Below are 72089 nucleotides of genomic sequence, written 5' to 3' on the forward strand. Positions count from 1 at the left end.
GAGGTTGGGTCCTGAAGAGTTGACATTGAATCTACTTGTGATTGCGTTCGGTTTTGCTGCTGTGAGGTAGAAGGTGCACTTGCAGGTGGGGTTGCAGATTTACAAATACTAGCAGAGTCAGTGTTATGGTCTCTTGTGATATGAAATCTATTTAAATGTTTGCGCAAAGATGCAAGGCAACTAAAGTGCCTGAAACAGTCCTCTTGTCCACAATTAAAATGTAAAATATCTTTTGATGCAAAACACAGTGTGCGAAGATGATTAATTAAAACATTGACCGAATTAAATATAAGTTTACATTGACCACATGTATACATTTTGAATGTTGTGAACCTGATTTGCTGTTTGACAATGACAACAGATTTCAAATATTTGAGCGTAAAACCCTTAAGTTTCCAAAATTAAATAAGCAATATCAACACAATTCGAACAGTTGCATCTATGAGAAAGTTAGCTACTTAAATTTCCAAAGTTACGTCAATACTATTTAATACCTAAATCAGTCAAAAGGCTATTAACTGTTGTGAATTCTTTATCATATTCTGTTTGCATTCTATAAAATGCTTTTTGAATAATCATCCAGATAATAAATGACTCCTCCTGGTATTTGACGCCAGATGCATGAATTATTTTGTAACATACATCTACAGCAGTTAATAACCTTTCAAACTTGTAGTAAATATTTCCGGCAATGACATAGCAATGTGTAATTTCCGATATTGACAGACCTACAAACACAACAAAGGGTTGCATTGTTTTTCCATATCTCTGCAGCTTAGTTTTTCTGCTTGCAATCGTAGTTTCCAAGTCTGCATCAGATGCAATCTGAGTGATTATTCCATCTCTTACTTCTGTTTTAGAAGGTTTCCACGTTGTCTTCTTTTTGTCCTTTAAAGGTACACTGGATGATAAAAAAGGCAGCAGTAGCAAACAGGCATTATTCAATATGTCATTTGTTGCATTTTCTGTAAAAAAAACGATCCAATTTATAACAAGTACATAGTATTAGCTGGTTAATTACAACGCAACTAATTCAACTTTTTGTTTTCATCTTATACTCCTAAATTGAGAAAAATAACAAGGGAATTTATAGGTAGATACATGGTAGATACTAACCAGTCACTGCAGATAAATACTTTTCTATAGTTTGTTTCAATTCCTTGTCTCTAGTATTTGCAAGTTTTTTCTTTGCGAGCTCAAATATTTTCTCCTGAAGAGGTGTAATGTTTACATACAAGGCATCTGATTTGTGAGTTGCATGGTTGACTGATACCGTTGACCACCTTCCAGCTCCATCATCAGACCCTCAGTACTATCTTGTGTCAAAGTTCTTGTTGAGACGAATCAAACGAGCCGAAACACGAAGTGGTTTAGTTGCATGGTTGACTGGTACCGTTGACCACCTTCCAGCTTCATCATCAGACCCTGAGTTCTATCTTGTGTCAAAGATCTCGTTGAGAGGAATCAAACGAGCCCAAATACGAAGTGGTTTAGTTGCGTGGTTGACTGGTACCGGTGACCACCTTCCAGCTCCATCATCAGACCCTGAGTCCTATCTTGTGTCAAAGATCTTGTTGAGACGAATCAAACGAGCCGAAACACGAAGTGGTTTAGTTGCATGGTTGACTGGTACCGTTGACCACCTTCCAGCTCCATCATCAGACCCTCAGTACTATCTTGTGTCAAAGTTCTTGTTGAGACGAATCAAACGAGCCGAAACACGAAGTGGTTTAGTTGCATGGTTGACTGGTACCGTTGACCACCTTCCAGCTTCATCATCAGACCCTGAGTTCTATCTTGTGTCAAAGATCCCGTTGAGAGGAATCAAACGAGCCCAAACACGAAGTGGTTTAGTTGCGTGGTTGACTGGTACCGGTGACCACCTTCCAGCTCCATCATCAGACCCTGAGTCCTATCTTGTGTCAAAGATCTTGTTGAGACGAATCAAACGAGCCGAAACACGAAGTGGTTTAGTTGCATGGTTGACTGGTACCGTTGACCACCTTCCAGCTCCATCATCAGACCCTGAGTTCTATCTTGTGTCAAAGATCTCGTTGAGAGGAATCAAACGAGCCCAAACACGAAGTGGTTTAGTTGCGTGGTTGACTGGTACCGGTGACCGGTGTACTTCCGTTTGGCCCAAATACATTTCGCCAAATTTCACTTCCCAACAAACTTATCGCAATAGTTTCATTTCCCAAAGGAACCTTTAGCAAAGTTACATTTCGCAATAACTTATTTGGTCAAATTATCATTTGGCATGATTTTACTTTGTCAAATGTTATTAGGACAAAAACTTATTTAGCAAACGTTTTTTATTGGCTAATATTATATTCCAAAAAGATGTTTGCTCAAATTGTTACTTCGCAAATTTGGCAAATAGGCATCACTATTTAAATTTGAACCTAAATTCGTTCGTTCGTTTTTGCTGCATTTGTATGAAATTTTGGGGACACTTTTTTTCTCGTATTAGGGTCGAAAGAGCTCGTGATTCTAACTGGAAATAATACAAAAAATCACAGTTCTGTGTAATGCAGATTGGGGGTAATCTTCATAAATTAAGTTATAGTAGGTAGGTACAATGCAGTACCAAAAAAATTACTATGTTTTTAGGGTTCCGTAGCCAAATGGCAAAAAACGGAACCCTTATAGATTCGTCATGTCTGTCTGTCTGTCTGTCCGTCTGTCTGTCCGTCCGTATGTCACAGCCACTTTTCTCCGAAACTATAAGAACTATACTGTTGAAACTTGGTAAGTAGATGTATTCTGTAAACCGCATTAAGATTTTCACACAAAAATAGAAAAAAAACAATAAATTTTTGGGGTTCCCCATACTTCGAACTGAAACTCAAAATTTTTTTTTTCATCAAACCCATACGTGTGTAGTATCTATGGATAGGTCTTCAAAAATGATATTGAGGTTTCTAATATCATTTTTTTCTAAACTGAATAGTTTGCGCGAGAGACACTTCCAAAGTGGTAAAATGTGTGTCCCCCCCCCCCTGTAACTTCTAAAATAAGAGAATGATAAAACTAAAAAAAATATATGATGTACATTACCATGTAAACTTCCACCGAAAATTGGTTTGAACGAGATCTAGTAAGTAGTTTTTTTTTATACGTCATAAATCGCCTAAATACGGAACCCTTCATGGGCGGGTCCGACTCGCACTTGGCCGCTTTTTAGGGTTCCGTAGCCAAATGGCAAAAAACGGAACCCTTATAGATTCGTCATGTCTGTCTGTCTGTCCGTCTGTCCGTCTGTCCGTCTGTCTGTCCGTCCGTATGTCACAGCCACTTTTCTCCGAAACTATAAGAACTATACTGTTGAAACTTGGTAAGTAGATGTATTCTGTGAACCGCATTAAGATTTTCACACAAAAATAGAAAAAAAACAATAAATTTTTGGGGTTCCCCATACTTCGAACTGAAACTCAAAAATTTTTTTTTCATCAAACCTATACGTGTGGGGTATCTATGGATAGGTCTTCAAAAATGATATTGAGGTTTCTAATATCATTTTTTTCTAAACTGAATAGTTTGCGCGAGAGACACTTCCAAAGTGGTAAAATGTGTGTCCCCCCCCCTGTAACTTCTAAAATAAGAGGATGATAAAACTAAAAAAAATATATGATGTACATTACCATGTAAACTTCCACCGAAAATTGGTTTGAACGAGATCTAGTAAGTAGTTTTTTTTTATACGTCTTAAATCGCCTAAATACGGAACCCTTCATGGGCGAGTCCGACTCGCACTTGTTTAAATTTTTAACCATCAAAATGTCATACCATTAGATCTTTAAATTTTTAATTACTTATTTCAATAGTTACCACTGTGTTCTGCTAGAGTCAACAGATAGGTGCGACGACGAGCGAAGCGAGGAGGAGCGTGTTAGGTTGACCGTGTAATGACCGAACAAAATATTTTAAAAGAACTTAATTTTTTAATTAATAGATAGCCGTTTTCTTTTTTAAATGTGCTTCATAAATGGTCTCCAATATATTAATTCAGTTGCCAAATAAATACTTGGTACCTGCCTAAAAATTAATTATCAAAAGCTGTAACGGCATTAAAATACAACTCATTTTGATATATTTTAAGGCTCCGTTTTTGTTGCCAAACTATTAATTTTAGTAGCCATTTCTATTTATTTAAACTACCCAAATTCGATTAATTAGTTGACCGGTTAAATACGTGCCTTTTAAAATTGGAACTTTACGGTTACCATTCAGTACCCCGAACCATGAGTCACTGACAGTGTCAACACTGACATATACGTAACCATGTAATTTACTTTCTATAGTACCTACATCTCGCTCGCACTAATATGTCAGTAAGAGCGAAATGCATAGAATTCATGGTTCAACAAATTACATCCGTTTGCATAAAACATAACCAAAATGATAAAAAAAAACCAAGGTCGGGATAAAGTATTTCAAATGAAAGCAGAAATAAAAATACTGCCCTCTATTATTGGTATGTAAATTGTATGCCATGTAATATTTTGGGACATGTAAGTTATGCTTAATGATACATTTGACTAAATAATACTTGATAAAATGAAACTTGACCAAGTAATTATTTGCTAAACAATAACTTGCCAAAAAAGACTATTGCTAACTGAAAAATTGCGATAAGTTGTTTTGCCAAACATTTTTTTGGGAAATGATAATTTGGGAAACATAGTTTGGGATGTGATACTTTGGGAAACGTTTTTGGCCCATTCATTAGTAAACCGTTTCTCAGTCGCCGTTTACACGCACTGTCACGCACACAGTATAGCATTTTACACGGCGCCTGCCGCACACAATGATAAAAAACCTCGTCGTCGCCGTTGAAAACGTGCGGAGCCGACCGACACACGTCCTACCTCTACAAGCTCTGCCGCGGCACTGAGCTCACGACCGCGCGTCATCGGTAATATTAGAGTCGTTTTCAAAAATTGCCAAAAAATTATAGTAGAATTTCATAAACACTAATGTATACCATCAGTATAAGCAAACGCTGCAGATTGCTTGAGTATGAAAATGACTTCGATATTAAGTAGAATTTCGTAGGAATTGACACTTGTTTCGGAGAGAAAATTGAGTTTGTTTTTCTTCGATTTTCTCTTTCTCAAATGTATTCAGGAAAAATGTCAAAAGTAATTCCTAATGTACAGGGTATTAGTAATACAAAATAGCTAGCTTTACCAGAGTAAACTTCTCAACATTTCCAAATACGAGCTCACAATTTAGTGCTTCACGTGGTTTTTCGGAAACAACCATCAGAAAAAAAATCATTACTAATTTAATAAGCCCTTTTTCCAATATTTAAAAAGTAATTCCTAAAGATAAGAAGACGCTTTTACCGTAACAAGTACTCATTGTTTCTAATAATGACCCTAAAGTACTGAATGTCATCGAGGAATATCATCAATTTTGCATTATTTTGACTTTTCTTGTTGGAGCGCTCTTAAACAATCTTTTTGGCCTGGCATTATTCTGCTAACATCATCATCATCCTCATAAAAGTCCGTCACAGCTTTTATAGTTTCATCAGACATTTTAGTTCCACTTTTTTTATTTTCATGTTTTGGCAGCACTCCATGCAGTTCACACATTTTTTTGCCTTTCTAATCATATACTGACTACAGTTAAATTCAGATTGAATTTTAGGAACACTCCAATTCGTTGGTAATAAGGTTAAAATTTGGTACTTTTCCTCGAAACTCGTGGAAATTAAATATTTTGCCTTAAGCTCTTCGATCAGCTGAAGATATTCTGACCCTAATTTGAAATCATCGTCCTCTACTATCTGTTCTGACTCTTCTGAATTAGTTTCGTCAACACCAAAATCATCCATTAAGTTGCGGCGTACTGACTTTACTATTTCAGTAGTTTCTTCATCAATTTTCCTTTTTCTTCGTGATAGTGGAATTTTGGTTAAAGAAGTAACGGGAGGTTCCTTTAAAATGCTACATACTTCATTTACTAATTGGATTCCAATACAATCCGGTTGAAATTGTGGTTGTTGATCAAGACTAACAGGCATTGTCTCCTCAACAGACATCATGCAATTATTTTTAGCGGCGGCTGTCTTACTTATCAAATCAAAACATCGGGTACACATAGCAAAGCCTGGTATAAGCTTCATTTCTTCATGTGCTTGGCAGAAAGATAAGCTTATTTCCCGTAACGTTTTTGTTATAGTTTTTTTATGAATTTTCAATGGATCGCAACACTTAACGCCAAATCGCGGGTAAAATTTATCTATGTACTTTTTATAGTGGTACTGACAAATGGTGTTTATAATTGTAATACCTGTACGTTTAATAAGAAGACTTCTGTCGGTTTCACTTATTTCATTTGTTTTGAGCCATGATGACCTCGAAAAAGTCGTTTGATGGCAATCTTCCCCTCCAAATATTCCAATTGAACAAGGCTCCATTGTCGAAGTAATTGAATTGTCAAATAAATACTTCTTCTTGTCAGTGATATATAACGAACAGTCAACTATTAATAACACAAGCACTTACTACAAAGAGTTTGCACCACTTCATTATCTCCTAGATAAATACGATTTCCTATAGAACTTCGATAAGGATTATTGGGCCGTTTACTTATGTTCGTAATTTAGCCATGTAACATGCAAATAAAGCTTGTTAACAAGTCAGGAGGCGTCGGTTATTCACTACACGGCTAAATTAAGAAACATTCGCAAGTGATTTACAATCCTTGTCAGGTAACAGTGCATTGTCGAATTTCTACCCTCATTAATTACAAATGAAATTATTGCCATGTCAAAAAAAATATTTGAACATAAAAAACGTAAATAATATCCGTATGACCAATTACCGTCCCATTTTTATTAATTTATAACATAAAACATTTTGTATCGATAGTTGTAAAAAGTAGCATGTAAAAAAAATCATATTTCAAAAAATAGGCAAAATAACAAAACTTTTCTTTCTAAATCTAATTAACGAAGATATCAGCTATATTTGCTGACTAAAATCAAATTTTTATTTTATCTTCCACATGGATTTTTTTAGAGTCAAACATGAGCATTTTTCGAATTTCTCAATTTTCACTTATATTTTTCTATTAGAAGTAATTGATCTAACACAATTATATTTATTTTACAAGATGAACACGGCAAGTACTTTATATTTCAGAAAAAAGTAATATTTGATATGTACCAGGGTTGGCACAAGAACCAATTTAAAATTGCAATAATTGACCATTTAGGTATACACTTCGGGTGGTCACCATTTTTTTGTAGTTAATTCAGATAAATTTTGTCATACAGTATAATATCCACATTTCTTACCTAATCAAAAAAAAGTAATAATTATTTCGTTACCTTTTATAGAAAAAAAGTTAGGTCTGATTTTGTACAAGCAAGAATTTGACCCCACTGCTAACTTCGAATGGGCAAAACTTGGAAATTAAAAGATAAAAAAAAACTGGTGGTGGTTCAGCACTTCTGCCACCATGAAATATATCCTCAATTTTTTTTATGCAAATCAAAAATCATGCGGCGCACTTTTTAATTCAAATTTGTTGAAATCACATGGAATGACCCAGAAAAAACTTACATTTTATGTAAATTGTACCTCACAATTACAATTTTGTAAGTACAATATTGTAATTGAAAGCGACAGGCGTTTTCTACATATGTAAACGTTTATTAAACAATGTTTGCAATGGTAATAATTGTAAGTTACTTATTTACTTGTAAGCTTCTTACTTATTTGTAGGATTTATTAAACAGTACTTGTACATAAATTTAACAAATATGTTAATTTTTTACAAAATTGTCGAATTGTAACGTTGTAATGAGACGACAACGAAGAAGATAGAAAATATTTTATTTTATGAATTTATCACAAGCTAAACCTTATAATACTTTAGAGTCGAGGCGTCCACACGGATGGCCGTGGTAGGTTGCCTGAGTATGTACTGTCGCGGGTGCCGCGGTAGTACCTATGGGAGAGCTCTGTCCGTCACGGGTGGCCGCGGTGGACTGAATGCCGGGCGCTGCGTCGATCGCGTCTATATAGGGGCGCGGCGCGGGAGTGTGTGCCGTGTCGATGTTCCTATGGCTGTGTGCGTGAGTTGTTTACGTTTTCCTGACGCGGCGCGTTGCTAGGGTCTTTGGTACTACATCCTCCCCCTCTGGATCCGATGGCGGCCCGACGAGGATAAAGTATCATAGCTACTTTCGGCTTTGGAGCTTTCTGGTAACAGGCGCAGGGGCAGCAGTCTTCCTTGGACGCAATTATTTTCCGTAAGAATGGGTCCTTTAATTGCTCCTCCCTGATATCCTTTGGATCTCGAGTTGGCATGTCTACAGCGATCGAACATATGCCACACGTTTCATTCGTTTCTTCGCTACACGTCGGCCTTGATAAAGTATCTGCGACTACGTTAGTCTTTCCGGGAGTGTACTTGATGGTAATGTCAAAAGCCTGTATCTGTAGTGCCCATCTGGCCAGTCTGCCTTTTGGTGATTTTAGCTGCATCAACCAACGTAAGGCCTGGTGGTCGGTGACGACGGTAATGGGTAATCCTTCTATGTAACCCCGATATTTCTGTAGGGCCCATACTACAGCCAGCGCTTCCTTCTCCGTGGTTGAGTAATTGCGTTCCGCAGAAGTGAGCAGTCGACTAGCATACTCTACCACATATTCTTCGCTTCCCTCCCCCTGGACCAAAGCCGCTCCGAGCGCATAGTTACTGGCATCTTGGATGTAGCCAACGCCGAGTAACGTTCGATTTTTCTTGCAACCAGGTAGTACGACGAAAGTAGTGTTTGTTGTCTTTCCATAAAGTTCTACGGGAGCCCTGACGATTTCCACGTTCTGACGTTTGCCGATGCCGTCCGCGAGAGTAATCTTCGCTCTTTGTTGTTGAAATACGTACCCCTTTTCCCGTAATTTAGTGGCCAGTTGGTATGACGCAATACTGGACTTGGTGCAGCAGTCGAGCTTAGCGCACTCTTCAACGTTGCCAATCTTCGTGAATACCATAGGTCTGGGCCTTACATCCAGCTGAATGTCTACGGAACATGCACCAATTTCTACCGGTCTCTTTTTGTTGCAAGTGGAGCACTTGGATCGGACCACTCCCGGAGCTCCGCATCCGTAGCAATAGAATCGTGGCTGCGAAGGTGATGGAGCCTGAGTCACTGCTTCTTGCTTCGGTACGGCAATTGTTCCGAGTGCCTTTTGTCTCCGCCTGCATGATGCCATGTCGTGCCCTATAGCACGGCAAAATTCACATCGCTCTTTTCCCCGAGCGAATGTTTGACGCTTCGATTCGCTCGCACTGCTGGCCAGAGGTTCATTTCTCTCCTTGATGATATTTTCTGCGGTTCTCGCCAGCTTTATTAGGCTATCAAAGGAGCTGACAGCTGACCTGGGTACGGCAGATCTTATTTCCAGGCGGAGAAGTCCGTACACCATGTCCAGTTGACGGATCTCAGGTATTTTCGGGGGCGGCAGCTGGGCAAATAACACTCGTTTCTGGGCCACAAATGTTTCTGTGAGCATAGATTTTGGTTGTTCATTGCTCGTTATCTCACGCAGTAGCTGGTAAGCCTCTTTTTGGGGAGCAAAAGCAGCGTGCAGCCTCTCCTTGAAGTCTGCCCATGTCTCGACCTCGTGCTTGATACCTTGCCACCAGATGCCTGCTTCCCCCACCAGAACTAAAGGTAATCCCATTATTGCTTCTTTCTCCGGGATCTTCTCCACCATTATGTACGTGTCTACTGCCGACAGGAATCTGGTCACTACATTAACATCCTTCGCTCCATCATAGTGGTGAATGCAACTCGCCAATGTGGCGTGGCGCGATGATGATGATGAAGATAGTGTAGCCATCAGGCGAGTGAACTGGTCTTCGTTGAAGGATGCCATGGTTTCTCTCTTCTTTTTCGCGTATCTACTCGTCGTGACACGCCCCGCCTTTGTGATGAATCTTGGTCGTGGTGAAACGTGCCCCACGTTGGGCGCCAGTGTAATGAGACGACAACGAAGAAGATAGAAAATATTTTATTTTATGAATTTATCACAAGGTAAACCTTATAATACTTTAGAGTCGAGGCGTCCACACGGATGGCCGTGGTAGGTTGCCTGAGTATGTACTGTCGCGGGTGCCGCGGTAGTACCTATGGGAGAGCTCTGTCCGTCACGGGTGGCCGCGGTGGACTGAATGCCGGGCGCTGCGTCGATCGCGTTTATATAGGGGCGCGGCGCGGGAGTGTGTGCCGTGTCGATGTTCCTATGGCTGTGTGCGTGAGTTGTTTACGTTTTCCTGACGCGGCGCGTTGCTAGGGTCTTTGGTACTACAACGTTTATTAAATAGGGCCCTGATCGCTCGATATTTGAAAACGGGTACGGCGGAGGCATAATTAATTAATTATTTTATTAATTTTATTTTAAAATCTTTGTTGACACGTTTATTGACTTTGACGTACCTACTGTGACATTATTACTCATAAATTATTAAGTATTCTATCAGACGGTTTGTTTTCAAAGAGGTTGTAATTTGAAAAGTAGGGTGACCACGCATTTTCAGAAATTGTACTTTTTTTTATTAAAATAAGTAAATAATGAATCATCGGCATTTCAATTGAAATATATACAGGTAACATCGCAATCGTTTACTGAGTCAGAAAGAAAGGGTTGGGATCACGACCTCGAAATCATCCTGTATATGTTGACAGAACGTCATCAATGGATTTGACTTTGTCTTGATCTAGACCTACCGTAGAGTTTCCTATCTTCACCTGGGTTTTGACACTTTTCCTAAAAAATCTCTCAAATTTGAAAGCATTTTAATCCGTTAAGGCGAAAAAACGTTTTTTAGTGTTCCTAACTATCAGTATTCACAATTGAAACTTTGAATTTCATTGGTTAAGTTGGTAAAAAATGGCCTCAAAGGCAATAGGCGATGTTTGGGTATTTTTCCCAATCTTCGCCTACGGCATGCTTTACCGCTAATAATACACTTTTCTGTGACTAACACATGTTAAGTCGTATCTATTTGGAATGTGCTACTATACTATGAACCTTAATTACACCAGACTAGCCATATTTTAAAAAAACGGTGTAGTAGGCGAAGTTTGGTAACAGTCTGAAGTTGGTTTCATACATTTTCTATAACGAAGCTAGGGCTGCCAAAAATTAACCAACATGCCAAATAAAGGGGAGTAATGGTTTATAAGTAAAAAAAATATAATTAGCTTCTTCTTCCTCAGTAAGCCGAGTTGGGCATCCTGGAGTCTTAGGGTGCTTGTTGTGCAACCTATCCAACAATGTTCTACGAGGGATGCCAAACGTCTTTTCAGCCTCATACGATGACATCGTTTTGTTTCTTAGTGCCTCCACAGCTAGGTCTATCAAATCTTTTGAATAATTTACAGTATATTCTCGTTTTTTGCGTTTTTTCGGTATCTCGTTTGGATCCGCCATGATAGCTATAAGGCAATTTAAGAACTTTGATTAATATAGAAATTTAACTTTAGTTCACAACTTACAAGTCTTTATAACTATGGTCCAAATTCAAGTTACAGTAAAATTATGTATAAATATTTTTCAAATTATGTCGAGTATCTAAAATAGAAATAATTATATCTATGCTCCAGAATAAATGAAAAGAGTAATAAAAAAAGGCTCGTAAATAATCAACATTAAAAACTGGACCATAGTTTTACCTATAGTAAAACCTAGTCCTATGTTTATATGCTATAGTTGTTCACGAAAGCTAAGGTTGTTAATAATTTGGCAAGAAAAATCTTATTTAGATATACCTACTTATTTACGATGTTCAATTGTTCATACCACTTCCTGGGATGAAATAAATCTACACATATTTTTTAGGCATAGCATAATCTACTTATTGACTTTCCTCCAAATCGTTAAAGCCATATCCGAAAAACCAAATACACTCAGCAGCAGAAGTTGCTAAGTGGGCGAGGTGTGGTAGTGGTGGTGGTGGAGGAGGTGGACGTTAAACATTAAAGTCACGTCAATATCATTTTGAACACCTGGCTCGCTGAGCAACTTCTGTTGCTGACTGTACAAAAATATTTAAATTTGGAAACAAGTAATGCCATCCACCACCAATAGGGTATTTGACTACTAGTCAAATCAGTTTCTTTTTTCGAACTGTCAAAACGATTTTGCTACTATGGGGTTTATTATGTAACATTAGCATGTGACGTCACAATCAAGTTACCTATTGTTTATAGTTTTATACCGGTTTTAAAATATAAATTGTGTCTAAAAAATAACTGCTGTCTACGTTTCTCTATTAACCTTATGATGCTTTATTTCATGCATGGTGTAAAATAATTTATTTGAAATACTTACAGTCAAATACCCTATTAATGTGGTAAAACAAATTTGACAACCCTAGGGGTAGGCGAAATTTGGCAACAAGATGGACGCAAAGTACCTTCACCAATGTTTTATCCAATTGTGACTTCTAAACGTAAGCTAGCCATTAAATAATAGTTTCATATGAAAAAGAAATAGTTATAGTATATAATCATGTAAAGAGTTTATCATTACCTGGTCTGTATCACTGTTAAAAACCGAAGTTCAAACACTGGCTTAAAAAAACGTGTGGTCGGCGTCGCGAAAAAACCTCACTGAACGTAAACTGTGTGAAGTTAGCCGCAGATTGTTCGAAGAATGTTGACACCCGTAAAAAATACTTTGTATTTAGTAGTTTTATGTAAGGCTTACATTAGAAACATTTTGTTAATGGCAACTTTTGTCAAAGTAGGCGAAAATAGGGAGCCCAGGCAAAGATACGAAACTCTACGGTACTGGATTAGTACAAGAACTGAAAGAACTAGAACATGAAGCTACAGTCGAGTTGCTATTAAACTTAGTCCTAAATTAAAACAACGCTGCTTGAATAAACATCCAAGTGTTGTGACACTCAACGGGGTACTGAGCGTTGACGACCCAGCTGCTCCACACTTTTAAGGGGGCCCATTTCCGTCAGCAACCCCTGCAGCTTGGCCCACTCAGCGTCCATATTTTGGGCGCCGAGTAGGCAGGGGTATTTGCCTACGGCGAATAAGGGATTGGCGGTCATATAGTCCACCAGACCTTTTATTTGAACATTAGTGCTCCGAACTCTAAAACAGCATTCATAAGATTAAATGAAGGTCTAATATTATGAAACTACGAAATTCTCTTTAAAATAAAACGATGGGTTGAACACTATTACGACTAAAATATTAAGTTTGAGATTAGACTTACACTTTTCGCTTCTTGGAAGCCGTACTCGCCATTTTTTTGATAAATCTTAAATATACTTAATATTTAAAATTCCCCACCGTCAAATTTTGATTGACAGTATTGACAAGTTTGTTCCATGTATAAATGGCCACATTGAGTATGTCGCGCGCGGGATGGCTCTCTCTCGTGGAACTCTTTTCTCGATGTGCGAACTCATGCTGCCAAAATCGAGGAATTGACAGATAGAGGTAGAAATTTGTGACGGGCGACTGCCGTCTCTCGCGGCGCGAGCTATCCCGCGGGTAATCATGTGCTAGCCGTGCAGGTGATTTTAAAACATAAACTTACTGCTGTGAGTATGTTTGATATATATATTTCATTAATTACTATAAAATGCGTTTTTATTTATTCTAAAGACTCGCCTACAATAATTATAAACGGCTGCACAGTAAGCCCCAACTCTTGAAATTTATTTTGTTTAGTATTTACCGCATTACGAATTTCAGAATCACACCTGGCATGGAGAATGAATCCGGCCGTTGATTCCGCCTTTGAAAGACGCCAGATCTTTTTTGTAGTATTCCTTAGTCTGACGCTAGTGACGGCCAGCAGCGACGGTATTAACAATAAACAGGCACTACAGGCAGTTTGATGTGTCCTCCGAAACTGAAATGTATGAATAAATATATCACTGTCGCATAGACAGACCAAAACATTCGAGATTCCAGGGTTATTTATTCTGCAATGTGCTTGTTTAGCTGTGGTGAAGCCGTTAACCACGTATAGTACCGTAGAGTTTCGTATCTTTGCCTGGGCTCCCTATTTTCGCCTACTTTGACAAAAGTTGCCATTAACAAAATGTTTCTAATGTAAGCCTTACATAAAACTACTAAATACAAAGTATTTTTTACGGGTGTCAACATTCTTCGAACAATCTGCGGCTAACTTCACACAGTTTACGTTCAGTGAGGTTTTTTCGCGACGCCGACCACACGTTTTTTTAAGCCAGTGTTTGAACTTCGGTTTTTAACAGTGATACAGACCAGGTAATGATAAACTCTTTACATGATTATATACTATAACTATTTCTTTTTCATATGAAACTATTATTTAATGGCTAGCTTACGTTTAGAAGTCACAATTGGATAAAACATTGGTGAAGGTACTTTGCGTCCATCTTGTTGCCAAATTTCGCCTACCCCTAGGGTTGTCAAATTTGTTTTACCACATTAATAGGGTATTTGACTGTAAGTATTTCAAATAAATTATTTTACACCATGCATGAAATAAAGCATCATAAGGTTAATAGAGAAACGTAGACAGCAGTTATTTTTTAGACACAATTTATATTTTAAAACCGGTATAAAACTATAAACAATAGGTAACTTGATTGTGACGTCACATGCTAATGTTACATAATAAACCCCATAGTAGCAAAATCGTTTTGACAGTTCGAAAAAAGAAACTGATTTGACTAGTAGTCAAATACCCTATTGGTGGTGGATGGCATTACTTGTTTCCAAATTTAAATATTTTTGTACAGTCAGCAACAGAAGTTGCTCAGCGAGCCAGGTGTTCAAAATGATATTGACGTGACTTTAATGTTTAACGTCCACCTCCTCCACCACCACCACTACCACACCTCGCCCACTTAGCAACTTCTGCTGCTGAGTGTATTTGGTTTTTCGGATATGGCTTTAACGATTTGGAGGAAAGTCAATAAGTAGATTATGCTATGCCTAAAAAATATGTGTAGATTTATTTCATCCCAGGAAGTGGTATGAACAATTGAACATCGTAAATAAGTAGGTATATCTAAATAAGATTTTTCTTGCCAAATTATTAACAACCTTAGCTTTCGTGAACAACTATAGCATATAAACATAGGACTAGGTTTTACTATAGGTAAAACTATGGTCCAGTTTTTAATGTTGATTATTTACGAGCCTTTTTTTATTACTCTTTTCATTTATTCTGGAGCATAGATATAATTATTTCTATTTTAGATACTCGACATAATTTGAAAAATATTTATACATAATTTTACTGTAACTTGAATTTGGACCATAGTTATAAAGACTTGTAAGTTGTGAACTAAAGTTAAATTTATATATTAATCAAAGTTCTTAAATTGCCTTATAGCTATCATGGCGGATCCAAACGAGATACCGAAAAAACGCAAAAAACGAGAATATACTGTAAATCATTCCAAAGATTTGATAGACCTAGCTGTGGAGGCACTAAGAAACAAAACGATGTCATCGTATGAGGCTGAAAAGACGTTTGGCATCCCTCGTAGAACATTGTTGGATAGGTTGCACAACAAGCACCCTAAGACTCCAGGATGCCCAACTCGGCTTACTGAGGAAGAAGAAGCTAATGTGTGTAAGGTGTTAGTTGCGGCCGCCGATTATGGCAGTCCTCGAACCCTTCTAGATTTGCGGATAGTCGTGCACAGGTAATATTTCAAAATATTTTTATGCAACTTTAACAATATAGTCTAGTTTGTTCAGGGTTCTTGCGTGTATGTAGTTTTCTTATTGATCCATAATTCCTTAACGCATTCGTTTTATACATGTGGACTATTAAGCAAATAGTCCACATGTATAAAACGAATCAATCGTATCAGTTAAATAGGCAAGGTGAGCAATCATGTTATTTTTCACACGGCTAAGATTGTGTATTAAGGCCGAGCCACACCGGCTTGCGTGTGCGTGACGTGCGCGTGTGCGTGCGCTAAAATGTTGGAGCTGCACACGCACACGTCACGCAAACGGTGTGTCGTCTCTCATAAGGATCTGTATACTACAACGCCGCACGCGCACGTGCACGTCACGCACACGCAGCCGGTGTGCACAGGCCTTTAAAATTTCTAATGATATTCAATACTAAATGATTTGATTTGTTTTTTACTTTGAAGCTCAGGGTGATATTTATAATTTTCAGATACCTAGAGGCCAATGGAAAGCTTGCAATTTTTAACAATAAATTGCCTGGCAAAAAGTGGGTATACTCTTTTCTAAAAAGAAATAAGTCTAAATTGACTAAAAGGGAAGTACAAAACATTAAAAGAAGCCGTGCAGAAAAAACCCATGATGAAATTAACGAATATTTCAAAAATCTAAAAATTTCTTTAGAAGGCGTTCCCGAAGAAAATATTATAAATTATGATGAGACAAACTTGTCGGACAATCCTGGATCACAGAAATGTTTATTCAGAAGAGGCGTCAAATATCCAGAAAGGGTCCTAAACATTACGAAAGGGGCTATATCTATAATGTTCGCCATAACTGCAGGTGGTGAATGTCTTCCACCATACGTAGTGTATAAGGCGGAGCATTTGTATACCCAATGGACCATTAATGGACCTAAAGGATGCAGGTTTAATCGATCTAAATCGGGCTGGTTTGACAGCATTTTATTTGAAGATTGGTTCAAAAATATCATTTTGCCGTGGGCTAGAACCAAAACTGGTACAAAACTCTTGATTGGTGATAACTTGGCATCCCATATAAATCATCAAATTGTGAAAGATTGTGAGCAAAATGATATACGTTTCGTGTTTTTACCACCGAACTCATCACATCTAACTCAACCTTTAGATGTTTGTTATTTTGGACCATTAAAAAAAAAATGGAGGCAAATTCTATTAAACTACAAAATGAAAAACCCGAGAGAAGCGACAATTCATAAAGGACATTTTCCAGATTTACTAAAACAGCTACTTGATACACTTAACGAGAAAACACACAACATAACCAGTGCATTTAAAACAACTGGAATTGCTCCATTGGATCCCGACAAAGTAATAAAAAAACTACCCGATTCAAACCAGCCATCGATGACTTATACAACTGTCGACAAAGCTCTGCTAGACTGGCTAAAAGAGACACGTGCTCCAGACCCAAATAAAAAAATAAAAAATAAGAAATTAAATGTCCCACCGGGCAAATCTGTCTCCTCAGATGACTTCAAAATGCTGACACCTCAACCAAAAAAAGAAAAGAAAGTCAAACAGAAGAAAATACAGAAGAAAGATATTCCTACAGTTCTGCAGGTGAATTCAGACTCGTTATTTGAGCCACCGTTTACGTCGAAATGTCCCGACAGCCTTAGGCAATTGTGTATTACGGTTGTCAATCAACACTTAATCCAACCTTTAGAAACCCCTGAGAAATTAAGTGTTCACAGTTTTACTGAAAGTTTAAGGACTGATAAAGTAAATGTGCCATTCGTTGGAGGATTGCCAGAATGCCTGACAACAAAAAATACTAAAATTGTAGTTACCTCCGATATTACTATCCAGGCAAAACCATCTAAAAATAAGCAAAAAAAGAAAAATTTAAAAAAGAACGAGATTAAAATTACACGATCCGCTTTACAGATGAAAATAGTACCAATAAAGCAGGAAATGGCGACTGAACAAAAAAAAGTACTGGATGATTTTACACAAGAACCAAAAAACCAACAAGAAGAAAAGGAACAGATAGATAAAAGTAGAAAAAGAAAAATAAAACGTGAAGGAACTAATAAAGCAAAAAAAGTGAGCAAAACACGCAAAGTTTTAAAACAAAGAAATAGGAGATCTTATAGTACTGAAACTAGCTCAACAAATTCTGAAACTGAAAAGTATACTGTTGATACGGATGATTCCGAAAATGGGACAATGGAAGATTATATCGCGTCGTATTTACAAGAAGAAGAAGAAAATATAAAACCGTTAAAACCTTTCGGAATTTCTGACATAGAATATGTCACAGAGGACGATAAGAAATTAAATACAGACTCCTGGGTTTTGGCAAAGTTTGTAACTAAAAAGAGTGTTAAGCATTTTGTAGGAAAAGTAATTACAATGAAAGATAATATTCCTGACATCAAATTCGTGAGAAAAGTAAAAGAATCGAAATTTAATACAGGATTAATATTCACTTACCCACGAGTTGATGACATCTGTACTATGAAGCATTTAGATGACATTCTTCTAATATTGCCCGAACCAAATATTTCTCGACGGGGACAAATTGTATTCAATAATATCGATTTAAGTAAATACAATATACAGTAGTTTCCCAATAAAAGTACCTATTAGTTTATATGTGAAAGCTGATTGAAAGTTGACTTAATTACTGTTTCAGTGTTGATATAATGTGTAAGAAAAGCTGACTGAGAGTTAAGACTTTAATTATTAAGTGCCTAAGCGCCACTTGCACCATCCCATTAACCAGGAGTTAACCGGTTAAAGTGTTAACCCAGTGTCATATTGTAGGTATTGGTAACCATGGTAACTGCTTGTTTAACCGGTTAACCCCGGGTTAATGGAATGGTGCAAGTGTCCCTAAGTGTTGACGTAACGAGATTTAAGACTTAATTATTATGTAGGTGTTAATAGAAATTGATTTAAGAATTTATCTCAAATGCCTTTACAAACAGTTCTTGTTGAAGACCTGAGTACTTAAAATGATTAGACTGATTAATTTAGTTGAATAGTATTTAATGCCAAAAAAATGGCCATATTCTGTGCAGCTATCGCTAAATTGGTATGTTATTACTTGTTTAACGTCTAAGCCATAGTAGGTACAATTATTTTTATTTATGCAAAATTATGATTATTTTAATAATTACGAGGGGCGTTCAATATATAATGAGAATGAGATGCAAACTCTTTAAATATTAGGAAAGTAAATACTGGCCGGTAAAGCTAATCTACCTAGCTGATTGCCATGAAAAAAAAAACTAACTGCTTTTTGTTTAAAAAAAAATACGGCGATTTCTTTGCGATGCTGTTGAGTACGTTAGCGAAAATGGAGAAAATTGAACTGCGCGCCGTTATTAAATACTTGTGTTTGAAAAATTTTTCTACGGACCAAGTCAATTTAGATTTACGGGACACTTTAAGGTCTAATGCTCCTCCGTATTCGACAGTTGCACGTTGGTGCGCCGAATTTAGACGTGGAAGAACATCGACCATGGATGACCCCCGCTCCGGACGCCCTACTACAGCAGTAACTGAAGAAATTGTGAAAAAAGTCGAAAACTTAGTTTTGGCGGATCGTCGTGTCACGGTTCGTTTTATTGCTGAAAATGTAAAGATTTCAACGGGGAGCGTGCATAATATTTTACATGAACGCTTGGGTATGAAAAAGGTATAAGGGCGCGTTGGGTACCCAGAATGCTTACTGACACGCAAAAACAAACTAGAGTCGAGATTTGTCAAGAAGCTTTGGACCTGATACAGCAAGACCGGGAACTTTTTTTGGCGCGATTTATAACAATGGACGAAACATGGCTCCATCATTACGACCCTGAAACGAAACTGCAGTCTATGACATGGAAAAGGCCATCATCTCCAACTCCGAAGAAATTCAAGGTGGGCCCATCTGCCGATAAGGTCATGGGCTCTGTTTTTTGGGATGGTAAAGGGGTCGTAGTGATTGAGTATCTCGAGCATGGAGCCACTATTACGGGCTCTTTATATGCCAAACAAATAGCAACATTGCGCAATGAGATCCGTGAAAAACGGCGAGGTAAACTCTCGAAAATTGTGTTGTTCCATCAGGACAATGCACCGGCACACAAGTCCGCCGTTGCAATGGCTGCAATACGTGATGCTGGGTTCGATATCCTTAAGCATCCTCCGTATTCACCAGACCTCGCCCCTAGTGATTTCTACCTATTTCCGAGATTGAAGAAATACCTAAGAGGCAAGAAATTTGAAGACGACGACGCGGTAGTCGCTGCAGTACAAGATTTTTTAAGTACTCAAGATAAAACCTTTTTTAGAAATGGAATATTAAGTTTAGAAAAAAGATATACTAAGTGTATTATGCTAAAAGGTGACTATGTCGAAAAATAAAATAACATTTAATAAAAGTTGTATATAACATACTCATTCTCACTTTTTATTGAACGCCCCTCGTAAGATGTCAAATATTTTAGTTTAGTTTATGTAAATGTTTATTTTTACTCTTTTCGAGGTACCTAGTTAAGGAACCCACCACACCAATGACGAACCCTAACAGTAACATTGCAACATTGTATAATATTCGCGCAACTGATGTAAATTAGTTCTAGTTAATTTGACTAATCCGATGTCAAAGCCAAAAGGCACGGACAAAGGTAATAAACTTATAATTTATGAGTATTACGTGCTACTCTAGGTGTTGCACATACACGTGGTGAGTTTCTTAAGAATTCCTTTGTGCAGAAATCCGTATATAAGGTGAGCTGCGTCTCCCAAGCATGATTCCGGGTCTGCTCCTCTCTCCGTACAGTTGTAGTAATTATTACTTTTAATATAAAGTTAATTCTACTCTGTTGGTTTTATTCAACATCATCAATCTCCAAGTGATTCGCAGTTCAGCTAATTCATCCGCTCCTTGCTAAAGCAACACCAGCGACGACATTTGTGGCGCAGTCGATACAGATTTTCTGAAGAACTCCAGGTGACCGAAGACATTGAAGTAAGTGGCCACCCTTTATTGTTTCCGCCCCTGCGAGTTCGCTTCTACCAAGAATTTATCAGAAGAAGATTCCTACATCCTTAAATTTTGAAGCACTGCTGCGAATTTCACCTATTAATTACCACATACCGATATATATAGAGAGAGAGAGAAACCTCGGGATCGGGAGGATCCATAAGGTGGAGAACAATACTCACTTACACCATTCCTTCCTTAAAAACTAATAATAATTTATCTTCAATTGTATTATAAATTATATAGGAGCTCCAATTCCGCAATTTAATTTTTGTTAAAGTAATTTCTATTTTTTTTGTGTGTGTGTGTATTTTATATTCTTGTGTGATAAAACTTTATGCCAAAGGGGACATTCACGCTTATAAATAATAGGGAGTGTACTATAATTTATATTAAAATAGTACACGATTTAAGGACTCGTCCTTGCACTTTAATAACTCAAAATAATCTTAATCGTGCATATTCTTTATATATTATAAAATTAAATTTTTTTCATCACTAGGTCAATTTGCAGTTAATATAGAACAAATTGACTTATAAACTTAATTGAGTTTTAAAATTTAATGGATCTGTTGGCCCAGGCAGCTGATAGCCAAGCCATGAACCAAGCTCAAGCTCAGGTTTCAGCTCAGGCTCAGGCCCAAGCTCAAGCACAAGTACAACCTGCAGATAATTTAGCAAACCAAATGCAGGCTAATTTAAATTTAGATAACGAAGCTGGTTATGAAGAAGGTTCGGATGAGGTCGGAAGATATTCCCCTTACCAACCAGAAATGCCACCAGTATATGCTAGAGTCGCGGGATACCAAATGCCTTCTATGCCTCCTCTAGGCATCCCAACAGTCCAGGAAAGTAATACAGAACGGAATCCGCAAATGCCTACGTTAGGAGAAATGATGAAAATAATTCCTACTTACAATGGTGATCCACGTCAATTAAGCAGATTCTTGCGGAAATGTGACTTTGTATTACAACACTATAGAAATGGGTCGGAAGATCGTTATTTATATGTTCTAGAAGTAATAACCTCTAGACTTACCGACAAAGCAGCAGAATTAGTAAGTGAAAATGACTATTTAGCTAATAATTGGTCTATGTTAAAATTAAAACAACTTTTAATTCAACATTTCGGTGATCAGAGGACGGAAAAACACCTCAAAACCGAATTGGAAAATCTAACCATTAAACAAGGAGAAAAGTTAAATGAATTCTGTGCTAGAATACAATCAGTAAAAAATCAATTGTTTTCCAAAATTGCAGAGCAATATGACGAATCAAGTTTACAGATAAAAATGAACATTTATAATCATACGGCACTGGACGTATTTTTATATAATATCCCAGAGAGAATACTTAGAGCAATCCAAATTAAGGAACCAAGATCGCTAGAAGAAGCGTTAAAATACGCTCTAGAACAGGCTCACTTTGATGAACATTATTACAAAAATCGAAAGGTCCAAAATCAATATAAAAAATCAAATAACTCAAAAACTGACACGCGAAAAAATTACTCGAGTCCAAGCACCTCGAATACAGGGCGAAATACTTTCACTCCTCGAGATAACTTTCAAAGTACTTTTCGACCGTACCAGGGTCAATCCCAGAATAGTCACCAAAATAGGCCCTTTCAAGCCCAATCAAATAACGCGCAGGAATCCCAGAATACAAGGTCCAATACAACTAATAATAGACCTACATTTACCCCGCGTCCAAAACCATCAACGCCTAAACCGAGTACAACTAATTTAAACTTACATCAAATGTACCCGCAAGAATGGTATAGATACAACTATATAAATAATGGAACTTCTAATGGGATATCGGAAATAAATCCGACCCCAAGACCATCGACCTCAAGAAATTTTCAGGTCAAAGCCTCAAAATCAGGACAAAACCCAAAAAATACCGGATCAAAATATAAAACTATTAATTGATACAGGCAGTTCACGTTGTTTTCTTAATAATGCAGTAATAAATAAATTTTACGCAGATCGTAAAACGGTTGAGTCATTCAACGTCATAACAACGCATGCTATTAGCACACATAACACGGTAGTTAGTATACCGCTATTTAAAATATTCAATGAGAGCGACCTTCAACAAAAATTCTATGAATATGATCTAAACAATGAATACGATGGCTTATTAGGTATGGATTTACTAAAAAGGTTAAATGCTAAAATCGATTTAGAAAGAGATTTACTACTAACGTACAATACAGAAATACCACTTTACCTTTCAAAAACGAAATCTGTAAAAACACCGATACTTACCTTAACTGTACAACCGCGTACAGAACAAAGGGTCATTATTCCGACTCAACTACACGAAGGTCAAGGAATAATAGACCGAGTTAAATTCTCAGAAGAACTGATAATGCCATGTGCCTTGTTACATTGTAAAGACGGCTTCGCTCAAACAACCGTTAAAAACCTAAGTGATAAAATAATGCAAATAGATATTTTTTCACCATTTGACATTAAAGAATTTAAAAATAAGATATTATGTAATAACATATCGGATTCAAGTCATAATGAGCTCCTTACGCAAAATTTAAATAAATTAAGAACGGAACACATGAATGAGGAAGAGCGCGATGCGATCATAAAATTGTGCCGTGAATATAAAGACATATTCTACCACGAAGACATTCCTTTGACTTTTACTCATGAAGTAAAACATCATATTAGGACAAAAGACGAAACGCCGATTTATATTAAGTCGTACCGTCAATCACCTAGCCAAACCGCCGAAACTAAGAGGCAAGTTGATAAATTGCTCAAATCTGATATAATCAGACCATCATATTCTCCTTGGAGTGCACCTGTGCACATTATTCCAAAGAAGATGGATGCGTCAGGTGAACAGAAATTTCGGATGGTAATTGACTATCGTAAACTTAACGAAATTACCACAGATGATAAATACCCTTTGCCTAATATAGATGATATATTTGACAAACTAGGTAATAGTTCCTACTTCACTACTTTAGACTTGGCTTCAGGATATCATCAAATAGAGGTGAATCCCGAGGACCAACCTAAAACCGCATTTAGTACCGTTAATGGGCACTATGAATTCAAACGTATGCCCTTCGGACTAAAGACAGCTCCTGCTACATTCCAAAGAGCAATGGATAACATACTCCAAGGCTTACAAGGAACGCACTGTCTCATCTATTTAGATGATATAATCATTTTTTCTGCAACTTTATCAGAACATATTACACGTCTTAAGAAAGTTTTTGATACCCTACGTAGAGCAAACCTTAAATTACAGTTGGATAAGTCAGAATTCCTTCGAAAGGAAGTTTTGTACTTAGGTCATACTATAACCAAGGATGGTTTGAAACCAAACGAAGATAAAATTAAAGCAGTTCTTAAATATCCACTTCCAAATTCTACTAAGGAAATCAAAAGTTTTCTAGGATTAGTCGGTTACTATAGAAAGTTCATCCCAGACTTTGCGAAAATAACGAAACCAATGACGCAAATGTTAAAGAAGGGACAAAAGATTGAAGCAACCGGAGAGTTCATAAAGGCTTTTGAAACCTGTAAAACACTCTTAACGAATGCTCCAATTTTACAGTACCCCGATTTTGATAAAACTTTTATACTAACTACAGACGCCTCAAATACAGCCTTAGGAGCAGTTCTATCCCAAGGAAACATAGGAAGTGATAAACCAATAGCTTATGCAAGCAGAACATTAAATGCCGCTGAACAAAGATACAGCACAATAGAAAAAGAATTGTTAGCAGTACTTTGGGGAGTAAGGCACTTTAGGCCTTATCTCTACGGCAAAAAGTTTCAAATTTTTACTGACCACAGACCGTTAGCGTGGTTATATTCTCTTAAGGAGCCCAACAGTAAGTTAACTCGTTGGAGACTTCGTTTACAAGAATACAATTTTGAAATAATTTATAAACAAGGAAAACAAAACACTAATGCTGATGCTCTGTCAAGAATAGATTTAAATATTTTAGATGTACAGGATAGTGATCCTATTTACCAAAACGTCCCATCGACTTCCGCCCCAAGTCAAAGCGTTACTGATAATATAAATATTCCAGATGATATATCTGAAACCACCATGAGTGCTTCTGAAAACGAAGACGAAGGTGAATACGTAGAGATTTTAGGAGAAACAGACTCCATTATTCCCATTCTACAGGAAGCTGTAGATACGAAATCAGATCAAGTGATATTAACTCATTGGTTTAAAAACGAATTCAAAGTTATTATCAAAGGAAAAGTAATTGAAGCATTTTTACCTTTAGATGCTCTTTTGATTGAAGAGTTTATTAAAACAAAATTAGTCCCATATAAAAAATATTTTGTATATTTTAATTCACCACAAATTAAAACAGCATTTTCCGAAACCGTAGAACGAATGTTTGACAAAAAGTCAGTTCCTTTTATAGAATGTACAAAAAGACTAACGATATTGTATGATGAAGCAGAACAAAAAGACCTTATTTTGAAATATCATGAAGGAAAATCATGTCACAGAGGGATAAAGGAAACTTATAATAGATTAAAACGACAATATTACTTCCCTAAAATGAAAGAAGTAATAACCGCAGTAATAAATAACTGTGATATATGTAAACAGATGAAATACGATCGTAAACCTTTAAATCCATTGATTCAATTAACCCAAACGCAACAGAAACCCTTCGAAGAACTATTTATAGATCTTTTTAAAATTGATGGAAATTTATATCTTACAATAGTGGATGCATTTAGTAAATTAGGACAAGCCATTTTAATTTCAAATCGATCCACTCCAGAAGTTATCAAAGCCTTAATTAAATATTTTTCACATTTCGGATTACCATATAAAATTAGTTGTGATCCAGGATCAGAATTTAACAATGCGTTAATGAAAGAACTACTTCTCCTTTATAAAATTAATTTACACATTGGAACTCCCAATAATCCCCAATCAATGGGAATTGTAGAGAGATTCCATAGTACAATTATAGAGACATACCGATTAGCGAAGTATACGCAAAAGATTAGCGATGCCGCTGACGTAATGACATATGCCATTATGGCTTACAATAACAGTATACATTCGGTAACGGGTTTTACACCATTTGAAGTAGTATTCGGACATACAGACTCTCGTAGTATATTCGACATCAATTTTAATCAAAATTATATGCAACAATTAATAAAAGATCATAATAAAAGGACTAAAATATTATATCAAATAATTGCAGACAAAATGCAACAATCAAAAGAAATTACACAATCTCGTTTAAAAGCATCAGCTTCTACATCTCAAAATTTTCATAAAGGAGACGAAATTTATACCAAAATGGTAAATAAACGTTTAGCTAAGGATAAACCAAAATATGAAAAGGCTACTATTACAGGCATACCTGAAAGAAATGTAGCACCTATATGTATTAGAGGACGAAATACCACCGTACCCGTTAGAAATATAAAACGGCCAAATAAAATACATAAAATAATAAACTGTATAATGCACAATAATACGCAAGACGACGACGATCCTTAAATCACTGAAAGAAATGAATGTAATCAGTTCCCTACCCCCATAAAAGTGGCATATATGATTGTAAAATTTAAGACGTCAAATTACAAAAACTGCGCATGTAATGAATTATACAACAATTTAATTAGCACTTTTGATATACAATAAATGTATATACAAAATCTCTCCATTGCATTAAAATGCAAATGTTGTAATTAAAATATATCAGGTACCTGAAGGCTAAAAATAAAGCCGACTAAAGGCTTAAAAGCCAATTAAAGACTAGAAAGTCTAAATTGTAGGCTAAAAGAGCCGAATTGAATTGAATTGAATTCAAATCAACTTTTGAAAATATAAGATTTCGATTACATACACGTAGCATGGCACGGTAATCAAATCTAACATAAAGAGTTCGCTTACATTCACGTAGCATGGCACGGTAACGAATCTCTAAATTATATGAAAAAGAGTCGTATTGCATTCTCGTAGCATGATACGGCATACGTCACTCGTAACTGAGCTGAAAGACAAACAGTCTCGCTCAACTTATAAGATAAGGGCCCTTGAATAAAAATAAATAAAATATGGGATATAAATCCCTTGAATAAAAATAAATAAAATATGGGATATAAATCCTTTGAATAAAAATATATATATGGGATATAAATCTCTTGAATAAAAAATTACATGGAACATAAATTCCTTGAATACAAATAGATATTATTAGCTCTAACTTTATGTAATCCTTTAAATTACGTAATTAATAAAATAGTTTTAACTCAACTAATTATATACCTTCGGTATAACGGGTTAAAATATTAACATAGCGGATTAGAGACTAATTTCATTATATAAACTTATGTTAAGAACAACTATGTTATCCCCTACCCCTTCCCTATCCCTAAAAGTGAGTGGAAGATAATGAGATACACGAAGAAAAGTAAACTCATTTTACTAGCGAACATTATCCAAATCACGAAGATATCAGAAAGAAATAATAAGGAAAACGAGTATTGAATATCTGGTAGTCTGTCTACAAAATATGACAAATGTCAGATCATTTGTTTTGAGACCGATTATAAGGTGTTAAAATACTAACAATCGACATCTTCGAGAACGAGTTCGAAGAGATGTGAAAAACGAAAGTGTATTTAAAACTCTAAGAATAGTGAAAGTGAATAAAGACGACATTTATAGTGAAAGTGAATAAAGACGACATTGTGCCGGGTTTAGGGCAATAAAAAACATTTTAAGGGATAGCATAAGTTTAATTGTTTTAAAAATAGTTATATTTTATAAAAACGTGACATTTTGTAATAAAAATATTTTTTTAATAAAAAATGAATATTTTTATCTTAAGGAGGGAGGAGTTAAGGAACCCACCACACCAATGACGAACCCTAACAGTAACATTGCAACATTGTATAATATTCGCGCAACTGATGTAAATTAGTTCTAGTTAATTTGACTAATCCGATGTCAAAGCCAAAAGGCACGGACAAAGGTAATAAACTTATAATTTATGAGTATTACGTGCTACTCTAGATGTTGCACATACACGTGGTGAGTTTCTTAAGAATTCCTTTGTGCAGAAATCCGTATATAAGGTGAGCTGCGTCTCCCAAGCATGATTCCGGGTCTGCTCCTCTCTCCGTACAGTTGTAGTAATTATTACTTTTAATATAAAGTTAATTCTACTCTGTTGGTTTTATTCAACATCATCAATCTCCAAGTGATTCGCAGTTCAGCTAATTCATCCGCTCCTTGCTAAAGCAACACCAGCGACGACATTTGTACCTATTAGGCATTTTTATGTGTATCACTTTGAATAATTAAATAAGGTTGATTTGATCTCATTTACGATAAGCGAAACGAGATACGTTTTTTGTTTAAACATTTTTTATAATATTTTTTTGGTGAAAATGTAAAATAATGAGCATTTAAATTAAGAAGTCAAACATATTAGTTAACGCTATATGTACCTAAATGTTTATTTTTATTACTCTTACGGATGTTGAGTAGGCAAAAGGTATTTTTATGTGTCTGACTTTGAATAATAAGGTTGATTTGATCTCAATTAAGATAAGAATAATAAGTGAAAAAAGATACGTTTTTTGTTTAAATATTAAATATTTTTGTTAAAAATTATAATTTTTTTACTTATAAACCATTACTCCCCTTTATTTGGCATGTTGGTTAATTTTTGGCAGCCCTAGCTTCGTTATAGAAAATGTATGAAACCAACTTCAGACTGTTACCAAACTTCGCCTACTACACCGTTTTTTTAAAATATGGCTAGTCTGGTGTAATTAAGGTTCATAGTATAGTAGCACATTCCAAATAGATACGACTTAACATGTGTTAGTCACAGAAAAGTGTATTATTAGCGGTAAAGCATGCCGTAGGCGAAGATTGGGAAAAATACCCAAACATCGCCTATTGCCTTTGAGGCCATTTTTTACCAACTTAACCAATGAAATTCAAAGTTTCAATTGTGAACACTGATAGTTAGGAACACTAAAAAACGTTTTTTCGCCTTAACGGATTAAAATGCTTTCAAATTTGAGAGATTTTTTAGGAAAAGTGTCAAAACCCAGGTGAAGATAGGAAACTCTACGGTACAGTCAACAACAGAGGTTGCTAAGCGGGCGAGGTGTTCAAAATTACCTTGACATGCTTTTCTTCTCCTAATAAAGTCGCGCCAAGATCATGTCACCTAGCTTACCCGCTTAGCAACTTCTGCTGCTGACTGTACTATTGTGCTGTGTGGGGCAGGCGGGAACGGACTTGAGTGAAAACAACGTGTTAGAACTACGTCTCTTTAATGACTGTCTTACATGGAGTCGCGTCTTATGCTTAAACTATATCTATACTTAACTTACTAGCTACATACCACTACACCTCTGGGGTGAAAAAGAAAAAGAAAAAAATTAAAGTTTTTTTTTAACATTAAGAAAATGCTATTATTCGAAATACTGTTTTATTCTATTTTTATGAACTAATTCCACTTTACCGTCCTTCAATATTTTAATATTAAGTCCACAATCTTCGACGGCACTGAAACACTTCCTTGCAACACTTTGTCCATTTTCGTACCTTTTTCACTTCTTAACAAAACTAAACTGTCTTTTTTGTAGCGATGTGACGAGTCCACTTTTTTTCAATTCGAATCATTCGAATTGATTTGGCCACTGATTGGAATTCAAAATCGAGTTAACTCGACTCGACGATTCGCGTGGTTCGCGACAAGGTCACAGGCACAGGCGCGGAGCGAGTTGAGACGGCGAGTTACGCGACAGTTGTTGTAAAAAGAACCTTCAGAGCACGGAATTAAGGTTTATTTTTGAATGGCCATACTAGCAGTGAACTCGAGTATGGCGAATCAAGCGGCAGTTGTTGTAAAAAGAACCTTCGGGTTACGGAATTAAGGTTTATTTTTGAATGATCATAGTACCAACTCGAGTTGAGATGGCGAATCGAGCGGCAGTTGTTGTAAAAAGAGCCTTCGGGCCACGGTATTAAGATTTATTTTTGAATGGCCTTAGTAGCAGTGTGATAGCGTTGGCTCGGCGAGTTGGCGATTTCGCCGAGTTAGCTAGTGGTCGAGTTGATTCGAATTGCCAATAGTCTTGATTCGAATTAACTCATCTGTAGACTGATTCGAATTATTCGAATCAGATAACTCGACTCGCCCATCGCTACTTTTTCGTACACATTTGATTTAGCGTTTTTGTCATACACTTCTTTACGCTGAACTATTATTATAAATCAAATTTAATTTCATCAAAAAAGCGGTAAAAATGCATGCATAGATATTCTTTACCATCATATTCAATGGATTAAATTTTGAACTTGAAGTCCTATACAAGAATGCAAATCTTCAAAACGCCTCGAAAGCACATATATCATGATCTACCAATAAGATTATCTTGCATTTATAATATTAATCTTGGTACCTATAGTGGCACAAATAATAAGAGGTATATTAAAAGTTACAAGTTTAGTGTAAGGTCAACTCGGCGAAGACCGTCTAGCGGCGAAGGCCGTCTAGCAAGAATTACAGCTAATTGTGCACAGCTACGAGGATGGCAACACAATTTACGTAATGATAAAACTGTTCTAGTTCTTACCATTTTACACAGATGGCGCTACCTCTAGTATGAAGAGAAAAACCGGCCGTTCAAGTTTAGTCAGGTTCGCAACTCGTATTGGGAGTACAACACGTTGTCGAAAAAAAATCTTTTAAGTGATTAAACTGAAGTGTTTTTAAGATCGATGCAGGTAAGTCTACTCCTTATTAATGTATTTATATGAATATTATATTACAATAACGTTAATCTCGGTATTTCACGAAGATATTTCTGGTGGAAAAAAACTAACCTCAAAATGTAGTAGTGTCGAAGTCCGTCAAAACTTTGGAGGCTAATATCGTCATATGCCGGTCTTCACCGTTTTCAGAAGTTGCCAACCTTTTCTGTCATTTATTCAATACATATTATATTATATTAAATTAGATTGTTTAGTGCAATTTCCAAGTCAATCTATTTATTTAAAACATTTAAAATATTTTAATATTGATATAGTGACCATATTAATATTAAAAATAAGATGTTGTTAGGTTAGCTGATTACATAATAAGTAACTTAAGACATAAGGACCCTTAAGTGGGGACTGAATAAATTAACCGACTTGGTATTAAGTACTTACACGCATCTCACAACTTTTTACGATAGAAGAAATTAGTTGCGAGACTTGTTTTTTTAAGTTATGTTTTTTATGGCATCTAATTTCTACACCTATTATTCCATTATATTATACATTACATATCTATCCATTTGTCTATGGGCGACGGTAATCGCTTACCATCAGGCGATCTGTGTGCCCAGTCAATACTGCGGCGTAATTTGTAAGAAAAAACGGTATTTTTAAAATTTCATGGAATAACAGAGCTCTTTGTCGATTATTTTAATATCTTCTATTATCCCTACGTAGTATGTCCATTTTTGACGTCCATGATATCTCACTAAAACATTGCCTCCCGCATAAGGAAGGTTTTCTTTATTTTTGCCGTCAACATTCTCTTTGTTTGAAATTTGTGGTAATTTAGTATTATTTTGGTCTTCGTCTATTAATATTGTATCTGATTCGATATCAGCTAAGTCAGAATCGCTATGGCTACTGATTGAGCCCGAAACACTCGTAGAAGAATCGCGGCGATTCAAACGCCTTTTGGAGAGTCTTGACGATCGTGGTTTCGGTTCTTATGGGTGCCATTTCCTTTTTTCTGCTTTAAAGTGATTGAGCCCGAAACACTAGTTGAAGACTGTCCGCGTTTCAAATGGATTTGGGACAGTCCGGACGTTCCTGGTTTGGGGTCCTCATAGATGTCATTTACTTTTTCCTCTTTTAAGGATTTACGATCGCCTTTTTTAATTAACACATTGGAAATCATTTTTATTTGTTTTCGATCAGACTGTGTTTCTTGTACCTGCAGACAATGCGGTAGGTTACTAATGTCTTTGGCTACAAATGTTTGCATCTCACTACTTTGTTTTGAAATGTGTCTTAAAGACACAACATTTTCTTTGGCCGGATTCTTATTCGAGTGTGGGGTAATTTTTCGTTCTTGTTTCTTCTTTTCTTCTTTTATCCTTACAATTGAGCTGAGGTTTTTGTACTGTTTATCTTCCTTTTTTTCGTTTTTCTTCACGTTTGATTTTAGGTCTTTCTTTTGTTTTTCTATGTTGTCTTTTTTCTTATTTGCATTTAACTTGAGATTTTGTTCTTCTCTCTTCTTTTCTAGTACATCGTCGTACGTTATAACTTCGGCGCCTGGCGCTACCTTACGGCGTTTTGGTTTTGGTGATTTATCACCAAGTTTCAATTTATGTAGAGTAAGTTCTTCAAACGAAATATTCAGGCCCTGTGCAGACTTTTCTGATGGCTGGTTCATATTATTGGGTTCTTTTGAAATTTCAAGGATTTTAACGCCGTTGTAGGGTTCTTCCTGAATTTCAAGGTTTATATTTTCATTGTGGGATTCTTGTCGAACATCAAGGTTTAGAGTTTTCTTCATAAAATTTAATACTATTGTCACTTAAGTTTTTGGGTTCCGTGTTTTTGTGTGCGTGCTCTTTTGTTGAAACACGTCGCTTTGTAATTTCTTGTTCTTCTGATGAAACATGTCGCTTTGTGATTCCTTGCTCTTCTGTTGAAATATGTTTTCTTTCCACAAATTCTTTCCAATGTCTTAGATTTAATTTATCAAATTTGTCTTCTTTAATTTCTTCATGATTCACTGGGTAAATACCCGCTTTTCTAAATCTCAATCTCAGACCAAACTTGCCCAATTAGTCGTGAAAATTGAGATTTTGGCAGAGCAATTCCTACATTCTGCCGCTGCAATTTTACAAGTAAAGGATCCCAGCGGTCCTTGAAGGATTTCATCACTGCTATATCAAGGGGCTGCAAAATATGGCTGGAATGAGGCGGTAGTTTTAATATCGTTATGTTTTCTTTCCGTGCTTCTATGATAATATTTAACCCTACGTGTGTCGAGTGGCCATCATATATCAGTAGAACTGGGCCTTGATTATTTACAATTTCTTGTGACAGAGCTGTGTTTCGTCCGAGCGCTGCAGATGTTACTCTTCTTCTGTTCACGTGGTCCCACAGACAAAACATCCTCCAGACTGAGCATAGTGGCACTACCCCCTCTGCCACGCATACGGTAATTTTAGTCCATGTTCGAGTCGAAAATGTCTTTGTGTAACTTCCGTGTCTTTGAACGGACCAATCACGGCACCGGACTTCGCTCACCTCGTCCCGCGCACTCCCGCATTTTTGGCATCATCGGTTGCATGAAATAATTGCTCTAACATGTCCAGTGAGATTTTTGAAGCAATGAGCCTGAAAAATACCGATGAAAAAAATATGTTAGCAGCTATGGTAGAAGACAAAGGTTGGCTACGGAAAAAACTCCCCTTCCAGACTTTTTCTGCTAAAAACTGTGTTTCTGATTTCCCCCAACTAACAGAATACGAATTAAAGTTGTTATTTACAGGAAGTTACCAATTCGGACAAGCTATTTCGTGTTTGGCCGAGGTTCTAGACGAAGATGGAAACATGAATATGGCCTACGTCAAGGATTGCACAAATATCCTTAAAATACAGATACATTCTCGGCATCTGTCTAAAAAGACATATAGATGCTTCATAAAGTATGATGGCGAAAAGAGAGGAGTAGAGGCAATCGACGAATATTGTTGCGAATGTGCAAACGGATTAAGAACAATTGGTTGTTGTTCCCATGTAGCGGCAATCATTTATTACTTGTCACATGGCCGATTTTTGTCCAGAATTCCGCGGCCTAGCCATAAACTCTGTGAACTGTTCAAAAACGAAGGAATAAACGTTAGTATTAATACAGATAGTGATGAGGATGAGTAATTATAAGTCTTGTGTTTAGTTGTAAACTATAGAGTTTTAATAAAACTTGGAAGTTTTTATTTCAATAATATAAAGGTAATACATATAAAACTTAAGAACTAAAACCCGTTCTGAGCCATGCCGGGTCCAAAGGTCCCCATCACACTGGCAGCGTTACCCCGCTGTATGGCGATGGAGACCTGTTGGACAAGCCATGACTCAGAACGGGGGTCATTCCCCTTTTCCCTCAGGCGCTTGCCCAGCTCTCGAAAGAGCTCACGTGCCTCCCGTCCCCAGGGCCCGGCTGTCTCGACGGCAACGGGCACGAAGTCGTAGTTGGCTCCCAAGGCAAAGTATTTTTGGTGCTTGTTTTTGGCGGCAGTCTCTGCCGCTGAGCCTGCCGACTTAGCGGTGTGTCCTACATGGGACGCAGCAAATGTACTCACACAAGTTGCGTCCCATATAAGACAGCGCCCTCTCTGCCAGGGAACCAACGTCAGCCCGTCGGGTCGTTTGCCGTCTGTTCGAGACAGCCCTGGTGGTTCAAGGAGGCACGGAACACCCACCGACAGCATGGCTCGACGCACGATTTCATTTAAAGAATGGTGCCTGGGGAAACGACCGGCGCATCTTTGGCAGCTGAGCCCATGGTGGCCGTTCTCTTCCACCATCACTCCGCAGATGCAGCGGTGCGGGTTGCACACCTTGCACCCCAACCTTAAGGCCACTGCGATCCTAAGGGAATCATTGTCCAGCAGTGTGCCTAATTGAGGGGATGGCAAGGCGTGCAGCCACGCACCCGACTCAGGCTTGGAGGCGGCCTTGAGACGCGCCAGATCAGTTCCCGAGGCACCATCCTGTAAATTTGTGTGGCGTAGCCTACAGAGGATGTCATCCCAGCCCCTCTGAACGGCCGGGCTATCCGGATGTTCGTTGGATGGACATAATGTGGCCCATTTTGCTAAGGCATCGGATGCGAAAGGTATGCAGATATTTGTGCTTTCAATTGCAAGTATGCGACCAACTAGATCAGCTGAACCGTGTATCGAGGCCAAAAAAGCCACCAAGCCGATATCGATATCCTGGACTCGACGGATACCGAGGCCGCCATAACGAACAGGTAAGGACGCCTGACGCCACTGATCTACGCTCAAACTTACGTTTAGTACTGTTTCGAGGATGAGTTTTAATGTGTCGTCAAGGGTTTGTAGGTCCTGTTCGAAAAGCCAAGTCGAAGATGTTCGTAGGGTGTACACGGTACGAGGTAGTGCGAAACAGTTCCGCAAAAGAATGAGGGAGACGTGCCCAGACAGATTAACCAGGTAGTCCCGTACTCCCGAGAGTGCCTGCCTTTTGCTTTGTAGTACAGAGCTGACACCCTCGGAGAATATGGGAGCACCTAGGAGTTGGAAGGAGGATTTAACAATCTGCCTCATTCCCGGCAGAACCGTTTCGAGATCTGTGAGTGTTTCAAAAGTTATATCGCCGCAAGTAAAGAATTCGCACTTTGAAGGGTTAATTTCTAGTCAAATTGTTTTTAATGCTGGTATTAAGGTCTTTAAATTTTCTATGACAACATCGGGGCTACCTCCAATGACACCATCATCAAGATACCATACATTTAATGGTGCTTTAACTGCAGAAATCATTTTATGTATGGCCAGACAGAATAAAAGGGGCCCTAGGGGGTCGCCCTGTTGAGCGCCGACTTGAGACTGAATGAGTTCACCCGAGTAAAAGAGATAACTCGGGAGGCATAGCATTGATAGATAAAGGGGTAAAGGCGTGGAATTTTGTCAAGGACTTCATTGAGGATGATGTCTCTTTCTACACTATTGAAAGCATTTTTAATGTCTATCTTGATGATGATGTCATTCGTTGTTTGGTGTTCCGTTGCGAAGTGACGAGTGGCATGTATTGCCGCTTCACAGCCCAGAATTGTGCCAAAACCCAACTGTCTGGGCTGCAAATAGCCAGACATTGTTTCTCTTACTGCTCGGCAACAGAGTTTAGCCGTGAGGCGCCGGAAAATACTGCCTACTGCAATCGGTCTGATGCCACCGTCTTTTTTAGATAAGGCGCAAAGAGAGGCCCCATAAAGAAATGGTCTTACCTCCATGTTTAGCATACCTCTCAGTAGGAAATTGCATAATTTGGCGAGGGCCTCTAGCAGACGGGGGCCGTTGTTCCCTGCGGCCGGCGAGATTAGTTCTTTAAGGTGCTGTGGTCGCAAACCATCGAGACCAGAGGCCGACCCATTATAAAAAGACAAGATTGCCGTGGTTACGTCTGAAGGCGTTACAGACAGAAAGGGGCTTGCAATGTTAGGCTCAGGCGGCAATGTTACTAGCCTAGATGGTGGCGGATGTTTCTGTTTTAAAGCAAGTAGGGTATTCTCATTAGAGGGAGCAAGTGCGGAGTCCGACAGAAGCAACCGAACGGCTCCTCTCAAATCACCGTCGTGTACTTTGGTCTCGATGGTGCGGTATAATGAGGCGGGTTTGGCTGTAGCTGTGGATGGAAAGTATATATGAATGTTATTAATATTGTTTTTAACTTTAGACGTGAGTGATCGGCGCTCAGTGGCGTCTGGCACCCTTAAGGCTGAGTATGAGAACGACAATAGACTAATCCAATCATCAACGCTATTAGTATGTAAGCAATTATCGATAATTGAGCATAGCTTATCGGCAGCGAGGCATCTGGCTCCCTTAGGGATGTGTCTAAGTACTGGCACATTAGATTTGAGTGTTGGTAGATCATCTAGTCGGTTTCTTGTATGTTGTGACAGTGGTACTACGTCCGAGATTGTAGTGCAATGCCAAACAGATATCCCGTGCTACGGAAGTATCGCTTAGCGCATCTACTCCTAAGTACAAAGTGTACGTCCTAGCACTTAGAAAAGTATTTCGCGGCTGACCGGCACTGAACCGTGCTACGGAAGCAATACCTGGCGGTCGCGATGCTTTGCTCGTCAAGTCAGCTACTCCGTCCCATGTCAATGTGATCGGATCGCTGCGCGAGACAAACTAAGCGAGCCGCGGCCGCGCTGCGCCTTATAAAGGCCTGGCGCGGGCGATCGTGCGGGCTGCGCGCGCGCGGGGTAAGGCGGGTTCCTACGATACCGGGCGCAGCAAGTAGTGCGAATGACTCATATTATTACTACGCGCGGTGGTTTCTTTTACGTTGCATTACAGAACAATGATTCCGAATATAGTGTTCATGAAGTTATCGACACACAGTATTTTCCGACAGTCGATCAAATATCGATATCACGGTGTCCCGGCTCAGTTCCCGTAATTATCGTTGTGTGCGTGCGTGATGACACGACTCGCTGGTCGTTCGCATGTACAGAGACATTGAAATGATGCGCGTGTATTGTGCAATAGGAGCGTCCATCTACAAGTGTGCGTACTTTAGGTGTGTGCGTGCGTTGTCTTTATAATTACTGGTGCTTTGTGTGGGTTCAAGAACTTGCGACAGGCGTATTCAATACAAAACACCGGGCATGCCCGATCTCCTTCCTTCCTATATCTGTGACGCCGAACAATTCGCTCAGTTTCTGAGCGTGCAACAAACGCAACAAGAACAAATATTGAAAATATTAAGTATGGCTCTTACCGCAACACGAACGGAAGCGGTCTCCACACAGGCAAACAACAGCGTGACGAGCGCTAACACGGTAACACGACTGCACAGGAACAGTCCCCTAACAAAGTCGCTATACTAAAAGCTTTCAACATGGACAAATTCAACCCCGACACTTACAGGGTGAGTGACTACATAGATTTTTTTGAAGCCAAGTGCACAATACATGCAGTACGCACAAATGATAGTATGATGAAAGACCTCCTACTAAATTGTATGACGCCTGACATTTTTAGGGAACTGAAGACAGCTCTTACCCCTAACTTTGAAAATAGCACATACACCGACATTCGTACAAAGCTCTTAGACCTATACCGAGTCAAGAAAACACGATATCGCGCACTCATAGAATTTTGGAGTTGCATTAGAGAAAATGACGAGTCCATGGAGCATTATACAAACCGTCTTAAGGCGTTGAGCATAGACTGCGGTTACGATGACGAACTATTAGAGCGCCAGCTTCGTGATCGTTTTGCGACAGGCCTAAACCACACGGAACTCGAAACAGATCTAAAACAAAAGTGGCCTAACTTAACAGAATTAATTAACGGCCAGACAACAGAGGTGACATTTACCACATTGTTTTCAATCGTACAATCAAGAGAACAAGCCGAAAACGACACGCCATCAACAAACGTTAAAAGAATCAAGAAGAAAGCTAATCCTAGATCTGACAAACAAGAATCAACGAACTACAGAAGCCCCCGAAAAATACGTTCTAGCCAATGCCTACGTTGCGGCAAGCACGATAAACATAATCTAACAAATTGTCCAGCAAAGAAACACATATGCGAAGAATGCAGCACAGAAGGACACTATGAAAGCTGCTGTATAAAAACTGGCCGAGCTTACCTAGTTAAACACAGACCTAAAACACTCAGGTACAAAACACAACGTGTAACAAACACCACAGGATCGTCCCGATCATCTTTTAACACGAACGGTGACTCCTCGGAAGATAGTGACACTGAAAACGATCTAGTATGTAACGTTTTTCAAAAAAGGACGCCTATCTACAATTCGAAATAGCACCGGAATCCAAAAAATACCTAACACTCTCGACACATTTAGGATATTTTAGGTATAACAGAATGCCTTTTGGGATATCGACAGCGCCCTCTATATTTCAACATTACTTAGACGAACTACTTAGGGACATTCCTAACACAGCAGTGTATTTTGACGATGTTGCAATAGCCGTAGAAGACGTGAAGGAACACCTACGCACCCTTAGTGTCATCTTCGAGCGATTACAGAAAGCAGGCCTAATAGTAAATCTTAAAAAATGTTCATTTCTACAAAATCAAATAGAATAACTTGGCCACTCAATAGACAAAAACGGCATACGCCCTACAAAAGAAAAACTTGAAGCAATTTCGAAAGCTGCGGCACCTACTAACTCTAAAGAATTAAGATCATTTCTGGGCCTTGTAAATTTCTATGAACGTTTTATACCACATTTACATGGACTATGCGCCGATCTCCATGAACTTACTGGGAATAGACAACCGTGGCGTTGGACAGAACACGAAAATCAAATATTCGAAACTACTAAACAATGTATTGCTTTATCAAAACCACTTACCGCATTTGACGAAGACAGATCAATCTTTCTTGCATGTGACGCGTCAGAGAAAGGCGTTGGATCGGTATTATATCACAAAAATGAAAACACAGAACAACCCATAGCTTTTGCCTCAAGGAAACTTCGAACAGCGGAAACTAAGTATTCAGTCATTGACCGCGAAGCACTTGCCATTCTGTTTGGAATTAAGAAATTCGACCAATATTTACGTGCATCCAAATTTACCTTACTTACTAATCACAAGCCATTAATTCATATACTGGGATCTCAGCGTAATCTTCCTAAAGTAGCAAACAACAGACTCGTTCGATGGGCACTAATAATCGGCTGCTATAACTACGACATATGTTACCAGAAAGGCGAAAACAACATACTAGCCTAGCCTAGCCTTTCTAGATTACCAAACGCTGAAACACAGCCATCAGAAATAGAGTGTGCAGTACATCGAATTGAGTCACGTCTTCTAGGAACCATAATGGCAGATTTACATCTCTCTGAGGAATTTTTGAAAGAGACAACCAAGCAAGACGTCATACTATCAGAGGTTTTAAAATGTATAAAAACCGGTTGGAAAGAGATACACTTTACTAATGACTAGGGCTTCCAAATACCGGACTTCTCACAATACCGGTATTAATACCGAAACTGTCTTCATCAATACCGGGATCCCGGGATCCCGGTATTGCATATGAATCGCTTAAAAATATATAGTTTTATTAAAAAGGGGAATTAGAAAGGCTCACTGGAATACCAGATATGTCCTAAAAGCTATTACAACAATAAACAATCAATGCCGCCATCTGCAATCATTTTTTTTTCACACTCCAGGTTGGCAATAATTATATCCAATTTGTTGACTTCACCTCACCAGTCACATTTGTAGCCCAACTTAACCAATCAGACAACATTTTTTCAAATTTCCGTCAAAATTGGTTTGCCATTATTAGTTATTCTTGCTCTTTCGGTTTTTTTTTTTGATAAAATTATGAGAACTAAATTATGTTACGTTAATGTCACTATCATCATATTCATCAGTTTCATCACTCACATACAGGGCCGGATCTAGGGTAGAGCGAGTGGAGCGGCCGCTCTAGGCGCCGGATGGCAAAGGGGGCGCCAAAATGGCAAATGGGGCGCCAAAATAACGCGAGTGCGGCGAGGGGAGGGCCCTGATCAAGGGCCCGGGCCGGCACTGCTCACATAACTTCAGGATTCATCCACCACCAACCATCAAATATTTATCTGACGCATATGCAAAGATCTTGTTTCAATAATAAAATGAGGGCTAGAGACCAGTTAGAGTTCGACCAAGTAAAGTCTGCAACGATTTTGATAGCATACGCAGTACCTACGCAGTGCGTTATTTGTACGTCATAATTTCATAGAAGTTTGACGTTTAAAATAACACTTGCACTGCGCGTGCTATCAAAATCGTTGCAGACTTTTCTTGGTCTAACTCTAGATGCGTCTGACGTTTAGTAAGCTTTTTGATACATCCGAATATAATGGATTTAAAGGGTTAATACTGCGCATTTCCCTCGTTTTTTAAAATACCGGGATCCCGGTATTGCCTTCAAAAATACCGGTATTGAAAAATGCGTTTAAAAAGGCGGGATCCCGGTATTTCGGGATCCCGGTATTGGAAGCCCTACATGGTATATATAAGCCAGGGGGATGGTACGGAGGGTTCTCGGGGGTGTAAAGCAGAAGACCGTGCGTTCAGTACATAGGTTTATTACCGGACTGACAAGTCTTACAAAATAGCCGGCGCCAGAGGGCGCGCGGGGAGACTTAACCCTACCCTCCACCAATATACATACATAACACCCCTTTTCTTAAATAACATAGTTATTGAAAATCTAAATTAATCGGGTTCCAGAGCTTGACAGTGGTTAGTTAATTTAACCTTACATATTAAGGAAACAGTAGGTCAAGCCCTAGGACATTTACCTTAATTATAAAAATAAGTAACAAAAACTTTGGGAAACTTAATCTATCTCAAAATTCTCAAAACCAAATCGGACGGGCGGGCGTCTAATTCTTTTACTTTCATAGCTTCTAACCTGAGCGGGCGGGTCGGTACTGGTGCCGGGCTGTGCGGGCGCCGCGGGCGCGTCCTGCGCGGTCGGGGTCGGGAGCTCGACCGGCTGTGGGGCCTCTATACCTATATCCTCCGTGTTTTCAAATTGGGTCCCGAGTGGTACACAATATTTGAATATTTTCTTTAGTTGATCTGTATGCCTATGACCGGTGATACCGTTTTCCCTTGTAACGACATAGTTGCGGTTTCCTTTTACCTCCGATATTGTTCCGGGCACCGATTTATCGGGGCCGCTGTATTCCTGCAACCATACTGGATCTCCTTCCTTCATTTGATGTGATGGTCTGCTAGTGAACCTTTCTACCTGCTCGCTTTGAGATTGCCGGACTCGTTGATCCACTGTGGCGCCTGGTTGAAGTAAGTCTAGCCTACAGCGCAGAGCTCGTTTCTGTAACATCATGGCTGGTGACTCACCTGTCGTACTGTGCGGACAATTTCGGTAGTTAAATAAAAAGGTCTGTAATGCCACATCCAAATCTACCTTTTCCTTGGTGGCTTTCCGCAGCGCCCGTTTGCATAGCTTGACAGCCCCTTCTGCGGCTCCGTTCGAAGCAGGATGGTATGGTGCACTGTAAGTGTGTTTAATTCCACTCCTTGTCATGAATTGATCAACTTCCTGACTCGTAAAGGGAGGCCCATTGTCCGAAACCACTTCTTTTGGCAACCCGAAGCGAGCAAATATTTCCATTAACACCTTAATCACAGCGGTCCCTGTAGTTCTCTGCATCACAAAAGCTTCGATCCATTTTGTTGTTGAATCTACAATGACAAAGAACGTCCTTCCTTCAAAGGGGCCTAAAAAATCAATGTGCAGTCTACTCCATGCTTGCTCATGGTATGGCCACGGTTGGGGTGCTGACTTCGCAGGTGCTGCTGCGTCTGCCGCACAGATTGCACAAAGCTTGCAAATTTGTTCAATTTCTTTATCAATACCAGGCCACCAAACAAAGCTGGGGGCTACGGCCTTCATCTTCACCATACCCTGGTGACTGCTATGTAATTCTTTCATAATACTAGGTCGCAGTGCTGTTGGTATCACCATCCGATACCCCCACATAACGCAGCCTGTATCAGTGTATAGTTCTTGTCTTCGTGTAAAATAAGGTTTAATTTCTTCCTCTGAACAATGATCTGGCCATCTCCCCTGCTTAAAAATTGGTTTACTTTTCTTAATGTATCATCTTTTTCTGTCTCTTTCTTCACCTCCATGCTCGTAATAGGCAGGAAATCTTGCACAAAGTTTATATATGTTACCTCTGTATAGTCCTTGATAAAATAAAAATAAAATAAAATAGCCTTTATTTACAGAACAGAGAATAGTTGCACTTTATCTCTCTATTATCTCCCATCTTTTGTATTCTTTGTCTGCTTGCCCTTCGGCAAAGGCCTCCTCCAACCTTTTCCACTCTCTCCGATCTCCGATCGGGTAACTAGAGAGTTCTTTTCTGATATTCCTTGTTTTTGCTTGCGTTTACTTTGATTAATTTTATTAGTATTTTTGTTTAATTTTATTAGTTTTATTAGTATTTTTGTTTAGTGGTGGAGGGTTTTGGTCTGACTCCCCACGATGACCAGTCGGCTTGGGGACTGTTGTGTTTATAGTTGTTTTAGTTTTTAGTTGTTTTTGTTTCTGTTTCCGGTGGGTTTTTGTTTTCTTTGATTGCTATTGGGCCATTCCATTGGTGGATGTGGATGCTTGAGAATCCGATCTAGAGCGGTTCGTGAACTCATATTCATTTGTTTTGTTCATCTTAGAAGGGGCTAGTGGGCGTTCCTCCTGCTTATTGCTATTGAGTGTCGGAGAGTTGGTTGGTGAACGTTTCCTTTTTCCATTGTTTTTTCCTTGGCTGGGTTTTTCCTTAACTATCAGTTTATCATACTTGATCATAGCAATTTTTCCATTCTTGATTTCTTCTTTTTTCTTGATATTGAGGTCTTTTCTTATTTCGATTACGTCTTTAGGATAGTCTTCTGACACGTAGATATTTGTTGGTAGTCTTTTGTTGTTCTGTAATACTTGCCTTTTCCTCCATGCTAGAGTAAATTTTACTAATATTGGTCTACGTTTGTTATCCTTCTTAATTCCTAGTCTGCGAGCTTCGCATATTTCCCACTTATCAAACGGTTCTATATCTCCATCCTCGGCTACGGTGCTCAGTACCAGTTCCATTAATTCCGTGTGGTTATGCTCGGCCTCTTCTACACCGTGGATTATCAAGTTGTTTTTCCTCACCTCCCTTTCCAAGTTACGAACTTTCGTATTGATTGTTTTCACTTCACTTTTCAATTTTAAATTCTCTCCTACTAATGGAGCTAATTTTTCTTCTATAGTTGATGCTAAACTTGTCTTGACATTTTCTGTTATAGAATTTGTATGTCTTTCAAAGTCCTTTCTCAGTGCAGTCATGTTTTCTTCCATTTTTTTAAGAATTGTTTCCATTGTTTATCGTTTAAAGTAATTCTACTAAATTGGTAGAAATATTTTTCCCTGGTATTACTGTTTAAAGGTTGGTATCCCTTGTTTGGGGTATTTGGGCTTCTTTCTACTAGCAACCCCGTATTAGACGTGACTGTCACTGAGCGGAAGTGCTTGTAATGTCGCTAGGTTTTAGGTTATGTTGTGTTTATATTTATAGTTATATATGGTTTGCAGGGATACTTTTGACGCTGTTTTTGCTTTAATCGTCACTTTTTCAGCGAGTTTTTTAGCAGATCACAGACGTTAGGCTGCACTTTTAACGTGTCTTGTGTTTTTGTAGTTCAATAGTTGGTTTTTCACTGGGTTTTTTATTAAAATCACTGCACGACACTTATAGCGGTTATCACTTGACACCGGAAGCCCTGTATAGTCCTTGACATCCTGACTAGTCGATGGTAATCTTGATAATGCATCCGCTGCATTCTTAGCTGTTGGGATGTATTCGATGTCATATTGATAGCCACCCAGGATTACTGCCCATCTTTGCAAGCGGCTGGCAGCCATTACTGGAATACTTGCTTTGTCTCCAAAAATTGTCACTAATGGTTTGTGATCTGTTCTTAAAACAAACCGACGACCGTACAGGTATTGATGGAATTTTTTTACCGAGTATATGATTCCCAACGCTTCCTTGTCAATCTGTGAGTATGCTCGCTCTGCTTTATTTAAAACTCGGGAAGCATATGCTATAGCTCTCTCTGTACCATCTGGCATAACGTGTGATATAACGCCGGCCACTCCATGGCTGCTGGCATCAGTAGTCAGAATCAGCGGCAGCTCTGGTGAATAGTGCACCAACACCTTGCTGGAAGACAATAAATGTTTTATGTTATTAAAGGCCTTATCACAGTCCGCTGTCCAATTAAACTTCATGTCCTTCTTTAATAGTGCATATAACGGGGCCATTATTGTACTAATATTTTTTACAAATTTAGCATAGTACATTGTCATGCCTATAAAAGATCTCAGCTCAGCTACATTGCTTGGCGTAGTTGCATCCACAATTCCTTCTATCTTCTTGGGGCAAGTATGAATACCTTCACTGTTTACCACATAACCCAAGTATGTTATAGATTCCGACATGAAAGAGCATTTTTCTTTTTTAATTTTTAAACCATACTTTTGAAGTCGCTCAAAAACTGCAGTTAAATTCTTTAAATGTTCTTGATCATCTAACCCTGTAATAACCACATCGTCTAAAAATACACCAACTCGAGGTATGTCCACAAACATTTGCTCCAGAATCCTCTGAAATATTCCAGGGCTCGAGGATAGACCATATATAAGACGATTATATTTAAAGAGGCCCTTGTGTGTGTTTATGACTGTATACTTGGAGGTATCATCCAGAACTAGCTGTGCATATGCCTGTGACAGGTCAATTTTACTAAACTTTTTACCACCATGTAATTTGGCAAACAAATCCTCCACTCTTGGCAAGGGAAAACGGTCCACTTCTAAATACTTGTTCAAACTTATCTTGTAATCTCCACAAATCCGGAGGGATCCATCTGACTTGACCACAGGAACAATCGGAGTTGCCCAGTCTGCAGATTCCACCGGTGTGATGACACCTTCCCGCTGCAGTCGCTCGAGCTCCCGCTCCACTGGTCCCCGAAGGGCGTACGCTAGCGGCCGCGCGCGCAGGTACACCGGCCTGGCGCCGTCTCTCACCCGCAGCGTGACCAGCCCGCCATTGTACCGGCCCAGCCCCTCCGAGAATACGTCTTTAAATCTGGAACTAAATTCCGTCAAATCAAAAATTTCATTCGGTTTCACATAATACATTAATTCTAACTGTTGTTTAACCCTTTTAATAATACCCAATTCAATTAACCACTCTCTTCCCAACAAGTTCTCCTTGCCATTATCTACTACATACAAGTCCAAAACTTTGCTCAAGTTGCCCAAACGCACTTAACAGATCTTATCATTCCTAATGTAGGCACACTTTCTCCCGTCAAATAACATAACCTCAAATTGCTTGTATCTAACACACAATCACTAAAATGAGTTTCATAAAATTGCGTACTAATACATGAAATTCTGCTGCCAGTATCAATTTCCATGAATATATCCCTATTGTTCACATTTATCATCATTTTGTACGGCGGATATTTGGAATCACACTTGTTTTGTTTAACAAAAGAAAGATTTGTTACCTCTAAATCATCATCCGGGATCGATTGGTTTCCCGTTTCCGTAATAACATAATGGTGCCCCACGGAACGAGACAATCGCGGGCACATCTTCTTTAAGTGTCCCTCCTGGTTGCACACACGGCATGAATATAATTTAAATTTGCATGTTTCACTGGAATGATCCCGTCCACAAACCGAACAAAGTTGACCGTGACCTACTTTTGGTCGAGAATAATCAGCTGTCAGTGTCATCTCCGCGCTAGCGCCGCCATTTCTACGCTGCCCGTTCGGCCATGCTCGTCCGTTCCCGCTTGTCGTCGTGCCGCCTCGCGCGCCTTCGGTGCGGCTAGCTGCCGTTCGTATGTTGCCTCTTGCTCTAGGCCGTAACACACCGCTCGCACCCGCTATTTCGCTAATAGCATGGCAACCTGCCGCCTCTCGCTCGCCGACCGGATTATTTCGACGAGCTACCTCCGCTGCGTTAAATTCCGCCGCCTACATTGCAATCGCTAAGTCCGTAGCCGTTTTTAATTTAAGGTCCTTTTCTGTAAATACCCTTAAACGAATGCTCTCACTATGTAAACCGCACACAAACTGGTCTCTTACACTGTCGTCTAACCAAGTCCCGAAGTCACAAAACCTACTTAATTTCTTCAAATCTGCCAAGTAATCTGCCACTGTTTCACTTTTTGCCTGTTTACGCTGGCGAAACTTGTACCTTTCGGCCAAAACACTTGGCGTAGGCTGTAAATGATCTGATAACAGTTTTTGAATTTGGTCGTACTTTAAGGTAGACGGTTTTGCCGGTGTACACAAAGTCACTAACAGCTCGTACGCCTCTGCACCCATCAACGTGATCAGCAGTGGAACTTTTCTCTCTTCTTTGGTGTTATTTACCACAAAATATTGTTCCACTCGGTCCTTGTACGCTTCCCAGCTGCCTTTGTGAATATCGAACGGTTCCAATTTGCCCACCGCCATATTGCCGTTACCCGCCACTATTTTTGTCTTCACTACTGCGAAAAACAACGCGTTTCCGTGCCACTGCCAACACTGCTCGCGTGAAGCTCGAAGAATCTCGTCGCCAATTGGTATATATAAGCCAGGGGGATGGTACGGAGGGTTCTCGGGGGTGTAAAGCAGAAGACCGTGCGTTCAGTACATAGGTTTATTACCGGACTGACAAGTCTTACAAAATAGCCGGCGCCAGAGGGCGCGCGGGGAGACTTAACCCTACCCTCCACCAATATACATACATAACACTACACAGAACCCCAACATCAGCGTTTACGAGAGTTTCTTTTCACGTACAGAATTACACCCCATAATACTACGGGCAAATCACCAGCAGAAGTCATGTTTGGACGTCAAATAAATACTTTATTGTCAAATATTCGACCAAGCAAAAGGAGAGAATTACAGTACAAGCAAGTGAAGGCCAATATTGAGGCCTCCACAGATATAGGAAGGAAGGAGATCGGGCATGCCCGGCGATTTGTATTGAATACGCCTGTCGCAAGTTCTCGAACACACACAAAGCACCAGTAATTATAAAGACATCGCACGCACTCACCTAAAGTACGCACACTTGTAGATGGACGCTCCTATTGCACAATACACGCGCATCATTTCAATGTTTGTGTACATGCGAACGACCAGCGAGTCGTGTCATAACGCACGCACACAACGATAATTACGGGAACTGAGCCGGGACACCGTGATATCGATATTTGATCGACTGTCGGAAAAGACTGTGTGTCGATAACTTCATGAACACTATTCAAATATAAATATTCGGAATCATTGTTCTTAATTGCCTATTTATGGAATAAATTTCCTTGTTAAAACAAGACATTTGATTTAAGTAGATATTAGTAGTTTATCAAAAAATAAGGAATGTACAGTTACATAAACTTTACGTAACTGTAAATTATTATGCTTAAATTGCTTAATAATGTACAGTTGCATATATTACTTTATCTACACACATATTAAAAAATGTCATATGATGTGTTCAGAAAAATGCCATTCGAAATTTGATTGCAATAATAACATCGAATTTTTGATTATTAATTTGTTATAGAGCAATAAAAAACAATAATTTTCTTATCTGTGTTTCTTAAATGCACGTATATTACGTTTAATATTTATAGTCAATTACTGCCCAGTAAAATGAACCCGAGACCTCGTGCACAGTAGGCAGACACTGTAGCAATCTGTGGCATCACTCAAGGAGAGGCTTAAAAAATTGTGGCTTTCCGATACATAAGTAATTCGGTTTTCCTCGATTAGTACTTCTTTAGTTTCCTTTACTTTTCTGGTTCGAGCTCATATCTATTTATTTATGATATATATTGAGTATTTATTTATTTTATTTAGGTTATATTTATATATACTTATACGCTTTATTTTATTTATTTAAGTATTTCTATTTATGTTTATATATATTATTTGTAGCAATGTGTATTCAAAACTTGCATTTCATTAATTTTAGTGATTGTACACTATTGTTTTTGTTTGTCATTCATCGTTACTTTTGTTTATTCGTTTCCTCAAAGGTTAACTGGAAGAGACCCCATACAGGGATAAGTTCGCCTTTGTTGTATTTAATTTACTCTGTAACTATGTTTCTCGTTTTTATTTCCATGTGCAATAAAGTATATACATACATACATACATACATACCATTAGGTAACCAATTACACAAAATTTATACTAAATAATATTATAATAATATATTATATTAAAGACAGTAACCTTGTAAAAGTAATATTGAAATTTTTAAATTATTTTTAGCGTCAACTAACCCTGGGCTGGTTTTATCGATACGTGTTATAGGTGCCGCACAGCACTATCCAAGCGGAGCACATCGCTGCTGCACTATGAGAAAATTTCTCATTGAGTGAATCGTTTTGTACCCAGTTCATTGCGGCGTAAACACTGTACTTTGCAATCATGTTACTTGTACAGCAGCAATGTATAATGAAACATATTAAATGACAAGCAAGTGTAAGCTTACATGGATACAAGTCGGAATATTACGTTGAATTCGTGGTTTTATTTGAAATAAGTAGTGAAACCTGTGAAAAGTGATCCCATTGGTCTGGAAATTAATCAAATCACTGCGATGTTTACAAGTAATTATTGCACAACTCGGCATTTTGGTAAAAAACAGAAGTTTTTCGGTGAACAGCGCGCGTGCATACTCGGTAACAACGGACGGCGAACTGGCGGCACTGTATGCTCAATGAGCTAACAACTGCGACACGGCCGCCGGCGGCTTGTCCGCTCTCTAGTATTATATGCTCTGAGGAGGCCTCAATGGATAAGCCAAATTATACACCCGGCAATCTAGTATACCATAGAACCCGGCTTGAAAAGTCCTGGCAACCAGGAATTATAGCAGAGCGGAGACATCGCTACTCTTATACGATTTCAACACCTTCTGGAAACGTCATTAGGCGACACGCTGATCATATTCGACCTCGACTACCATCGCCTAATAACCCTCCAAATCACCATGAACCACCTCAAACCTCCTCGTCATACAAATCTCTTTCATCCCCCCCAACAGATATGTTTCGTACGCCCGATGCCACTTCAAGTCCTGAGCCGTCGCGAATCTCATCTGCCACTCCTAACTCCACCCTGATGAGCCCTCCACCTCAAACAGGAAACAACGAAAGCCTGTCCCCTGAACCAGATCCTACCCCTACACCTGCAAATTCACCTACGCAGCGCCGTAGTCAACGGGCAGCAAGACCACCTCGACGACTTATCGAAGAGATGTGATCAGGGATGGGGAGGGACGAATGTGATGATCTGGCCTCCTTTTAGCTCTTTGGTTTTATAACATTTAAATTCAATGTCATTATTCTTATGATTGTCAAACAAATGTATATACAAAATACATGCATGATTATTATAAATTGAGTATATTTCACACTCCACAAAGGCTGCCTTTTCCATTTAGGGCAGAATGTTTGGAGGTACATTCAAAAGAGTGGCCTATCTTCAAAATATTGCAGCGATAGTGAATTTTCCCTTAAAATGCGACACATAGTTGCTTTAGCCTATTTGCCAGATCAAGAGATACCTGATGCGTTTTCGGAGTTGAAAAATGATGTACTGCCAGACGAGGCAAAGGAGGTTACCTCATGGTTCGAGGAGTATTACGTTCTTGGAAAGATTAAAACACACCATCACGGCACCAAACTTAGTTTGTCAAGAGTCAGCCCAAGGTTCCCACCAAAATTATGGTCTGTCCATTCTAATAATGCGGCAGGTTTCCCGAGAACGCAAAATAATGTGGAGGCCTGGCACCGCCGGTGGAATTCTCTTTTAAATAATAAACGTTATGGTTTATATGTGACCATAGCTTACATGATAAAGGAGCAGGTGTCAACGAACTTTATCATTGAAAGATCAGCAGCTGGTGTTGAAAAAACACCTCCTAGAAAAAGAGGAAAGTCGCGCTACAACGCTATTGAAAGGCTTTGCCAAAACAAAGAGCATAATAATATGGATACGTTATTATTCTTACGTGGAGTTGCAAATCATATTGAGCTTTAAAACTTTTATAGTTAGTGCATATACTAATTTTATTAAATTTAAAAAAATATTATACAGCACGGCTACCATGAGTTGGCATTTGACATTTACGCTAGCGACTGCGCTGCGAACTCGATGCATTCCCTCTAGATCGCACCAAAACATCAGTGCGACCGAGATGGACTGCGATCGCAGTCGCAAGCGTAAACTTCAAGTGTCAACTCATGATAGCTGAACAGCTGTGTGCAATAGGTATAATATCAGCCAATGAGAAAATAAAAAATAAGGGCAAAATCATAATTTGAAAGATTTGTGAAATTTGAACCTATGATGTAGAAACTAGAGTTGATTTTGTTCCATTTTAATATGTAGCCTAACATAACAAATGTGATTCGTTTCCTATTGAACATAATTTAAACTCCATCGAACTTAAGACGGAAGAATACTACGGACTCGTCTTTCATTGTGTCAATAAAAAAAACTCTTTTTGTATAGACAAGACTAGGTTTATAGGTTATCCTTTCTTCAAAATTTGCAATAAAAATATAGTACATATAATAAAATATGTATTTTTAAAAAGCGAAACCTATACACCTAGAATATACTATGATTATAATAATAATGCTAAAATATTAAACATTATGTTTGTTGATTTTATATTGCGTTTCAGTAATTTATCCCTCTTGATATATTCTGTAAATTTGTTTAACCCTCGTGCCTTGAAACCCTCGCAACGGTCAAGATTCCAATTTTCGATAAAATAAGACATTGCATAAGTAGGTACATTAAATGTCGATGAAATATCATGTGTAAAAAAGTTTCTATAAAATGAATATTCGATGTTTTAAGCTTTCGACAAAACGCATTGTCGGTGAAATGATATTTCGATGAATGGTACCTTCGATTGATCAAGCTTTAGTCTAAAAGTAGATTCGATAAAAGGTTTTCGACGAAACAACTATCGACAAAACCTCTTTCGAAATGGCGTAGGTAACCCCTTGTCGGCGACCGTGTAGCAAGAGCTTAGAGCGGTTTCGCACTACGCCCGATCCGAATGCGTGAAAATATGGTTCTACGGCTACTTCGGACCATATTTTCACGGATTCGGATCGGATTCGGAAGGGATGCGCTCTCCGATAACGCGCCTTTGTTACGCATCTCGAGGCCACACCGCCACATTTTAGACTGGTTCTGTAACCGTATTAAACACCAAACAGCTTTGCAAGATGTTTCCCCATTAGTTCATTTTGAACCTTAATATTGCAACCTCAATGCCGATAATTTACTTTCTATGCATCTCGCTCTTAGGTATTCGCATATTAGTGCGAGCGAGATGTAAGTATAGAAAGTAAATTAGGTACGTTCTCGATAGCGTATATGTCAGTTTTGACACTGTCAGTGACTCATGGTACGGGCTCGAGGTAGGTAAGTAAGTGAATACACTTTATTGCAGCACAAAAGAAAAAGGTAGGGTAGGGTGAAGGTAGGGAATGTAGGTATATTTGTAATAAAATGAAAAATACCCAGTTCAATCAACAAGTTTTTATGTAGGTACATAAATAATTAATATATTTCGTCACTACTTTGCAAAAATCACTCAAATTACTCAAAAATAAGTCCCATAGTTATTCATTCGCAAACATAAGAGCTATGGGACATATTTTTGAGTAAGATGTGTGTACCCACATTTTTACACATGAGTGACACATGACAGTTTATTTTTCAAAATAGAAATTTTCTATAAAAAATAAAATTAAAAGTACAAAGTATCATTATCAGTCTAAATTTAGGTAGGTACTTATCTTATCGTACTTATATTTAATTTGAAGCAACGGGCACACTGGCAGTTGCAGGTTTATTTTGGTGATAAGAATCACTGGCGGATGAGTTCGGATAACCTTCTTCTTCAACTTTCTCCAAAGCTTCTTCTAGAGTCAAGTTGTAGATAAAAGTCTGCACAACGCCGTTCTTGTCCACGGTGATGAATAAATGTCCAAATCCTGGCTGGTCGAGATCCTGCGGGTTGACGATTGCAGCTATTTCATGGTCTACCATGCGCCGCAATTGGTGGTCGGATAGCGTGTAATTAAAGCCATTAATGCCAATCAGTTGATGAGTAGTTGTTACCGGCACTTCTCCAGATTTCAGCTTTTCGCTCAAGTCGAGCAAATCTTGGGATGACAAGATAGTTTTGGTGCCATCCTTGGTCACTGATTGGATGTAAGGCAGGTACAGGCGTTTGAACGATCCATCGAATTGAACCCTGTCGTCGATAGGTGCTGACGCGACCTGTTGGTAGAAAATTAATGTGTTAGTTATTAATTACGAAAATTTCTAATTTAATATAGGTAAAAAAAAACGAAACAAGGGAACAAAATGATATATTTACGACGTGGGAGTACATTGAATCCTGAATGAAGCAAAGGATTCTATAATTGAATCCTGAGCGTAGCGAGGGATTCTAATACAGAATTCTGAGCGTAGTGAGGGATTCAAGTGTTAACGCCCAAGGTGGAAATAATTTTGCTACCATGTGACACACACTGCTTTTCACAACACCCTCAACTTTAGTGCTTGAATTGGGAATTAAGTATTAGTATTTAGAATTACGAGCTTTTTCCATCATTACCAAGAAAAAAACACCATTCCACCACCACCACCACACCACCATTTTTTTTTGTTCCATTTGGATACTTATTCAAAACAACATAACCTTCTATGACCATAACATAACGGACAACCAAAAGTAAGTTTGGGGACACTTTTTTTCTTGTATATCCAAAATGCAAGTTGGTACAGCCGCCATCAGATGTATCGGAGCGGCCGAGGTGCTCAAAAATAACTGAACACGCATTCTAACGCCTTGTCAATAGAGGCGTGTTGAGATATTTGTGAACACTTTGGCCGCTCCGATGTATCTGAGATGACGACTCTACAAGTTTAAATAAATGCCCTAATACAGTGACCAAATAAGAGAACACTAACAACAACAAATCAATCGTAGATTGTGTATTGTGTCACACGGGAGCAAAATGACATACTTACGGCGCGAAGGCTCTTATAATTGAATCTACCTAAACAAGAATCCTGAGCGTAAGGCCCAAGATACACTTGTAAGTTTTACTTACGTAAGTAGGGACACAGCTATACTACAGAATGAGAGATGAATATCGTTATCTCATTCTAACAAATAGCTTTGTCCCTTCTTACGTAAGTAAAACTTACAATAGTTACAATACAAGTGTGTCTCGGGCCTAATAGGATTCAAGTGTAACGCCGAAGGTGGAAATAATTTTGCTATCATGCGACACATACTGCTTTATTATGTTACAAAATATTATTTCAGCTAAAAAAAGTAGCATGTACAGAAGGAAAAATGTCCTAGAACAGAATAGTGCCACATTGAACCCTCCTAGCAGGAAAGAAAAGAAGAAGCCCTTTTCCGAATAGGTGACGTGAATATTATTTCAACAAATATTTTAAGTATAAGTTTTTGTATGTTATTGACATGTACGTTAACGCCGTATTAAACGAATTGAATTGAATACAAATTATAAACCGAAATAGATTGTCATAAAAACATACACGGTTCTCTTCTTCATGGTCTTCTATTACAAGAATTTTATAACTTTGTAAACTTAAATTTATATTAATCCTTAGTAATTATAGTTATTTGTAGGAATTGATAGGAAGGAAAGCTGTTGTTTAACCCCTCGTGCTATTGATGTGCGTATTGATACCCGAGCTAGCGAAAGATTCCAAAATTGAACCACAAGCGCAGCGAGTGGTTCGAAAATGTAATCTTGAATGTTGCGTGGGTTTCAAGGCACGACGGTTAAACAAACTTTCCCACCGAGTGAATCTAATTACTTTGCCACTCTTTCTTATCAGTTTTTTGAAGTATCAAGAGAGCGTTGGTCACTTTTTCTTAGTATTTGACATGATTACTATACTATACATTACTATAAACTGAATGTATACTTGGTCAACCAGATCTTGACAGTAGAAAAAGGCGGCAAATTTGAAAAAAGTAGGCGCGAAGGGATATCGTCCCATAGAAAATTTGAATTTCGCGCCTTTTTTTACTGACAAGATTTGGTTGACCAGCTTAAATACTTCTGTTTATAGTAACTTTTTCTTTAGAATATAACATCTATTTCGGTTTATAATATTATCATTTAATGATTAGTCAGTAAAATTAAAACAAAATATGATGATTTACCTGATATATCGCAAGGGTGAAAAGAACTACGAATGTTGGCACAAACATGATTGTTATTAATTATTATTTTAGATTCGATCACTATGAAATGAAAACTCAGACTAACATTGCACGTGCAGATCATCCCGTATTTATAATTGTCTACCGAAAGATGACATCATTGTTGCAGTGACAGGAAAACAAGTTTATAAATGAGGAAAATTCCACAAGGAAAAATAAGCTTCTACAGAAATGATATGAGTAAACTCCCCAGACAGAAAAATGCAATAAGTAAACGATCGTTACTCAGCAGGTAAACCCCCGATATTATTTATGGGAAGTGGATGACACAATCGGGCAGGCTATTGATGTGTGGGTGTCCTCGTATAAATATTGAGAAATACCCACATTAGCGTTTTTCAAGCGTTGGCCTCTAGTCAACGCTATGGCTGCTGCTCGACGCAACGTTGGCGCAACTGCAGTGCGCAGCGACGCCGTTTTACATAGCGCTGACTAGACGCCGACGCTCAAATCAAAAGTCGCTAGTGTGGGGTCTTCTCGTAGTCGTGGTTTGGACAAAGACTAAATAAAAATATTATAGCATTATATATTATAATTGTGTATATGATACGACAAATGCTGTTGACACCAAGTCAGGAATGCGCGACCTGCGGGCACTGTTGGACATCTTGGTTGACGTGCTCCTGCAGCTTGCATATGCTAAACTGGTTCTTATTATGGGTTACCCTTGGTGCTACTTTATCGTAAATTTGAGCCAGACGCCCGAGCGTCCCATTTCTTTCAATTTTCGAATTTGAAATGGCGCAGAAAAAATGCTCATATACAAAGAGAAACAACAAGTTTTACATTTGTATTCGCGTGCATTTTACGCACCGATCACCAACCGCTGTCATCTATCTTCGCCCCGCACCTACTAGGCATGCTCGAGATAACAGCGAACAGACTGCAATGGCGTGCAATATTTTTATCTGCATATAATTATGTAATAGATATGTACCCCTACGTAGGTAGTGAGAATAACTGCGCCGATTTCTTATCTCGGGCATATATTTACAAATAAGTAAGCACAAGAGTGCTCACTGCTCACTCCCTAAAAAGATTAAAACATATTTATTAGAAGTTTTTTAGTAGTCTGTTCGGAAAGAGAAGAGTCGTGGAATGTATTGGCCCTCATACATTCCACGACTCTTCTCTTTCCGCACATACTCTATTGTTCTGGCAAGTTCTATATTGTGATGCCGTCAGAATGCATCAACGAATCTTTGCGTTGGATTTATTGTCCTTTCACTCCTTTCCATGTTTAATAGAGGTAACGTTGTATAAGTTATAACAATACAGAATAGTTTTGACCAGTGGACCTGAATTCTAATTAGCCCTTCTTTTAAGCACCTTCGCAAACAATGATGCCGTCAGAATGCATCAACGAAGCTTTGCGTTGGATTCATTGTCCTTTTCCATGTTTAATAGAGGTAACGTTGTATAATTTATAACTATACAAAATAATTTTAACCAGTGGACCTGAATTCTAATCAGCCCTTCTTTTACCCACCTTCGCAAACAATGATGCCGTCAGAATGCATCAACGAAGCTCCAGACACAAATCACTGTTAACTTGTATTGTCGTGGCAAGTTCTATACATACCGTGTCGTTTGGCAGCTTGGTCACGGAGGTTCAAACTTCAACATCGCTTTTCCATGTTCGTATTTATCGTTGACGCTTAAACAACATCATACAACATTCGGCAATATTCTTTAAATAGCTGTGGTTGGGCCCGCAATTCTTCATACAAATTGTGAAACTCGCCATAGATATTTCTTTCCAAATATAAAATATTTATCTCGTTCCTCTGATGCACATACTTGGTGATTAACTGATATTTTAAATATGAATTTTCCTTTCCAATAATCCGTGTCTGCGTGCGGCCATGGCGATCGTGGAGTGCCTACTGACGCTCCCTAGTCGGACAAGGCCGTCGCATCGCGCCGCGCCGTTTCGCGTCAGCTGGCCTAGGGTATGCCTGCACAGTTTTACCTGTACAGTTAAACTGCACAGGTAAACCCTAGCTGGGTGGAGCACACACACGGCAGCGGTAAACCTGCACAAACTCTCAGTTGTGTAGCCATGGCACCGTCGTCAGCTGTGCTTGATGTTGACGCAGCACTATATTAACGTTATTGTTTTTAATTATAAAGCGCAAGAAAGACAAAAAATAACGAATAATGAAAGTTGTTCAATATGAGTATAACCTACATTATCCACACCTCAGAGTATGGTCAGACATATGGTACCAAATCACCATGTCTAAAAAAAATAATACAAGAATAAAAAACATGTTTTATCATCAGGGGAATTAGGCGGGGCTCTGATTTATAAAGTTAATTTAACTCAACCAGCGTTTCATTCCGCTTACGAGACCGCGATCAACTGAGGCCTGCGCTGGCGAACGCCACACACGCTCAGTTTTAACTGTACAGTTCAAGAGCACACAGGTAAAAAATATCTATTTTCATATTCGCGCAGGTCAACTGTGCAGTCGTAGAAAACTGCACAGTGGAATGCCACACATGCTCCTTTTTACCTGCGCAGTTGAACTGTACAGGTAAAACTGCGCAGGCGTACCCTAGTGTGTATGGCCAGCTCGCTAAATCGCTCACGTAGGACACACCTATACATATCAACGGTTTGTTTCTTCCTCGCCGCGTCGTGCCGCGCCGCGGCGCGTTCGCGCGTTGTTCGCCTACGTAAGACGTAGCGTTAGAAGGAATCGACTGAAGGATATCCCCTCGAAGGAAGGAGGTCCCGTTTAAAAAAAACTGGAATTCTTTTCCGAGCAAAAACACTAATAACATGCTAAACCCACATATGACTGCTAATGGTCTCAAAACGTTTTAGGTTGGTCACCGCCTTCAATCAGGCACCAAAAACATTTGTCGATGTAAGTTCAAATTCAAATCTACTCCTACAAGCACCCATGACACGGCGTTCTTCAATGCGGCAGAGTTGTCACTTCGTTTGGAACGGGTGCTGGAGCACCGCTACGTCAGAGCTCTACGTTATTGGTTGAGCCAGTAAATTATGCTGTTGGTATTATGTTTTTCGGAGAACATTTGACAAGCCGGTATGCTCTCTAGCTGATCGTGACCACCTTTATGTACGGACGTTAAAACGCTTCCACATGAAAAAATATGGTCGTTACGCACCAAGCGTGTAAGTACATTTTTGTCACCAGCGCGCATGCTTATTTTTTTATTTCTTTCCCTTTTTTGTACCGAGTGCTCATTTCAGCTGCCTGGTCATGCCTGGTTTAGAATGAAATTGTGGAAAGTGCTTAAAATAGAGCTAATTCTCACTCAGGAAAGCTGATGTTTGTTTGTTAGACCAGTTATTGTTATTTTCTATTGCCACATGTGCGGTGAACTTTGGCGTTTGAATTGAAAAATCGTTTGTTGTAACTTCCGCTTGTGAGATTTTGGCGTGAATGGATTATAGGAGGAACAGTGAATGTGCACGCGTGCCTGTGTGCCTGCGGTATTTCCGGACCGATGCAATCTTCAAGAAAAGTGGGTAGGTATCACAATAGGCGGCGCGTGGAAAATTTTGCTAGGCAACTCAGAGCAAAAAACCACCTAGGTACCTTAACATTGTGTATTATTAAGGATTCTACATAATTACCACGATTATCCGAATCGAGTCGTTCGTTATGACCGCGGAACGCTATCTCTGCTATATCTGCTTACCTAAAAATACGACCGTGTCAATAAAACGTTTCATCAAATTTATATTACGCTCCACTTTGCGGTTGTGGGCATCAAAACTGTTGCCAAAAGAAGTTTCAATTCTACTCTTTCCAAAATCATGTAATGCTAAACAACTCCGTAAATGTTTATCACCAAGCGTGTAAGTACATTTTTGTCACCAGCGCGCATGCTTTTTTTTTTATTTCTTTCCCTTTTTTGTACCGAGTGCTCATTTCAGCTGCCTGGTCATGCCTGGTTTAGAATGAAATTGTGGAAAGTGCTTAAAATAGAGCTAATTCTCACTCAGGAAAGCTGATGTTTGTTTGTTAGACCAGTTATTGTTATTTTCTATTGCCACATGTGCGGTGAACTTTGGCGTTTGAATTGAAAAATCGTTTGTTGTAACTTCCGCTTGTGAGATTTTGGCGTGAATAGATTGTAGGAGGAACAGTGAATGTGCACGCGTGCCTGTGTGCCTGCGGTATTTCCGGACCGATGCAATCTTCAAGAAAAGTGGGTAGGTATCACAATAGGCGGCGCGTGGAAAATTTTGCTAGGCAACTCAGAGCAAAAAACCACCTAGGTACCTTAACATTGTGTATTATTAAGGATTCTACATAATTACCACGATTATCCGAATCGAGTCGTTCGTTATGACCGCGGAACGCTATCTCTGCTATATCTGCTTACCTAAAAATACGACCGTGTCAATAAAACGTTTCATCAAATTTATATTACGCTCCACTTTGCGGTTGTGGGCATCAAAACTGTTGCCAAAAGAAGTTTCAATTCTACTCTTTCCAAAATCATGTAATGCTAAACAACTCCGTAAATGTTTATCACTGAACGTATTTTTGCGCCGAATTTGTCAAATTATTGATGTCAGCAAAACCCGTTGTATTCCAAGCACTTTTATGATCTGAGAATGAAAGACACGGAAAACAAGACCCAGGGTGGTGTGCTGAGGGATCTTGATTGAGAACACCGAAGCAGATGAAATAAGTATATTTCTTTGAGTACAGGATCGTAGGATTACAGGTGTCTTCGATTATGACAAGATACAGAGTTGGATGGTCTTAATTACGTATATTATAATATACCGTGCGACACTGTGCGTGTGCTACGGTGGTAGAGCATTAGAAGGAAGTCAAGTTACAAATTGGAAAATAGTCCTCTAGACATGTTGGTAGGGGTTAATCGCGTATTTGGAATTTACAGATTAGTTTTACACACATGTTAACAAAAATAATTATTAATATTTAACTAAACACTGAATGTCTCTAATTTAAAATTCTTGGAACGTTGATCCGCGTTGACACTTTGCGACGGGCGAAAATTGTCGAGTTGGCAGGTTGATACTGACATGCCGGATGCGTTCAGGCTTGAAGAAAGGTTCCATGCGTGTTATTACACCACACCACGTTTGCACACACACCATGCAGTTAGGCATTTGAAAAAATATTTAAACACCACGTGCCTCGGCCACACCCTAGTTAGCAGCGGCAACGCCCATGCGCCTCGTGTCGGCAGGTTAAAATGGCTACGCCCGGCGGTGCCCATGCACGACGCGATGTCAGCGGTGGACCGGCACAGCCGCGCCAATTTGATGGCGGCGCCCAGGTGCCACGTGTTGGCACAGGCGGCAGATGGAAAAGGTAACCACGCCCAGCTGGCGGAGTCTTCCAGAATGCCGGCGGCGGCGCCCGGTTGAAACGAGGGGAGCGCCGCGTTGCTGCAGGCGGCCGGATGATGCGTGAGGAGCGACGCGTCGAAGCGAGCGGCCATGCGCCGGCGTGTTGCTTTACACGCCGCGTGTCGGTGGTCACCATCACCAATATGGTCTTCAGGGTCCTTTGTTATAAATGTCCGTGTTTCCCACATCTGTGACACACGAGAAATGCCTTTTCATTATTGTTGGTGGCGCGTCTTCTTGGCCTAGCTTCAATTCTGCGTCTAGCTAGCTGCTTCAATCTAGCTTTCCCCTGTATCTACTTCTATTTGGCTGTCTGACTTATCTGTAATTATTAGCGTTTCAATCGCTGTTATGACATTGTCGTACGCTGCGGGTAGTGATGAGAGTAGATAGCATATCTGGTCCATTTTATCTACTTCGGATCCAATAGCTTTCAATTCTCCCAACAGGGTGTCAAATTTCAGGAAGTATCTAGTAGTTTTTCTTTAGAGCCGCATTTCAGTATAGTGAGTTGGCGTGGCTAAAAAAGAGGGCAATTTCTCCCCCGTTCCAGATTCAGCATCTCAAAAATCATCTCCGCGACTTGCGAAGGAACCTTCCGCCTCGGAACATCCAGAACTTGTCTTTGGAGGTATGGAAAGTACAGGCTGGGCCGATGAGGTAAACAGTTGGAATGAGTCAGAACGTTCTCTTTTGCAATCGGCCTGGAGACAATCTACGTTAAAAACACAGACCTGCATGGAGATCATGTTTTAAATGGACGTTGGACAATAACGTGCATACAAAAACGCCTAACCCTAGTGATCTAGCTAGATATTTAATCTACCTTCATAACGACAAGAAGCTGGCCCCTAAAACTTGTTAGCAGGGCGTGATTCTTCTCTGCTAACACAGCAGAAGGAAGTGGCGCGATAGCGAACAAAACTACGTCGTCCTTTAAACAATCAATGTATTTTCAAAATCCACAAATGTTTAAGTCGTCAGTAATTACATTATAACTTAAGATAAAAAATAAGATGATAAATCTAATGAGATGTTAACAGTTCGATCCGTGAAAGCAAAGAGAAGGAATGACAGGGCATAGGTTGCCAGAGTCAATATTATAATAAAGACACCCATACACGTGCATGTCAATTAATAAAGTGTGCCATTGATTTTCCAACACTTCCCCTCAAGGGCACACTTGTTATCTTAATAATAACCATAGTAGAGTAAAAATTTTTCAAAGAGAAAACTAACATAAAACAACTAAATTTGGCTCTACCATATTAAATATGTCACAAATAAACATTGAATGTACATTTAAAACAAATTTATATTGACTCTACCATGTACCATAAAAATAACATAAATTTAGAGTACAATCTCATTTATATGCTCTAGTTATTGAATTATGTATCTATTAACAAACGTTCATAGCTTTGATAAACTCATTATGCTTAACTCTACCTAATGGCTTAGTCAACACATCGGCAATCATTTTGTCTGTAGGCAAATACTCTACTTTAATTACATTTTTAGATATTAAATCTTTAACATAATGGTACCTTATGTCGATGTGTTTCGTTCGCTTATGACAATATTCCTTAGCTTGTAAAAGTTTTTGAGCACTTTGGTTGTCATTGTCATACACAATACAATTAATTTGTTTAGGCAAAATATCAGACAAAAGACTCTTAATGAATGATACATCTTTACATACATCAGATATTGCTAGGTATTCTGATTCACATGATGACAAAGAGACACACCTTTGTTTGCGAGACTCCCAATTAACTGTACAATTTCCCAATTTAATGACATAGCCAGTATAGGATTTTCTGTCAGTAATATCATTGGCCCAGTCTGCGTCAGTATAAGCATACATAGACCAATTCCTATTCTTATGAAAACATAGAGAATAATGAATTGTACCTGCCAAATAACGCAAAATACGCTTAGCTGCTAACCAATATGACCTATCGAAACAGTTGTTAAACTGGCTAAGTTGGCTACATGCATATGATATATCTGGCCGTGTACATACAGACAGATACATCAAGCAACCTAGAAGTTGTCGATAGTTAAAAACATCATCCTGTAAACAGTCATTATTTTCAGATTTTAAAAGTTTACAGTTAATTTCCATAGGTGTGGCTGCGGCCTTACAATTTTCCATGCCAAAACGTACAAGTAGTTTTCTGATATATTCACTCTGATCCAGAGTCAAAGTTCCCTTAACTTTATCCCTAGAAACGTTTATACCTAAACAGCTCTTAAGCGGACCTAAATTTTTAACATTAAATTTACTTTCTAAAATGTTTAACAAATTTCGCTTAATTGAACTGTTTTGGCTATAAAACACATAAAAGTCATCAACATAAAAAGCCAAAATCACTAAATCATCCTTGTTACTTTTTACATATACACAGGGTTCACACTTGGATTGAGTGAAGTTATGCTCACTAAATTTTTTACATTAAATTTACTTTCTAAAATGTTTAACAAATTTCGCTTAATTGAACTGTTCAAGGGAAAAAGAGGGAGAGGTAGACCTAGAAATAAATGGATAGATAACATTAAAGACTGGACGCATACAAAAGACGCAGCCACCCTCAAGAGATTGGCAAAGACCAGAGAGCTGAATGCCATGCTGACCGCCGACGCCCATTAGACTGGGCATGGCACCAGAAGAAGAAGAAGAACTGTTCATCAACATATAAAGCCAAAATCACTAAATCATCCTTGTTACTTTTTACATATACACAGGGTTCACACTTGGATTGAGTGAAGTTATGCTCACTAAGTAAACTATGTATTTTACAGTTCCACATTCTACTTGCCTGTTTGAGGCCATAAATGCTTTTCTTTAACAAACAAACTTTATTTTTATTATTATCACTGAAACCAATAGGCTGTTCCATATATACAGTCTCATTAAGGTCAGCATTGAGAAAAGCTGTTGCCACATCTAGATGGTCAATGTTTAAGTCTAACTGATTAGCTATACAAAATAAAATTTGCATTGTCGAGTGACGGACAACAGGAGCGGACGTTTCGTTATAATCAATGCCTTCCCGTTGGGTAAAGCCCCTGGCGACTAATCTTGCTTTAAAACGATCAAAATTACCAGAAGCATCATATTTATCTTATCTTTTCTTATTATTTTCGGGGGCCCTTACGGATACACTTCGACCCATAGGGATCTTTTGTGCAATTACCCCCTGGAGAAGATCCGTCAACTACTCAAGAGCTTTTCCCACCATATCCATGTGTCGGATGATGGAGCTCATGGGTAGCGTTTTAAAATCCTTTGGTTCCAGATATCCTGCTCCAAAGTCCTTCATTCTTTGTCTGGCTAGGGCGTGACATTCACACATTAAGTGTTTCACTGTTTCTTCCTCTTCGCCACACATACGACAATCGGTGTTGTCAGAGTGTCCCATCTTGGCTATAAAACACATACACAATTCCTTTGACCCCATAATGGCCAGTGAACACCCCCGTTATGATTTGGAGTTGTCTTTTGCTAAGTTTCCAAAGCTTTTTGCTCCAGCCGGAGTCTACTCCTTGCATGAAGAGCTTTGCATGCTTTAGACCCGCCAGACTGTTCCATTCTTCCTGATGTTTGGTCTTGGCATGGTCTTTAATAGCCGTTGTGATGGTTCCCTGTGAGAGCCCCACGAATGGTTCCGGACCTATAAGGTTACTTTCAGATCCGGTTCTGGCAAGTTCATCTGCATTTTCATTGCCTATGAATCCCTCGTGCCCTGGGATCCATACCAGTTGCACTCTGTTTTGCCTTCCAAGCTGGTTCAGAGCTTGGACGCCATTATATACCAGTCTAGAGTCCACTCTGTGCGATTCAAGCGCTTTGAGTGCCGCCTGACTGTCGCTGAGTATATAGATATTCTTCCCTTGGGTTTGCCTAACTATATTCTCATGCACACAGGCAATTATAGCGAATGTCTCAGCTTGGAAGACAGTGGCGTAATTGCCCATGCTTATACTACTACTAAAGTCATTTGCATAAATGCCTGCTCCCGTACCAGATTCTGTCTTAGACCCATCTGTATACCATATGATGTCGTTTTCATCAGGGATTGGTGCTTCAAGACATTCGGTCCATTCTGCCCTTGTTGGAATTTTAACGTTAAAATTCTTATGGAACACAAACTTGGGTTGCATTTTATCGCAGCCCATGTTCGTAATCCTTTTCACGAAATTGTCACATTCCATGTTTGTGTGCTTGGTCTTTGGCTTGCTATCGCTCCAGAGGCCTGTTAGGGCCAACCTGTGTAACGATTTCCGCGCCTCAGATTGTATCACTAGGTGTAACGGCGGAAGGCAGTACCTCCATCGCCGCGGTTGGCGTCGTTCTAAACGCACCAGTAATAGCCATGCATGCCGTTCTTTGTATTTTCATAAGGGCATCCCTGCATGTGCTCTGTAGTGTCCTTGGCGGTGGCCTGGCATGGTGATGCCAGGCATCCGTACAAGATGATTGGTCTTACCATCATGGTATAGATCCATTTTAGTACCTTGGGGTTTAGACCCCACGTTTTGCCATAAGCCGATCTACACATTCCAAACACTCTAAGTGCCTTGGTGATTGTTAGTTCGACATGCTTTCTCCAGTTCAGTTCATTATCAAGTGTTACGCCTAGATATTTCACTTCATTGGACATTTCCAGGACCCTTCCATAAAGCTTCAGCTGCTTCATGCCATTAAGGGTCTTTTTCCTGGTAAACGGTATTACCACTGTTTTGCCTGGGTTTATGGAGAGTTGATGACAGTTGCACCATCTCTCCACTTGCTTCAGTGCTTTATTCATGATTTCCGATACTGTTCCCGGGAATTTTCCGTTTACAAGAGTCACTAAATCATCTGCATACCCTACCGTATGTATAGGGCCTTTGTTTAGTTCTTCCAATAGTGAGTTAACTACCAGACTCCAGAGAGTTGGTGAGAGAACCCCACCCTGTGGGCAACCTTTCGTGGCCGTAGCTAATATTTCGTCTCCCATAAGGGAGGATTTTATTAGAGCTGGGTCGTTTCGAGTTTTCCGTGAAACGAAACGTAACCGTTTCTTTAAATCACGTAACTGTTTTCAAAAACAGTTTCTAAAATAACTGGATTCCCAGTGTGTGTCGAACGAAACGAAACGAAATCGCATTGAATTTAGAAACGTACGTACTAGTTTTTAAAACAAAATTATACAATCAACTTCCCTTCGTACTTTGTTCAGGCTTAGGACTGACTGCAATTCATGACATGTTTTGCACTCGGCTTTGTAATCATCACGTTTTTCAAAAAAGTCCCATACGTCGCTAGAATTTTTTCTTGGCGCCATTTTTACACTTTTATACAATCAAGTTTACGAACACAATCTAATGATAACTAAAAACTAACCTAACCTAGGAAATGTTTTCTAACACTAAACTATTTACGAGTAGATATTTACAAAGTTTTACGTAGGTTCTCTACACTTCACAAGTTTATATACACATGTATCCAAAAAGGTCAATATTTTTGAATAAAAACAAAACTATCACAATACTCAAACTCGAGTAACTCGACAAATACAATCACATTAGTTTGTTATTGTCACGAATTCCCGCCAAGTCGCGAAACCAAAACTAAAACGATCTGCAATTCACATTTCAAAAAAACCTAATTTGCATCGTCTCACAAATGTCTAATATAACTTGACCTCTAACTTCAGTACTTTATAAAGATAAATCGATAGGTCACACATAAAATGGCCCCTAAATTCGTGATGCTAGCGAGTGTTTGTTAAGCGTCGTGAATTATTTTTAAAGTAGTCCAACTGGCGCCAATTTCGCTACTTGCTTAAATTTTACGCATTAAAAGATTCCTTAATTTAAACCAGAGCACTTATTTATCTAACGAACATTGAAGTTTTTGAATATAATGCCTGCTAAAAAGCGCGATTAGCGTCTACCTGACAAAGCTCAATACGTTTCGTTTCGTTTTTATCTCTATCTCGCTCTTTCGTTAACCTATAACTGTCCCTGCTCATCGGAAAACGAATAAAACAGTTTTAGAGCTGCATTTTGCTTTGCGATAGTTGCGTCCGTTATGCGTGGTTATGAGCGACTATGTTATCGTATGCCGCCGCCTCTTTGTCATCGTTTTTATTATAAAAACAGTTTGTCGTTCCTACCACAAACTGTTATTTCGTTACAGCACAAGAAAGTGTTTTTAAAAACACTTACGGAAAAAAACGCTCAGCTCTAGATTTTATTAGTCGGCTATTTAGCATAGTACCAATCCATCTACAGATTGTCGGCTCTATGCCATGTTTAGATGCTGCAATACTGATTGCCTGATACGTGGTGCGGTCGAATGCACCCTCCACGTCTAGAAAAGTGGCCAGACATAGTTCTTTGTTTTCTATCGCCTGTTCCGCTCTGGTTGTCACCAGCAGGTGTAGTGCCGTTTCAGTCGATTTACCCGGCTGGTACGCACACTGCAATTGGTGCAGTGGATGCCTCTTAAGAGGACCATCCTTGGAGGATACAACTAAACGGAGTAGCCATTAACAAGCTTTCCCCTCTGTCGAAAATAGGCGGCCAACGGTCATACACAATGTATGGACTGACGTTTATCTGACATGGCTATTTTTACGTTACGCATACATTTGACGTTCCCCTCCCCCGCAAAAATCGGCAGACTGTTTTGTACAGAAAATTACAGACAAGGCGTCTCCGTTTGATTATATCCTCGAAGGGACCATCCCTTATGTGTCTGTCTACCAGTTTCTCCAGTGTTTTGAGGAAAAACGATGACAGACTTATCGGCCTGTATGATTTGGCTTCTGTGTAATCTGCTTTGCCTGGTTTAGGCAAATACGTTACTTTTACCATCCTCCATACATGCGGCACGTGTCCGAAGGCTATACACGCTCTGTACAATCTACCTAAGTGCGGTATTAGTACATTGGCGCCCTCTCGTAGTAGTATGGGGTAGATTCCATCTGGCCCCGGGGCTTTGCATCATATTTAGTTTTATACACCCATTTACATTTTATTACATTTTTACCAACAGGCCTATCTACTAATTCCCACACATTGTTATGTACTAGAGCATCATACTCACTTTGCATGGCCTCTAGCCATTCCTGGCTATTAGAGCCACTTACTGCTTCTTCGTAGGTAACGGGTTCATCAGTCGATGGAGAAGGACCGTGAGCAAGCAAGGATAAATCATGGTCTAAATACCTCGCAGGGAGTACATTACGCGTGGAGCGAGACGAACGTTGTGGTGTAGCGACGGCCACAGGACGAGTCGCTTCATCACCATCAGCTGCCACAGGGGGAAGGCTCACTGGTTGTGAGCCGCCAGCACCTGGCGTGTCTGCTGTGCAGGAGTCGCTGCTCCCAGTACAGTAGTCATCGGACTCTCCACCTGAAAAAGATGGTAAACCTCTGTCAGATGAATTCAAATCATTATCATTACTAGCATCATTACTTACATTATCTTTATTTGAATTTACTTGACTATTCTGACTAGAAACATTACCAATATCACAGATCTCATTCACAATATCATTACAAGTTAAAATGCTATCACTTGTGGAAAGTTCTTGCAAGGGGTTTGTACAGGGGTTGTAAAATCTATTCTCAACAAAAGCAACATTTCGAGATTTAATAACCTTTGTGGGATCCAAAGGATCAGCTAAACGATAGCCTTTAGATGTATCACAATATCCCACAAAAATGTATTCCTTTGCCTTAGCATCCAATTTATCTCGCTTATGTTCAGGTAACAATGAAAAAGCAGTACAGCCAAAAACCCTGAGGACCCTGAGGTGTCCAAGGTTGACCTTTTTGCCAGACCAGACCTCCTCAGGTATGCGTCCAGCCAAAGCCGATGTGGGGGTCCTATTTTTTAAATATACAGCGGTCATTGCTGCTTCCCCCCAAAATCGCTTGTCGAGACCAGAGTGCTGTAGCATGCAGCGTACCTTGTCAAATACACTGCGAAACGTCCTCTCTGCTACTCCATTTTGAGCAGAAGAGTAGGGAATGGTGGTCTGGTGGATAATACCATGTTCTTTTAAATATTTAGTAAATGTAGAACCCAAGGCTAAGTGCGAGTCGGACTCGCGCACGGAGGGTTCCGCACCATCAACAAAAAATAGAGCAAAACAAGCAAAAAAACGGTCACCCATCCAAGTACTGACCGCGCCCGACGTTGCTTAACTTAGGTCAAAAATCACGTTTGTTGTATGGGAGCCCCACTTAAATCTTTATTTTATTCTGTTTTTAGTATTTGTTGTTATAGCGGCAACAGAAATACATCATCTATGAAAATTTCAACTGTCTAGCTATCACGGTTCGTGAGATACAGCCCGGTGACAGACGGACGGACGGACGGACGGACGGACAGCGGAATCTTAGTAATAGGGTCCCGTTTTTACCCTTTGGGTACGGAACCCTAACAAGAACATTTTAACTTAACATGGTATGCAATTATTAAGTTTAAATTAGAGATGCACCGGATATCCGGTTACTATCCGGTATCCGGCCTAACCGGCCGTTATTTTAGTATCCGGCCGGATACCGGATAGTGACCTACTATCCGGCCGGATACCGGATAGTAAATTTAACACATTTTGGGGTAAAAAATGGAATCTAAAAAACAGTCACGGTCATAATGCTAACGACACAGACGACACAGTAGATAGAAATGAATACGTAACCAATGTCACACAATACACTTATTTGTTTACACAATAAAAGCGGCCAAGTGCGAGTCGGACTCGCCCATGAAGGGTTCCGTATTTAGGGGATTTATGACGTATTAAAAAAAAACTACTTACTAGATCTTGTTCAAACCAATTTTCGGTGGTAGTTTGCATGGTAATGTACATCATATATTTTTTTTAGTTTTATCATTCTCTAATTTAGAAGTTACAGGGGGGGGGGGGGACACACACATTTTACCACTTTGGAAGTGTCTCTCGCGCAAACTATTCAGTTTAGTTAAAAATGATATTAGAAACCTCAATATCATTTGAAGACCTATCCATAGATACCCCACGGCCCACAGGTATGGGTTTGATCAAAAAAAATTTTTTGAGTTTCAGTTCTAAGTATGGGGAACCCCCAAAAAAAATTTTATTTTTCTATTTTTGTGTGAAAATCTTAATGCGGTTCACAGAATACATCTACTTACCAAGTTTCAACAGTATAGTTCTTATAGTTTCGGAAAAAAGTGGCTGTGACATACGGACGGACAGACGGACAGACAGACATGACGAATCTATAAGGGTTCCGTTTTTTGCCATTTGGCTACGGAACCCTAAAAACGCGCGCGCACTTGTAACTATAAACGAACTTACTACGTAATGGCATGATAAAACTCGTTACGATCCTAGAAATGTGTCCGCGCGAACGTTCACTACGAAACAGGTCGAAACCTGCACGACGCGCACCTGCAAAACTCAAAACATAGGTATAGTTCCGCCGGCCGAATATCCGGCCAAACAACTATCCGTTGCATCTCTAGTTTAATACGATAAAATTGAAATAATCTAAATTGTTGCACAATACATTCATAGGGCATTATGTTGAAACTGAAATTCGAGATGTAATAACAGAAGCTACATTCCAATCCCTTTTATGTGAACACGCGCCGCGGATGGCGCGCTTTACTTGTACCTACAGTTGAACACTATGACGAATTTTGTATCTAAGTGCGGAGAAAAAAACTAATGTTGAGTGTACCAAATGAAATAAAATTAAAAATTGCTAAAATATGATTAAACAAAACTTTTAATTTAAATAAATGTAGGAAATGAAATGAATATGTGCCTTTCTTTTAACCATACTATTATTTCGCCACTAAGTAGCATAATAATTATCTAAATTATGAAAAAAGAAATATTAACCCACATGTTTAAACATAAAAAACAATTGAAAAAAAAAGAAATGATAATGAAGATAACAATATACTTATTTAACACGAGAAAAAAAATTGTCAATCGACTGTTTATAACGTACCTAATACCACACTGTGTACCGCATCTGCCCTTGAATATTTCACGATTACATTTCCACCTTGTCCTCGACTCCAACTCCGGCAAGGTCTAGCCTGGGGTCCGGGACGCGAACAAGCTCCCGGCTGCAACTTCCAACTTATCATGGGTTTTTTTATTTTTATTTTATTTAAGTCCATTTTCACATTTGTCTTTTTGCCACGTCTAATTTTAAAATACTTATTTAGGTATTTTAGCACTTGCACTACTTGTCCACGTTGCACACAATTTTTACTTGTCCACGTTGCACACAATTTAATTGTTATAATTAATCTCAACCTTTCGCTTTCACTTTTTGTATTTCTAGCAGTATTTTTGTAATAGTAGTCTTTTTATTACACTGAATGTTCCAATATTTTCACCAAGGCCAGTACTTCTGGCTGGCGCAGCGCGCCGCCAGTGCAGCGCAAGGCCGCACTGGCAGGATCGCCATGTGATGTGGGACGTTGAAATGATACTACTTGCTCGGAGTATAGATCTATAATGTCTAAAATAACATAAGTAGCAGCTTATATAGTACGTGTAAGGGTAAGGCGTAGCACACACTACAGACTCAAGTGAGCCGCTTGGCACCACCTCCTTTCCTCCTCCTTTTCTGTGGCGTCTCTTAGTAGTGCGCGAGTGTTGTTCTCAATAGAGCCGCTTTTGCCTACTCCGCGAGTGTGTTGGACTCTGATGAGCCACTTGTGTTCACGCGACATATGGCGTCGATCTATGACGACTCCGTTCCTGGTCCCACTGGCTTGGCCTAGTGGGACGGCTGGCTGTAGCGTGCTAGCTCGTCGCGGGGGTTCGTCGTCATCTTCGTTGGACAAAGATTTTGTTCCTGCTTCTGGTTGCTGGCCTTGGTGCGCCGGTGCCTCTGCCTACTGGGTCATCTGGCATAATGCAGCAGAGTAATTATTGTTTTATTTAATTTTAGGAGGTTTTAAGGAATGAATATGAATATGCTTCAGCGAGGGCCTGTCATATAATGCTACAATGAAACATGTAGCCTCCCGGTGCCAGAGTCTAGTGTACTTTTACTCCGTGTACTTAACTGTGCGTGTAGAAAATGGCATCTGAAGAAGATGAAGACAGCCTAAGTTTAGGACTCCAGTATTTAGAAGAATGGGGTTTATCGAAAAGCACCATCAAGAATTTACCCCACTGTGTCTTCTAGCAAATCCTTTTGCCGGGAGGCAGTCATGTTTTACGAGATGGACCATCAAAAGGGCCAAGGCAAGATTGGAGACCCTAACAAAATTGTGCAAATTGATGAATCTAAATTTGGAAAAAGAAAATATAACAGAGGAAGATATATAGAAGGGTAATAGGAATGATAGAAGATGGGAGCGATGAGCTGCGGCTTGAGGTGTGTCCCGAGAATGAAAGGTTTGCAGAAATATTGGTGCCACTGGTTAAAAAACATGTGGATGAAGGCTCCATCATACATACCGATTACTGGAGAACGTATGACTGCCTTCCCCAACGTATACGCAAAAAGGTCAACCATAGTAACCCCGTGAATAGATTTGTGGCACCTGATGGGACACACACCCAAAGAATATAAAGCCAATGGAGAGGATTAAAGAAAATATTTAGGGAAAAACAACATAAACACGATTTCACTGATTGGTTGATGGAGTCCCTTTGGAGGCGAAGGGTCTACACTCAACATCTGGATCCGTTTGAGGAGTTAATTAAGGCAATATTCATTAAGTATATTTATAAAGTAGATCCGTAGTTTTATTTTAGTTTTAAGTAGTCTCCCTCCCAAATCGACGGTCCATAAAGTAAAGATTTACCAGATGAAGGTTAAAATAGTCAAGACCAAGGAAACTACATCTACTAAACGTAGAAGGAACTGGAAAACTTTCAGTTCTGAGTTTGCCTACATTTGATGGAGACATCTTAAACTGGCACTCCTTTTGGGACCAGTTCAGTTCTCAGATTGACCAGCGAAATGTATCAGATGTAGATACATTTCTATATTTATCTGCGGCTTTAAAGGGCGCATCTAAAAGTTTAGTGGAAGGGTTACAAGCCACAAACGCAAATTATGTCATAGCAGTCACAACACTTAAGGAGCGTTATGGCAGAAGAATTGTCTCTCTGAATATTGCACATTGGTATAATAAAAGCCTATCGGGTCGATTGTATCTCATACCGAAAGTTCACCTAGTGCGGTTATCAGATCTATTCGACCTGATACCCGATGACCTGATAGCCGCACTAGAATTATGATTAGTTTATC

At 39.1% G+C, this 72089-nt stretch overlaps 2 protein-coding genes across 2 annotated transcripts; both read right to left on the minus strand.

Annotated features, from left to right (window-relative positions):
- Positions 1-40870: 40870 nt before the first annotated feature.
- On the minus strand, positions 40871-42040 carry LOC134654784 (uncharacterized protein K02A2.6-like). The gene has a single exon (XM_063510253.1). The coding sequence runs from the start codon at positions 42038-42040 to the stop codon at positions 40871-40873; it is 1170 nt and encodes a 389-aa protein (XP_063366323.1).
- Positions 42041-51972: 9932 nt separating this feature from the next.
- Positions 51973-54473, minus strand: LOC134654785 (uncharacterized). Its single transcript, XM_063510254.1, has 2 exons — positions 54377-54473; positions 51973-52443 (listed from the first exon to the last, which is right to left on the minus strand). The coding sequence occupies exons 1-2, from the start codon at positions 54422-54424 to the stop codon at positions 51973-51975; spliced, it is 519 nt and encodes a 172-aa protein (XP_063366324.1). The 5' UTR covers positions 54425-54473.
- Between the last annotated feature and the right edge of the window lie 17616 nt (positions 54474-72089).

The sequence above is a fragment of the Cydia amplana genome, chromosome 15 (assembly GCF_948474715.1).
Source record: "Cydia amplana chromosome 15, ilCydAmpl1.1, whole genome shotgun sequence".
Taxonomy (NCBI): Eukaryota; Metazoa; Arthropoda; class Insecta; order Lepidoptera; family Tortricidae; genus Cydia; species Cydia amplana.

Coding starts and splice junctions, on each gene's coding strand:
- LOC134654784 (XM_063510253.1), bottom strand. CDS start 42,040: ATGTGGGGGTATCGGATGGTGATACCAACAGCACTGCGACCTAGTATT.
- LOC134654785 (XM_063510254.1), bottom strand. CDS start 54,424: ATGTTTGTGCCAACATTCGTAGTTCTTTTCACCCTTGCGATATATCAG. Junction 52,444..54,376: donor TCACCCTTGCGATATATCAG/GTAAATCATCAT, acceptor TTCTACCAACAG/GTCGCGTCAGCACCTATCGA.